Below are 72,089 nucleotides of genomic sequence, written 5' to 3' on the forward strand. Positions count from 1 at the left end.
TCCCTCTCTCTGTCTCACCTCTCTCTGTCTCTCTTCGTCAGGGACAGGAACCAACGACCCGAATCCTCCGCCATGGCCTTGCAGCTCCCGCCGCCTTCTTCACCGATCAGCACCGCCTCCGTCGCCCCTCCGTACGATCTGTCGTCAGCAGAACCCCCATGGTGACCAGCCGCAACTCCCAGCTCCTTCCTGTCATCGATCTCTTCATGCATGAGGCAAGCACGGGCTCGTCTTCGAGCTCCCGCACATCTAGCCTTTGCACGCGCCCGCCTTGCTGTGCGTGCACACACACATGTTTTTCCGCAGCCCCGCCGTCAGCCTATGTTCGGGACGGTCGCCGTCTTGCTCGCCGGCGCCGTCACCCAGTTCGCCGGTGATTCGCAAGGCCTGGCCTTTGCTTCGGTTCAACTTTTGCAACGACCTCATTTAACACAAATAAGCAGCAATAGGGTAGTGGTCAACATGCTCCTCCTCCAACCAGGAGGTCGTGGGTTCAATTCCCAGCCGGCCCCATTTTTTGCTATGTTTTCCTGTTTATTTTGCACCTCAACCGCCAGGCCAAATCTCCTCGTGGGCCGCTGCACTGTGTTGCAATCCGGCCCACGTATGTTTTTTCCCTTCTGTGGTTTTAGTATTTTTCCAGTGTATGCATAATTATAGGAATGCCACTCTTTTGTATTGTTAATAACTAAATATGCTCGCACCCAAATTAAACAAAATATATATGTAAAATGCTTAGAATTTAATGTAGTTTAATAATTTTCAACTTTCATCCACGTTTGAAATGTTTAAATAGCTGATTGTTTTAATTTGCTTAAATAACTTGTTAAAATGATTTATTTCATAACCAAATAACCGTAGCTCCAAACTTAACAAACTTTATACGTAAATGGGGTGAAAAAATGCCTAGTTTATCATGGCGACTTTACTTTGCATGATTATCAACTCTAAAATTGTGTTTAGGGCAGAACAGTACGAAACCTTAAAATATGCATATGGGGTTTTACCGGAATTGTTGTTCGTTGTTTCCGGCCTCATTTAAACTTGCCTAGATAGGTAGTTTTGTTGTGCTTCACCCCTTGCCATGTTAATCAACATTTAATATTGTTAGGTACATAAACGAGATCGAACTAAATAACTTGTCGTGGTGTTTCGTCAATATGCACCGTTGCATATTGAGCTCCACTTAATTTATAAGATTGCTTGTGCACTTTGCCATGCCATGCTTCATTAAACCGGACATGCATCATACTTGGTTGTGCATCATGCCATGCTTATGTCGTGGTTGTTTACTATGTTGTTTGCTTGTTTCCGGTGTTGCTTCTTCGGGTTAGTTCCGATAACGTTGCGTTTGTGAGGATCCGTTCGACTACGTCCGTTTGTCTTCTTCATGGACTCGTTCTTCTTCCTTGCGGGATCTCAGGCAAGATGATCATACCCTCGAAATCACTTCTATCTTTGCTTGCTAGTTGCTCGCTCTTTTGCTATGCCTATGCTGCGATACCTACCACTTGCTTATCATGCCTCCCACATTGTTGAACCAAGCCTCTAACCCACCTTGTCCTAGCAAACCGTTGTTTGGCTATGTTACCGCTTTGCTCAGCCCCTCTTATAGCGTTGTTAGTTGCAGGTGAAGATTGAAGTTTGTTCCTTGTTGGAACATGGAGATGTTGTTCCTTGTTGGAACATGTTTACTTGTCGGAATATCACAATATATCTTATTTAATTAATGCATCTATATATTTGGTAAAGGGTGGAAGGCTCGGCCTTATGCCTGGTGTTTTGTTCCACTCTTGTCGCCCTAGTTTCCGTCATATCGGTGTTATGTTCCCGGATTTTGCGTTCCTTACGCGGTTGGGTAATAATGGGAACCCCTTGACAGTTCACCTTGAATAAAACTCCTCCAGCAATGCCCAACCTTGGTTTTACCATTTGCCACCTAGCCTTTTCTTTCCCTTGGGTTCTGCAGACTCAAGGGTCATCATTATTTTAACCCCCCTGGGCCAGTGCTCCTCTGAGTGTTGGTCCAAACTGTCAGCCGCCGGTGGCCACCAGGGGCAACTCTGGGCTGGCCTAGCGGAAGTTTAGACAATCTGAGTGTGCCATGAGAACGAGCTATGTGCAGCTCCTATCGGGATTTGTCGGCACATTCGGGCGGTGTTGCTGGACTTGTTTTACCATTGTCGAAATGTCTTGTAACCGGGATTCCGAGTCTGATCGGGTCTTCCCGCTAGAAGGAATATCCTTCGTTGACCGTGAGAGCTTGTGATGGGCTAAGTTGGGACACCCCTGCAGGGTTTTGAACTTTCGAAAGCCGTGCCCGCGGTTATGGGCAGATGGGAATTTGTTAATGTCCGATTGTAGAAAACCTGAAGTTGACCTTAATTAAAATACATCAACCGCGTGCGTAACCGTGATGGTCTCTTTCCGGCGGAGTCCGGGAAGTGAACACGGTGTTGGAGTTATGCTTGACGTAGGTTGTTCTAGGATCACTTCTTGATCATACTTTTATCGACCGTGCTTTGCCTTCTCTTCTCGCTCTCATTTGCGTATGTTAGCCACCATATATGCTAGTCGCTTGCTGCAGCTCCACCTCTTACCTTTACCTTACCCATAAGCTTAAATAGTCTTGATCGCGAGGGTGCGAGATTGCTGAGTCCCCGTGGCTCACAGACACTTCCAAACCAGCTTGCAGGTGCCGATGAGTCCGTGCAGATGACGCAACCAAGCTCAGGAGGAACTCGATGAAGATCTTGTCCTTTGCGTTGTTTCGTTCTAGTTGATCAGTAGTGGAGCCCTGTTGGGGTCGATCTGGGACCTTTGTCGCATTTGGGGTTCTTCTTTTATTTTGGTTCCGTAGTCGGACCTTGATTGTATTTGGATGTTGTAATGCTTTATTCATGTATTGTGTGAAGTGGCGATTGTAAGCCAACTATGTATCTTTTCCCTTATTGTATTACATGGGTTGTTTGTGAAGGTTACCTCACTTGCGACATTGCTTTCAATGCGGTTATGCCTCTGAGTCGTGCTTCGACACGTGGGAGATATAGCCGCATCGAGGGCGTTCCAAGTTGCTAATCAGAGCCATCCCCAACCTTAGGAGCCCCCACTGCTTGATCGAATTAGCGGACGAGTTGAGTCTAGAAAATGTTTTGAGTCATTTAGGAATTATATATCAGAGAGTTTAGGAATTCTTTTTACTCCCCAGTCCCCTCGTCGCTCTGGTAAGGCATCCTGACGTAGAGTTTTGACTCTTCTCTTCTCAAATTTCACTAAAAAAAATTAGGATCACGCGGGTATCTTGGAATCGTTTCGATGGTTTTGTGACGAGAACATTGTTCTTGGTGCCTCCTGTCATTTAGGGGTTGTGGCAGTGTCCCTGGGAGTTGAGCTCCGAGGTGTTGTCGTCACAACTTTATCGTTGCAGTTCTGGAATACCTGAGTTTAGTACGCCGACATCGAAAATCTCTTTTATGTAGTTCGTTGGTGAGATAACCTCGACGCCACCCAGTACTGGGGCGGGAGTTCGGGAGTATTGCCATAACTCGTATATCGGATGCTTTTCGAAGGTTGAGGTAGACGATTTCCGAAGGTTTCTTGGTTATGTGTTGAAGGATGGATACAGCTGGATGTAGGATTTGCTAGTTTTGGGTGAGATATTATGCTTCCCCTGTATCCCCAACACCTGATTGCATAACCGGAAAGGTTTGGGAGTTTCATAAGTGGGAATTCAAGTAGCTCTTAGGATATCTTTTCGACAGATGTATGATATGAAATTGGGGTTCCACGTCTAGTGGTCTGCCTATTCACGGTCGGTTTTACAGTGGTCTCGTTGTGTCTTAAAGAGTCCTTGGCTATGCCGACTCGGGGACGCTTCGTATGTCATGTGCACTGCCTTGTACATGATGGTGCTGTACGATCGAGCCCGTGTAGGCCCCACCACGAAAACTTCGGATGAAATCTCTATCATATGTTTGTTCCGGCTTATTCTACAAGTCAATCCTTTGTTTTGTTTTGAGTTGTGGTATTCGAGTTGCTTCAATGTCAAGTGTTGATTCCATACCTTCCCTAAATGGTGTTCTCATACTCCGATGTGGATACCAATCCTTCTTGATCATCAAGATTGTCTTGTCAATCCTTTTCACCGGCGTGTTTTCTCTTCAAGTGGATCCGATTATTTCAACATCAGCAAGATCAATTATCATTTCTTCTCAACGGTGTTTGTTTCATCCATACCAAGTTGTCTTTGTTTTCCCACCCTCCCACCCTTTTCTGCAAGGAATCCGATGTAGTAATCAAGTATCCTTTTATTCATGTGAAGTCTCGCCATTCTTTTCCTTCATGTTCTTACCCGGTGGTTCTCATGAAGATGCTCTACTAGTTCATCATTATTTGCTCTTTTTCTTCTCCGGTGGAACCAATTCAAGTTTTTGGTGTTGATCATATCCCTTTTCCCTCGTTTCTAATGATTTCTCATGCCGGTGCACCTCACAATCTTTCACCGCTCGCTATTCTATTGTTCCGGAGTGCTCAAGATATCTCGAAGATTCGTGCTTACACTCTATTTTCGTTCAAGCTCTTTCGAGGATGTTATCTCATTCTAGTCATTTAATTAATCGGTGCATTATCTCTTCCTAAGTAATCATTCAACGATGTTTCTTTTGAGTAGGCCCTAACCCACAGGTCTTTTCCCAGGATCTTACCCGACTCTCCTTATTTTCCCGGAGCTATCCTCAAATTTCTTTTCGAAGTTTGACGTAAGAATGAATTGTCATCAGTCAAATGTCTTTCTCCAAGATCGGTTAAATTCTTTTCATCGTTGGCTCAACCTTTCCATTCTTCATTCCGGAGTGTCTAAATAATTCATGATGGTGTTTCTCGTCGTCATTCTCGGATTTTGAAGACCGAAGAAGAGTTTCTTTTAAATCTTGCCCCATTCTCTGCCATCCTCTCATAATTGTTTTGATTGTGAGAATTCTTTTCACCTATCCGGAGCAATTCAAGAGTCTTCTCAGTGTGTTATCCGGAGTCCACCAATTCAGATTTATTCATTCTCAGCTGTCAGTTATCATCCTCCTAATTTTACCGGCGCATCGTTCGAATATCCTCTAATCAGTTCATGATCTCTTCGTTCCCATGGATCTAAACCCTCTCATGTATCTTCGTTCATTTGCTAATTTTTCCCAGTGTTTCTTTATCTTTACTTTGTTCATTTTCAATCCTACCGGTGTTTCATTGAAGACCTTATCAAGTTATCGATATCTCTCCTAATCCTTTCAACGAGAATAAGTGGTATGCCAAATCCGTTTCTTGTCATCAATTTAAATTGGTGAAGGATATGCATAACGTAATTCTTATTTTTGTTTCATCGAGTGAACTCAATTCCCTGTTCCGGAGGCTCATCAAATTCTCGTTTTCATTTGTTCATTTTTCTTTTCCCGGAGTTCCATGTTCTCTCAATTACCTCATCACGGAGATCCATCTAAATCATTACAAATTTTCACCTTGTGTTTTCAACTCCTTTTTTCTTCTGTTTGATCATTCTTTTGTTTAACGGAGTTCCTCATCAAGGCTCTACATGATGGTTCTTCAAGGATGTAATTTCCTTCTCAAAGTTTTTCATCGAGATTCTTTCCTAAGAAGCTCAAGCTTTCTTCATATTGTAATCCGGAGTGCAATTCTTTCTTCCGTATCATTGGAGGTGGTATTATGTCATTCTTGATAATTTGAATTCATGTTTCATGATTCACATGTTTTCATGAATGAGATATTTTAAATCCATCAATCTCGTCATTGGAGTTATCTTGGGTTATATTTCACCTAAAGCCTTCTCTAAGGTTTGTTGCTATTATGGTGCTTATAAATGACCCAAGTTCTTCTTTTATCCTCCCGGTGATATAGCTTTCTCATCTCCTTGTTCTTATCAATCCAATTCTTTTCCCGTGAGCGGCAGGTTGTCACCTCATATATTTGAAATATATTCCATAAGACCATATCAAGTTTATTCTTTTCGTTGTTGGTTTTCCTACAACTCCGTTCTAGCATTTGTTGTAAGCGTGCTCCCTCAAGATCTTGTTTCCCTTCGTTCATTCCATTCCATTCTTTTTTTTTCTAGAGGCATTGTGATGTTGCTCTCTTCAACCCATCTTCTTATTTTGTCAGGATCGTGTTCTTTTCTTGGGTTATCCATTTAACCGGAGTGTCATGCCCTCTTTTCAAGTTCTTCCCATTCTGTCAAGTTTTGGCTCCCTTCTCAACCGGAGTGCCGTCTGAAATCGTTCTTACCCCTTGTTACATTCATTCCATAGTTTCGGAGGCAGTGTGTTGTGATTTCATCAAGTATGTTCTCATCTGGCCAAGTTCTTATTCAATTCCATTTCTTTTCAATCGGAGTGCTGCCCGAAGTTGTTCTCCCTTGTTCCTCTTTTTCTAACGGAGTGTTTTCAACTTCATTCATCTCCGTTGTATTCTTTTCTCGAAATGGATTAACCTTTTCAAGGTTCTTTGGTCTCACTCGTTTGTCAAAGAAGCAACTTAATTTTACCTCTTCTCTTTCCCTTATGTTTTCCCTCCAGTGCCATTCTAGATCTCGGGACGAGATCCTCTCATAGTGGTGGAGTGCTGTAACGCCCCGAGACCGTTGTGCCAGGTGTCTTCCAGTTATTCGCTGACATTGCCACGTCATTCGCTTGCGTGTTGCATCTTGTCATGTCATCATGTGTATTGCATCATCATGTTTTCAAAACTTGCATTTGTCCATATCTCCCCGTTCTCTCCGTTGTTCGTTCTGAGCCCAACCACACTCGCACGCGCCCGCGGTACCTCCGAAATATTATTTTATAAGTGGCCGGGAAAATGTTCTCGGAATGGGATGAAAGTTGGCGTGCGGTGTTGTTATGTTGTCAGTAGGTCGTCTGCCAAGTTTCATCGCATTCGGAGTCCGTTTGATGCCCCAACGGATAACTATAGCGGCAGTATAGCCGGTCTAACGTCGGACGTTTTCGGTCTCCGGAAACAGTCGTCGGGTCTCTCTCTCTTCTCTTCTCTCAGCCCAAAGCTTTCTGCACAGACCGCTATCAACCGCCAGGCCCCGAAACCCCTCCTTGCACGGTGCATCGGCCCTCCTCGCGCGCGCGTCCGAAAGCTGTCTCGGACCTGACCCGGGCAGTCGTCACTGTTGCGTCCGGATCATCCCCAAACATCCCTAAATCATCATCGGTTTCTTGTTTGGACTTCTTAACCTAATTATTTCGGGCCGTCCGATTATAATCGGAGGGACCAATTAGTCCCTAGCTAGATCCACCTGCTATATATATACGGGTCCAACCCTAGAATCTAGGAGGTTTGTCCCTCCACCGCCGCCACCGGGTCGCCTCCCACCTCGTGATCCCCTCGCCCGATCCTCCTCAATCTCCTCGCCCAGCCAGTGCATCCCCTCCGATCCATCCTTCCCGTGCCCACCTCCTCGTCCCCGTGCAGCAACCAGGAGCATAAGCTCCTCCTTCCACACCCCGCGGCCGAGGACCCCAACCCCGGCGTCCGCATAGCCAAGTCCCTCGAACAGCTGGAGCTTCCTGCAGCCTCGCGCGCACGAGTCCCCGAGCTCCTCTGCTCGCGCACAAGCTCCACAACCCCAAGCCTCCCCACGCCAGCGTGTCTCCTCCTCCCGCTGCTCCCTGTCTCCCTCCGCGGCGTGCAACTCCCAGGAGAGCCGAGCTCCTCCCGATACAGAGCTCCGCCGTCTTCCTCGCGACCCCGCCGCCTCACCTCACCGCTGATGATCACCAGCACCTCCAGGTCACGCCGCCGGGCCTCCCTCGCGCCCTCTCTTCCTTTCCCTCTCACCGTCTCACCTCTCTCTGTCTCTCTTCGTCAGGGACAGGAACCAACGACCCGAATCCTCCGCCATGGCCTTGCAGCTCCCGCCGCCTTCTTCGCCGATCAGCACCGCCTCCGTCGCCCCTCCGTACGATCTGTCGTCAGCAGAACCCCCATGGTGAGCAGCCACAACTCCCAGCTCCTTCCTGTCATCGATCTCTTCATGCATGAGGCGAGCACGGGCTCGTCTTCGAGCTCCCGCACATCTAGCCTTTGCACGCGCCCGCCTTGCTGTGCGTGCACACACACATGTTTTTCCGCAGCCCCGCCGTCAGCCTATGTTCGCGACGGTCGCCGTCTTGCTCGCCGGCGCCGTGACCCAGTTCGCCGGTGATTCGCAAGGCCTGGCCTTTGCTTCGGTTCAAATTTTGCAACGCCCTCGTTTAACACAAATAAGCAGCAGTAGGGTAGTGGTCAACATGCTGCTCCTCCATCCAGGAGGTCGTGGGTTCAGTTCCCAGCCGGCCCCATTTTTTGCTATGTTTTCCTGTTTATTTTGCACCTCAACCGCCAGGACAAATCTCCTCGTGGGCCGCTGCACTGTGTTGCAATCCGGCCCATGTATGTTTTTTTTCCCTTCTGTGGTTTTAGTATTTTTCCAGTGTATGCATAATTACATGAATGCCACTCTTTTATATTGTTAATAACTAAATATGCTTGCACCCAAATTAAACAAAATATATATGTAAAATGCTTAGAATTTAATGTAGTTTAATAATTTTCAACTTTCATCCATGTTTGAAATGTTTAAATAGCTGATTGTTTTAATTTGCTTAAATAACTTGTTAAAATGATTTATTTCATAACCAAATAACCGTAGCTCCAAACTTAACAAACTTTATATGTAAATGGGGTGGAAAAATGCCTAGTTTATCATGGCGACTTTACTTTGCATGATTATCAACTCTAAAATTGTGTTTAGGGCAGAACAGTACCAAACCTTAAAATATGCATATGGGGTTTTACCGGAATTGTTGTTCGTTGTTTCCGGCCTCATTTAAACTTGCCTAGATAGGTAGTTTTGTTGTGCTTCACCCCTTGCCATGTTAATCAACATTTAATATTGTTAGGTACATAAACGAGATCGAACTAAATAACTTGTCGTGGTGTTTCGTCAATATGCACCATTGCATATTGAGCTACTCTTAATTTATAGGATTGCTTGTGCACTTTGCCATGCCATGCTTCATTAAACAGGACATGCATCATACTTGGTTGTGCATCATGCCATGCTTATGTCGTGGTTGTTTACTATGTTGTTTGCTTCTTTCCGGTGTTGCTTCTTCGGGTTAGTTCCGATAACGTTGCGTTTGTGAGGATCCGTTCGACTACGTCCGTTTGTCTTCTTCATGGACTCGTTCTTCTTCCTTGCGGGATCTCAGGCAAGATGATCATACCCTCAAAATCACTTCTATCTTTGCTTGCTAGTTGCTCGCTCTTTTGCTATGCCTATGCTGCGATACCTATCACTTGCTTATCATGCCTCCCACATTGTTGAACCAAGCCTCTAACCCACCTTGTCCTAGCAAACCGTTGTTTGGCTATGTTACCACTTTGCTCAGCCCCTCTTATAGTGTTGTTAGTTGCAGGTGAAGATTGAAGTTTGTTCCTTGTTGGAACATGGAGATGTTGTTCCTTGTTGGAACATGTTTACTTGTTGGGATATTGCAATATATATTATTTAATTAATGCATCTATATATTTGGTAAAGGGTGGAAGGCTCGACCTTATGCCTGGTGTTTTGTTCCACTCTTGCCGCCCCAGTTTCCGTCATATCGGTGTTATGTTCCCGGATTTTGCGTTCCTTACGCGGTTGGGTAATAATGGGAACCCCTTGACAGTTCGCCTTGAATAAAACTCCTCCAGCAATGCCCAACCTTGGTTTTACCATTTGCCACCTAGCCTTTTCTTTCCCTTGGGTTCTGCAGACTCAAGGGTCATCATTATTTTAACCCCCCTGGGCCAGTGCTCCTCTGAGTGTTGGTCCAAACTGTCAGCCGCCGGTGGCCACCAGGGGCAACTCTGGGCTGGCCTACCGGAAGTTTAGACAATCTGAGTGTGCCCTGAGAACGAGATATGTGCAGCTCCTATCGGGATTTGTCGGCACATTCGGGCGGTGTTGCTGGACTTGTTTTACCATTGTCGAAATGTCTTGTAACCGGGATTCCGAGTCTGATCGGGTCTTCCCGCTAGAAGGAATATCCTTCGTTGACCGTGAGAGCTTGTGATGGGCTAAGTTGGGACACCCCTGCAGGGTTTTGAACTTTCGAAAGCCGTGCCCGCGGTTATGGGCAGATGGGAATTTGTTAATGTCCGATTGTAGAAAACCTGAAGTTGACCTTAATTAAAATACATCAACCGCGTGCGTAACCGTGATGGTCTCTTTCCGGCGGAGTCCGGGAAGTGAACACGGTGTTGGAGTTATGCTTGACGTAGGTTGTTCTAGGATCACTTCTTGATCATATTTTTATCGACCGTGCTTTGCCTTCTCTTCTCGCTCTCATTTGCGTATGTTAGCCACCATATATGCTAGTCGCTTGCTGCAGCTCCACCTCTTACCTTTACCTTACCCATAAGCTTAAATAGTCTTGATCGCGAGGGTGCGAGATTGCTGAGTCCCCGTGGCTCACAGACACTTCCAAACCAGCTTGCAGGTGCTGATGAGTCCGTGCAGATGACACAACCAAGCTCAGGAGGAACTCGATGAAGATCTTGTCCTTTGCGTTGTTTCGTTCTAGTTGATCAGTAGTGGAGCCCTGTTGGGGTCGATCTGGGACCTTTGTCGCATTTGGGGTTCTTCTTTTATTTTGGTTCCGTAGTCGGACCTTGATTGTATTTGGATGTTGTAATGCTTTATTCATGTATTGTGTGAAGTGGCGATTGTAAGCCAACTATGTATCTTTTCCTTTATTGTATTACATGGGTTGTTTGCGAAGGTTACCTCACTTACGACATTGCTTTCAATGCGGTTATGCCTCTGAGTCGTGCTTCGACACATGGGAGATATAGCCGCATCGAGGGCGTTACAGGCGCGCCCAGGGGGGTGGGGCGCGCCCCCTACCTCGTGCCCCCCTCGGGAACCGTCTCACGTGGATTTTTCTTCCCATATTTTCCATATATTCCAAAAATAATCTCCGTCCGTTTTTATCCCGTTTGGACTCCATTTGATATGGATATTCTGCGAAACAAAAAACATGCAACAAACAAGAACTGGCACTGGGCACTGGATCAATATGTTAGTCCCAAAAATAGTATAAAAAGTTGCCAAAAGTATATAAAAGTTGTAGAATATTGGCATGGAACAGTCAAAAATTATAGATATGAAGGAGACGTATCAGCATCCCCAAGCTTAATTCCTACTCGTCCTCGAGTAGGTAAATGATAAAAAAGATAATTTTTCATGTGGAATGCTACCTAGCATAATCTTGATCACATATCTAATCATGGCATGAATATTAAGACACGAGTGATTCAAAGCAATAGTTTATCATTTGACATAAAAACAATAATACTTCAATCCTACTAATAAAGCAACCATGTCTTTTCAAAATAACATGTCCAAAGAAAGTTATCCCTACAAAATCATATAGTCTGGCTATGCTCCATCTTCACCACACAAAATATTCACATCATGCACAACCCCGATGACAAGCCAAGCAATTGTTTCATACTTTTGACATTCTTAAACCTTTTCAATTTTCATGCAATACATGAGCGTGAGCCATGGAGATAGCACTATAGGTGGAATAGAATGGTGGTTGTGGAGAAGACAAAAAGGAGAAGATAGTCTCACATCAACCAGGCGTATCAACGGGCTATGGAGATGCCCAACAATAGATATCAATATGAGTGAGTAGGGATTGCCATGCAACGGATGCACTACGAGCTATAAGTGTATGAAATCTCAAATTGGAAACTAAGTGGGTGTGCATCCAACTTGCTTGCTCATGAATACCTCAGGCATTTGAGGAAGCCCATCATCGGAATATACATGCCAAGTTCTATAATGAAAATTCCCACTAGTATATGAAAGTGGTAACTCAAGAGACTCTCTATATGAAGAACATGGTGCTACTCTAAAGCACAAGTGTGGTAAAAGGATAGTAACATTGTCCCTTCTCTCTTTTTCTCTCATTTTTTGAGCCTTCTCTTTTTTGGCCTTTCTCTTTTTTTCTATTTTTTTATATTTTTTTTGTCCGGAGTCTCATCCCGACTTATGGGGGAGTCATAGTCTCCATCATCCTTTCCTCACTGGGACAATGCTCTAATAATGATGATCATCACACTTTTATTTACTTACAACTCAATATTACAACTCGATATCTAGAACAAAGATATGACTCTATATGAATGCCCCCGGCGGTGTACCGGGATGTGCAATGATCTAGCGTAGCAATGACATAAAAAAACGGACAAGCCATGAAAACATCATGCTAGCTATCTTACGATCATGCAAAGCAATATGACAATGAATGCTCAAGTCATGTATATGATGATGATGGAAGTTGCATGGCAATATATCTCGGAATGGCTATGGAAATGCCATGATAGGTAGGTATGGTGGCTGTTTTGAGGAAGGTATATGGTGGGTTTAAGGTACCGACGAAAGTTGCACGATACTAGAGAGGCTAGCAATGGTGGAAGGGTGAGAGTGCGTATAATCCATGGACTCAACATTAGTCATAAAGAACTCACATACTTATTGCAAAAATCTATTAGTCATTGAAACAAAGTACTACGCGCATGCTCCTAGGGGAATATATTGGTAGGAAAAGACCATCGCTCGTCCCCGACCGCCACTCATAAGGAAGACAATCAATAAATAAATCATGCCCCGACTTCATCACATAACGGTTCACCATACGTGCATGCTACGGGAATCACAAACTTCAACACAAGTATTTCTACTAATCCACAACTACCCACTAGCATGACTCTAATATCACCATATTCATATCGCAAAACTATTGCAAGGAATCAAACATATCATATTCAGTGATCTACAAGTTTTATGTAGGATTTTATGACTAACCATGTGAATGACCAGTTCCTGTCATCTCTCTAAATAGATATAAGTGAAGCAAGAGAGTTTAAATCTTTCTACAAAAGATATGCCCACGCTCTAACAAATATAAGTGAAGCAAAAGAGCATTCTACGAATGGCGGTTTTCTATGTAAACAGAAACAGGCAATCGAAACTTCAAATGATGTAAGTGAAGCACATGAAGCATTCTATAAAGCCATACTCAAAAGATATAAGTGAAGTGCATAGAGCATTATATAAATCAACCAAGGACTATCTCATACCAGCATGGTGCATAAAAGAAAAGCGAAAACTAAATGCAAAAGACGCTCCAAGATTGCACATATCGCATGAACGAAACGAATCCGAAAACATACCGATACTTGTTGAAGAAAGAGGGGATGCCTTCCGGGGCATCCCCAAGCTTAGACGCTTGAGTCTCCTTGAATATTTACTTGGGGTGCCTAGGGCATCCCCAAGCTTGAGCTCTTGCCTCTCTTCCTTCTTCTCATATCGAGACCTTCTCGATCATCGAACACTTCATCCACACAAAACTTCAACATAAAACTCGGTAAGATCCGTTAGTATAATAAAGCAAATCACTACTCTAAGTACTATTGCAAACCAATTCATATTTTGTTTTTGCATTTTAGCTACTGTAATATAACTTTTACATGGCTTAATCCACGGATATAAATCGATATTTTCATCAGAACAAGCAAACTATGTATCAAAAACAGAATCTGTCTAAAACAGAACAATCTGTAATAATCTGAACATTCACCATATCTCTGGTACTCCAAAAATTCTACAAAAATTAGGAAAAATAAAAAAATTGTATATAAATACAGTGCAAAAAGAGTCAGAACCATTTGAAGTTCCAGTAAAAAATGTAAAATCGCGCACTACAGCCAAAGTTTCTGTCCTGCACCGTACAAACCAACAAGCAAAGTAAACATCCTAAAGGCAAATCTTGGCACATTATTTTTATAATACAATGGAGTTGTACAAGGGGATAATTATTTTTGTTGAAAAGTTTTTGTAATTAAGATTCACAAAGTTCCCATGGGCATGAACAAAGTTCATGGATGTCCCCCACTTTCACAATGCTCGTCTATCTCACTTTCACTTTTCTTTTTGAAAAGTTTTGGGTTCCCCTCTTTATTTATTTTTGTTTTTAAACTATATAAAAGCACTCAACATAAATAAATGACTCTCTAAAACTTCCGGGTTGTCTCCCTGTCAGCGCTTCTTTAAAGCCATTAAGCTAGGCATATAGTGCTCAAGTAATGGATCCACCCGGATCCCAAGGTATATCAAAGCCAATTTTAATCAACAATGATTTGTAATTTAGTAGTGAGCACAAATTAACATATAGCAAGCAATGACGAAGTCTAACTCTCTTCCTATGCATTGGCATGTCATAAAAGAACAATTCATGCACACATAGTAAAGGCCAATGCATAGTATAAACAGTTTCTTGCAATTTTTTCGTATTGGAAACATAGAGAGATGGAGATATAGTTCCTCTCTCATAATAATTGCAAGTAGGAGCAGCAAGAAAATGCATATTATATTCATCAAAATCATCATGTGTAATAGTAAAACGCAACCCATCAATATAATCCTTAATAAGGGCAAACTTCTCCGATACAGTGTAGTCGGGAGAATTCAAAAGGATAATAGGACTATCATGCGTGGGTGCAATAGCAACAATTTCATGTTTAACATAAGGAACTATAGGAAGTCCATCTCCATGGGCATAATTTATATTGGCATCTTGTCCACAATCATAGCAAGCATCATCAAAAAGGGATATTTCAAGAGAATCAACGGGATCATAACAATCATCATAGCAATCATCCTTCGGTAAGCACGAAGGGAAAATAAACAATGTATGAGTTGAAGAGTTACTCTCATTAGAAGGTGGGCACAGGTAGCTAATCTGCTCTTCCTCCTTTTGTTCTTCGCTCTCCTTGTCATCTTTTTCATCCAATGAGCTCACAGTTTCATCAATTTCTTCTTTCATAGACTCCTGCAAAATATTAGTCTCTTCTTGAACTACTGCAAAATATTAGTCAAAATATAAGCAAATCATGAACATGTTGCAAACCCTACAGCGGGAATCCCTCACACTTGTGCGACATGAAGAGCACCATAGGACAGCACCAATAATAAAACATGCAACTCAAACCAATCACGATCATCAAATAACCCATAGGACAAAACAGATCTACTCAAACATCATAGGATAGCCATACATCATTGGGAAATAATATATAGCGTCGAGCACCATGTTTAAGTAGAGATTACAGCGGGTAAAAGAGGGGTTACACCGCTGCTTAGAGGGGGGAAGAGTTGATGATTATGGCGGTGAAGTTGTTGGTGAAGATTGCGGTGATGATGATGGCCCCCGGTGGCACTCCGGCGCCACCGGAAGCGAGGGGGAGAGAGCCCCCCTCCTTCTTCTTCTTCTTCCTTGACCTCCTCCCTAGATGGGAGAAGGGTTTCCCCTCTAGTCCTTGATCTTCATGGCATGGGAGGGGTGAGAGCCCCTCCGAGATTGGATCTGTCTCTCTGTCTCTCTGTTTATGCGTTCTCAGATTCTACCCTTTCACCGTTTCTTATATTCCCGGAGATCCGTAACTCCGATTGGGCTGAAATTTTAACATGATCTCTATCCAGATATTATCTTTCTTGCAGCGAAAGAAGGGCATCAACTGCCTTACGGGGTGGCCACGAGGGTCAGGGCGCGCCCAGGGGGGTGGGGCGCGCCCCCCTACCTCGTGCCCCCCTTAGGAACCGTCTTGTGTGGATTTTTCTTCCCATATTTTCCATATATTCCAAAAATAATCTCCGTCCGTTTTTATCCCGTTTGGACTCTGTTTGATATGGATATTCTGCGAAACAAAAAACATGCAACAAACAGGAACTGGCACTGGGCACTAGATCAATATGTTAGTCCCAAAAATAGTATAAAAAGTTGCCAAAAGTATATGAAAGTTGTAGAATATTGGCATGGAACAATAAAAAATTATAGATACGATGGAGACGTATCAGAGAGCCAGTAAGAGCTCCTGAGGCGCGATGCTCAGGAGCCCCCCTTTTAACACGCAAGCGAATCGCATGAGAGAAGAGAGAGAGAGAGCCCGCGGTACCGCCTGCTGTGGCCCTCAGGAAGTTTCTGCAAGTTAGCGCGAGGAAGGGCACCGGTCGCCGTGGTGATTGATGGTTTGCTTCCGGCGCGCGAGAGGGGACTCCCTACTGCGGAGAGCCCCCGGGGCGTGTACAGCCCCGCCCTGACATGTGGCTTGCACGGTAGGGCTAGACGAGGTGTGTCTCGGCACCCGTGAGCCAGCGCGGGTCTCACGAGGCCCTACCTCAAGGCGGGTTGCGCCTGGTCTTGGTTCTTGTTTGCTGTCTTGGTCCTGCGAGATGGTTAGACAACGCGAAGGGTCCTGAAGAAAGAAGGCCGGCGCGCGGCTCCCATGGTGGGTGACAATCAAGCAGGTGATAGTCATAGACAGATTAAGCATGGAAAGCAACCTAGCTCAGGTAAATGCAAGGAAGATGCATGCCACTAGGTCCAGCCCGAGCGGCTTGGGGATGATGCAGCCCAAGGGGCGCCCCCGACAGGGTAAGCTAAAGACATAAAAGGAAAGATACATGCCACAGGGACGGACCCATGCGGCCTGGGAATGATGCAGCCCTAGGGGCCAGCTGAATGAACTTTTGGAAAATGTCACCTCGTTCTGTTGATGCAGGAGAGTTGGGGTAGCTGAAGGCGTGCGGCGAAGGGGTTGCCCCTCATGAGCCACCGGGGCCCTGGGCCTCGGGAGGCTCTGGGGGTCCAGGGGGTTCCTTGAGGACCGTCTTCATCTCCGTCAGCACAGCGTGGTGCCTGGCCTCCTGAGCCGCCTGGATGCTCTGCAGGTTGCGTTGATAGGCGGCCGCCACGCTCGACAGGCCAAAGGGCATGCGAACGTAGCTGTGAGGTGGGCCCTCGTAGCGTCCCACGCGCGAAGCCAGAGAAGCTCCTGAGCGGCAGCCCGATTGAGCCCTCGGACGTCGATGCAGACGCGCAGCCCGGCATCCTCGCCTGGATGGGGAGCTGCGCCTGGTGAGCGGCGGCTGCCGCGCATGGCTCTCGCGTCTTCTAGTTCCTGAGTGGTCTTGGTGATGAACTCCTGAGCGGTGGGCACTCCTTGCCTTGTGTTCTCCTGAGGGAAATGTGCCGCAAAGCACGCCTCCAAGTGGTGCCCAAGCGCCTCCCTAGTGATGTTGGCAAAGTCTGAGGCCCTCTAGAAGAGAGCCCCCGAGCCCTGCTTGAGAGGGGAGCTGGGCGCGCTTTCCTATGCGATGGAGGGAGGCGTCCCAGGCGCGGGCGCCGATCCTGACGAGGCGCCGCTTGCGTGAGGCCCTGCATGGCGCAACTCCTTCTTGGGGGTGGCCTCAGGAGGGCGCTTGCCCCGACTTTTGATACGTCTCCAACGTATCTATATTTTTTGATTGCTCCATGCTATTATATTATCTGTTTTGGATGTTAATGGGCTTTATTTTATACTTCTATATCATTTTTGGGACTAACCTATTACCGGAGGCCCGGCCCAAATTGCTGTTTTTTGCCTATTTCAGTGTTTCGTAGAAAAGGAATATCAAATGAAGTCCAAACGGAATGAAACCTTCGAGAACGTGATTTTCTCAACAAACGTGATCCAGGAGACTTGGAGTGGGTGTCAAGAAACAATCGAGGAGGCCACAAGGCAGGGGGCGCGCCTACCCCCTAGGCGCGCCCACCACCCTCGTGGGCCCCTCGTTGCTCCACCGACCTACTTCTTCCTCCTATATATGTCCATGTACCCTGCAAACAACCAGGAGCACCACGAAAACCTAATTCCACCGCCGCAACCTTCTGTACCCAAGAGATCCCATCTTGGGGCCTTTTCCGGAGCTCCGCCGGAGGGGGCATTGATCACAGAGGGCCTCTACATCAACTCCATGGCCTCTCCGGTGATGTGTGAGTAGTTTACTTCAGACCTTCGGGTCCATATCTAGTAGCTAGATGGCTTCTTCTCTCTCTTTGGATCTTAATACAAAGTTCTCCTCGATTCTCTTGGAGATATATTCGATGTAATCTTCTTTTGCGGTGTGTTTGTCGAGATCTGATGAATTGTGGGTTTATGATCCAGTTTATTTATGAACAATATTTGATTCTTCTATGAATTCTTTTATGTATGATTGGTTTATCTTTGCAAGTCTCTTCGAATTATCAGTTTGGTTTGGCCTACTAGATCGATCTTTCTTGCAATGGGAGAAGTGCTTAGCTTTGGGTTCAATTTTGCAGTGCTCGATCCCAGTGACAGTAGGGGAAACGACATGTATTGTATTGTTCCCATCAAGGATAAAAATATGAGGTTTATATCATATTGCATGAGTTTATCCCTCTACATCATGTCATCTTGCTTAAGGCGTTACTCTGTTCTTATGAACTTAATACTCTAGATGCATGCTGGATAGCGGTCGGTGTGTGGAGTAATAGTAGTAGATGCAGGCAGGAGTCGGTCTACTTGTCGCGGACGTGATGCCTATATACATGATCATGCCTAGATATTCTCATAACTATGCTCAATTCTATCAATTGCTCAACAGTAATTTGTTCACCCACCGTAATACATATGCTATCTTGAGAGAAGCCACTAGTGAAACCTATGGCCCCCGGGTCTATTCTCCATTATACAAGTTTCCAATCTATTTTATTTTGCAATCTTTACTTTCAATCTATATCATAAAAATACCAAAAATATTTATCTTATTATCATTATCTCTATCAGATCTCACTCTTGCAAGTGGCCGTGAAGGGATTGACAACCCCTTTATCGCGTTGGTTGCGAGGTTCTTATTTGTTTGTGTAGGTACAAGGTGACTCGCGCGTGGTCTCCTGATTGATACCTTGGTTCTCAAAAATTGAGGGAAATACTTACGCTGCTTTACTGCATCACCCTTTCCTCTTGAAGGGAAAACCAACGCATTGCTCAAGAGGTAGCAACTATCAGGGTCGTCGATTGCTGCAGCTTGGAAGGCATGCTTGAGGCAGCAGACCGAGTCTCTTTCTTCGCACGGGACTGTGATGATTCCGTCTCTTCCTGACATCTTGAGGACATTGTAGCCGTGATGGGTCACCGCCATGAACTTGGCCAGGGCTGGATACCCGAGGATGGCGTTGTATGGCAGGTGGATGTAGGCGATGTCGAAGTCGATGAGTTCGGTGCGGTAGTTGTTGCGTTCTCCGAAGGTAACGGGTGGTAGAGCCATCGGTCACTCCTGAGAAAGACTTGGTAGGCTGAGGTTGGTCATATGGCACTTGGAGGTTGTCGAACGTGTCGACGGATAGGACATTGAGCCCTGCGCCGCCGTTGATGAGGGTCTTGGTAACTTGCACGTTGCTGATGACTGGTGAACAGAGCATTGGGAGGACGCCTGTAGTAGTCGCGCACTTGAGCTGATCTGCCGAACTGAACGTGATGGGGCACCTAGACCATCTGAGCGGGCGTGTGGCCTCGAGCTTGGGGAGAACTGCATTCACCTCACGGGCAAATTGTTTGAAGATACGCTGCGAGGCTGGGGCTTGAGCTTCGCCCAAGATGCAGGCGATGGCGCGTGGCTCCTGGAAGACCCCGGCCCCCTCGTCTTGATGGTGGTCGTCATTCCTTCTGGGTGGCGGCGGTAATGGAGGAAGGCCAGCGTTGCCTTGAGGGCGAGCCTCACGAGGCTAGTCCCTCCAGGTGCCCTCGCGAGGCTGATCCTGCCAGCGGTCCTCACGAGGCCGGTCGTGCCACTGCTGGCGCGGGCCACGGTCGTCCCAACGTCCGCCACCACGTCCTCCTCCTCGGCCGTAGCCTCAGTTGCTGCGCTCGGGGCGTCGATGAAGCGTCCTTCTCGAATGGCTCTGAGCTCTTGACAGTCGCTGGTGTTGTGGGTATGCAGGTTATGGAAGGCGCAGAATGGTCGGTTGCCCTTGGATGACTCGGGCTGGTCTCTGCCGCGCTTGGTGTCTGGCTTCACCGCGAGCATGGCTGCTCCCTTGCGCTTCACGTCCTTGGCCTTGGTCTTCTACTCCTCTGGGTCCGCAGCAGGGAGCTCGAGGAGGGAGAGGCTCCCCTCCTCAGCTCTTGCACACTTTGTCGCGATGTTGAACAGCTCCAAGGTCGTGCACAACTCCTCATGGATGGAGAGCTCCTCCTTCATCTTGATGTCGCGGACGCCGTCGGAGAACGCTGAAATGATGGCCCCATCGGTTACCTTGGGGATCTTGATTCACGCGATGTTGAAGCGCTGGATGTACTTCTGCATGGTCTCTCCTGGTTGTTGCTTGATGCGGCGCAGGTCACCCGCGACCGGGGGGCAGTCGCGAGTGCCCTGGATGTTGGCGATGAAGCAGTTGCGCATCTCGTCCCAGGAGGAAATCGAGCCTGGAGGCAGGTTCAGGAGCCAGGAGCGGGGGCCATCCTTGAGAGCCATGGGAAACCAGTTCACCATGACTTTCTCGTCGCCGTTGGCCGCCTCGATGCTCAGCTCGTAGAGCTGCAAGAACTCCACAGGGTCGGGGGTCCCGTCGTAGCGAGGAGGAAGATCTGGCTTGAACTTGCCCAGCCAGGCGACGCTACGCAACTCGAGGGTGAAGGCGCGGCAACCGGCCGTGGTCACCGGGGCCCGCCTTGGAGGTGGAGGTTGGTCTTGGCGCCAGCGCGCCGCTACGGCAAGCGGCGCGGGGCCTTGCCGCAGCAAAAGATACTGGCGCGGCGGTGCGAGGAGTGGCGGAGCGTTCACTTACGGTCGAGGGACTTCTTGACAACTTCTTTCTTCACGCGCGGGCGCTGGACGCGGTGGGTCGCACCGTGGAGCCGCGTGCCTTGGCGCTAGGACGCCGTCTTGGTGCAGAGGTGGTGGAGGTGCTTCATGGGTTGCGTCGCTCGTGGCTGGCGGAGGGCGAGGCGGAGAGTGGGACGGCGCAGGGGAGCCCCCTGTGGCGCGGACGAGCTCGGCGATGCAGTCCAGCCAGTCCTCGTAGAGGTCGTCGACTGGGCGGTAGCACAGGAGCTCGTGCGCCATGAGGAGCGCGGCCCGTGCGTCCACGGGAACGCGACGAGCGCGAGACGACGAACCAGCGGGGCTCAGGGACGGAGTGGCGGTGCGGCCGTCCTATCGCACCGAGGGGTGCAGCGAGGATGCTTGCTGCTCGTTCCCCGCCGGGCCGGTGGCGGTGTTGGCGGCAGGCGACGGAGAGCGACGGGGTGGCCCGCCGACAGGGGCCGTCTGAGCAACGCGGGTGGCGAGGGCGGCCCGGCGCTCGGTGCGGGCGCGACGCGCGTCCGTCATGGAGAAGATGAAGTGACGTGACGCGGAGCGACGGGAAGGAAGCTTCGGCGCACCCCTACCTGGTGCGCCAAATGTCGGATCACGGGTTCCGGCAAAACCCTTAATGTTCGAACACTTGGGTGCGCACGAAGATCACCCCCCTATCGATCCGCGTCCTAACTTAGCTAGGATCTCACGAACTAACTCGAAGAACTCGCAACACAAAGGACACAAGATTTATACTGGTTCGGGCCACCATTGTGGTGTAATACCCTACTCCAGTGTGGTGGTGGTGGATTGCCTCTTGGGCTGAGGATGAATAGTACAAGAGGAAGAACAACCTCCTGAGGTTGAGGTGTTCTTGTGCTTGGTGGGTGTGCCGCCAAGGATGTGGTGGCTCCAATCTCAGATCTCTCCTCCCTTTTCTAGCTACGGTGGTGGCTAGTTCTATTTATAGTGGCCTTGGTCCTCTCCCCAGATATTCAGCAGGAAGGGAGCCAACAATGGCCAATTTGAAAGGGGAGAGCTAGTACAATCTATCCTAACAAAAGCGGTCTTCGCCTGCCAAAGGCTCTGGTGGTGACGCTGTCTTGGGCTCCATGGTGACCTCCATCTTGCCGTCCTTCTGGTCTTGGTCTCGTTGCACCAATATGGAAACCTTTGCTTGATGCCTCGGTACTCCGCGCCTGCGCTTGCCCCCTTAGCACCAAAGAGGAAACAAGGACGCTGCATGCGCTAGCGCCTGCCTCGCGCCTGCCTGGTCTCAATCGTCATGGCTCACGTCACGAGAACCTCGCGAGGTTTGCCCGGCCTTGAACTCTCCGCCCCTCACGAGCCAGCCTGGTGAGGCCACTCCTGAGGAGGTCTTGTGTCATCCGCCTCACGAGGCTTGGGCCCTCGTGAGGATCTTGATTCCTTGTTGATGAAGATGGGCCATACAGGCCTGCCAGCAAAGCTACGCCGTGGGCCGCAGGCAGGCAAGTCTGGGGACCCCCGTTCCCAGAACACCGACAACATGGAGGCAATAATGTTGTATTATTATATTTCCATATTTATAATCAAGAGTTTATGGACGCGGTGTTTTGGTTCCTAGGTGCATATGCACCCATTGTCTAAATACACATTTTGAAAAGTTAACAAATTCGGAACAAAAATCCCGCGGGTATATCCGGACATTCTATGTGCATGCACAAAGTTTCAGTGAAAAACATGTTTTTTACGGCTTGTGTAAAAAAGATAAAGAAATGCAAAATGAATAGTTGTAATGAAGCATCAGAAATTGTCTTTTTTACAGAAGCCATAAAAAACCTCGTTTTTCACGGAAAACTTTGTGCGCGCACATAGAATGTCCGGATATACTGTCAGCGACCCGGGCCTCGCTGGGCCTCAAGCACTACCCAATCCACAAAGGAGACACACTACATATACAGGGGAGGCCTCCACGAGCAACTTGGCTTGGACCGGAGGGCGGCTTCGGCCGATAGGCTAGCTTACCTTCTTCCTCATCTGGCTGTAATTCCCCTTCCTCCTCTGACTTGTAATCGAATCCATGGCGAATTGAGTGAATTAGTAGAGAGAACCTCACAACTAGCATCCGAGCCATTCGATTCTGAACCAAAAATCCACCCAAATTTTTTCCCAATCAATTCCATGGACTCACGGTGGCGCGTCGAGCTCCTGGCGAGCCTCTCGCCGGAAGGCCGGGCAATGTGTTGGGGAACGCAGTATTTCAAAAAATCCTACGATCATGCAAGATCTATCTAGGGATGCATAGCAATGAGAGGGGAGAGTATGTATACGTACTCTCGTAGACCGAAAGTGGAAGCGTTAAGAAACGCGGTTGATGTAGTCGAACATCTTCGCAATCCAATCGATCAAATACTGAATGCATGGCACCTCCGCGATCTGCACACGTTCAGCTCGGTGACGTCCCTCGTACTCTTGATCCAGTTGAGGCCGAGGGAGAGTTTTGTCAGCATGACGGCGTGTTGACGGTGATGATGAAGTTACCGGCGCAGGGCTTCGCCTAAGCACTATGACGATATGACCGAGGTGTGTATCTATGGAGGGGGCACCACACACGGCTAAAACAATTGTCAACTTGTGTGTCTATGGGGTGCCCCCTCCCCCGTATATAAAGGAGGGGAGGAGGGGCCCGGCCGGCCTCATGGTGCGCCCCAAGGGGAGATTCCTACTCCTACTAGGAGTAGGTTTCCCCCCTTTCCTAGTTCTAATAGGAGGGGGAGGAAGGGGAAGAGGAGAAGAAGGAAAGGGGGGCCGTCCCCCCTCCCAATTCGGACTGGGCTTGGGGGGGGGGCGCCCCCACCTCTTGGCCGCCTCCTCTCTCTGTTGGGGAACGTAGTAATAATTCAAAAAAATTCCTATGTGTCACCAAGATCAATCTAGGAGTTACTAGCAACGAGAGAGGGAGTGCATCTTCATACCCTTGAAGATCGCAAAGCGGAAGCGTTACAAGAACGCGGTTGATCTAGTCGCACTCTGTAAGTGCATCTAGTGCCCCTTAGTGATTTTGGTGTATTGAAGACTTATAGGTTAAGGGACTAATGTGTTTATGAGTGTACACAGGTCTATAAGACTATGAGGAGTTTGATATTTACAGAGAAAGTCGACCCCTAAAAATGAAGTTCTTCGACTGAAGACTATGGATTTCTGAAGACTTTGAAAGTGAAGAAATTGGTGTGACCTTGAAGACTTGGTATTCACTCGAGGAACATGAAGCGTGAAGACTTTTGTTTTCGTAGTTTCATTTTCTCTTTCTTGAGTCATAGGAAACACCATACTGTTAAAGGGGGTCGAGGAAATACTAAAGAAAAATTTCCATGTGATTCTCAACTCAAAATCCTACACCTACCAATCCCTTCGAGTGAAGCCATTGGAAATCTCATACAGTTCAGTCATATTCTTCAGTGACAGAGACGAAGTTCTTCTGGTCTCTGAGGAATTTGTTCTGACTGAGGAGTTAGGAATTCGCCAGTGCGGATTGCCTACACAGTGAGGAACATGATAGCCCTGAGGATTTTGATACTCAAAATTCTGACCGTTGCTGTGCTATGCGCCAGCTGTCCCAAAATATCTACCCACCTAATGGTCATATCATTGAAGGGCATTTATGTCTTATCATGTCGGGCTGCTCCCTAGGCTATAAATAGCCGCCCCCTACAACCACTAGCTGGTTGGCTGCTCCGAGAGAAACTGACACTTGTCATTTGAGAGCATCCCATCCTCCGAGGACATTGAGTGAAAATCATCAAGTGAGGAAAACCCAAACCCAAACACCTACAAACCCCAAGTGATTGAGCATCACTGAAGAGATTGATCTTGCGTGGATCCGACGCTTGCTACCTTTGAAGACTGTGCATCTTCCAGACAGTTAGGCGTCATGGTCTAGAGCATCCAACAGGAATTGTGGATCGCCGAGTGACCGAGTTTGTGAAGGTTCGGAAGTCACCTGAAGACTTACCACGAGTGATTGGGTGAGGTCTGTGTTGGGGAACGTAGCAGAATTTTAAAATTTTCTACGCATCACCAAGATCAATCTATGGAGTCATCTAGCAACGAGTGAGAGGGGAGTGCATCTATATACCCTTGTAGATCGCTAGCGGAAGCGTTCAAGAGAATGGGGTTGATGGAGTCGTACTCGTCGTGATCCAAATCACCGATGACCAAGCGCCGAACGGACGGCACCTCCGCGTTCAACACACGTACGGCCCAGGGACGTCTCCTCCTTCTTGATCCAGCAATGGGAGAGGAGAGGTTTATGGATATCCAGCAGCACGACGGCGTGGTGGTGGAAGCAGCGGGATCTCGGCAGGGCTTCGCCAAGCACCAACGAGAGGGAGAGGTGTCACGGGGGGAGAGGGAGGCGCCAGGGACTTGGGTGCGGCTGCCCTCCCTCCCCTCCACTATATATAGGGGCCAAGGGGGGCGCCGGCCCCTCTAGATCCCATCTAGATGGGGGGCGACGGCCAAGGGGGTGGCTTGGCCCCCAAGCCAGGTGGAGGCGCCCTCCACCCCTAGGGTTCCTAACCCTAGGCGCAGGAGGAGGCCCAAGGGGGGGGGGGCGCACCAGCCCACCAGGGGCTGGTTCCCTTCCCACTTCAGCCCATGGGGCCCTCTGGGATAGGTGGCCCCACCCGGTGGACCCCCGGGACCCTTCCGGTGGTCCTAGTACAATACCGGTGACCCCCCGAAACTTTCCCGGTGGCCGAAACTGGTCTTCCTATATATAAATCTTTACCTCTGGACCATTCCGGGACTCCTCATGACGTCCGGGATCTCATCTGGGACTCCGAAAAACTTTCGGGTTACCGCATACTAATATCTCTACAACCCTAGTGTCGGTGTCAAAACCGACGGATCTCGGTTAGGGGGTCCCGAACTATGCGTCTAGGCCGGATGGTAATAGGAGGCAGGGGACATGATGTTTTACCCAGGTTCGGGCCCTCTTGATGGAGGTAAAACCCTATGTCCTGCTTGATTGATATTGATGATATGGGTAGTACAAGAGTAGATCTACCACGAGATCAGAGAGGCTAAACCCTAGAAGCTAGCCTATGGTATGATTGTTGTTCGTCCTACGGACTAAAACTCTCCGGTTTATATAGACACCGGAGAGGGCTAGGGTTACACAGAGTCGATTACAATGGTAGGAGATCTACATATCCGTATCGCCAAGCTTGCCTTCCACGCCAAGGAAAGTCCCTTCCGGACACGGGACGAAGTCTTTAATCTTGTATCTTCATAGTCCAGGAGTCCGACAGAAGGTATAGTCCGGCTATCCGGACACCCCCTAATCCAGGACTCCCTCAGTAGCCCCTGAACCAGGCTTTAATGATGACGAGTCCGGCGTGCAGATTCTCTTCGGCATTGTAAGGCGGGTTCCTCCTCCAAGTACTTCGTAGAAGATTTTGAACACAAAGGTAGTGTCCGGCTCTGCAAAATAAGTTTCCACATATTGCCATAGAGAGAATAACATTTACACAAATCTAATCTGCTGACGTATTCCATAGCGTGACATCACCCCATGGCCAAGTCTTTATTCGAATCATTTTACTGTCCCACCTCAGCGCGTTTAGCGAGGCGGTTTCCTTGGCACGTCTTGTTAAAGCAGAGATCATGTCCCCTTATTCCGGGATTCTCATCAATACGGGTGTGGGTAACCCAACCGCACCCGTTGGTATATTTCCCCGATCAAAGGCGAGTCCCAAACGGTCACGGGGAAGGCCCTCGGTATTCAACCTCTTATAAAGAGACCAAGGCCTTACTCCTTTCTTTCAATCTCAAATGAGTTCACCCTTCACCTCGAGTTCCAACACCCAAGGCTCCAGATTTCAGGCGCTTCGGACCTTCGACAATGTCCGGTTCCGACCTTCGAGGCCGATGGATGCCTTCCTCCGTCACGGAGGAGGACGTGCTGAAGTTGAGAGAGGCCAGGTTCTTGACCGGCGAAATCTCGCATAGGCTGCCTACTCAAGGGCAGGTCATTCCCACTCCCAAGCCCGGTGAGAGTGTGGTGTTCATGTCTCACTTCTTTCAGGGGCTAGGCTTCCCGACGGATCCCTTCGTGAGGGGGCTCATGTATTATTATGGGCTGGAATTTCACGACTTAGCCCCGGAGTCCATCCTCCATATTTCATCATTCATCGTCGTGTGTGAAGCCTTCCTCCGTATCACTCCTCACTTCGGACTATGGCTCAAGACCTTCAAAGTAGAGCCGAAGATGATCGAGGGACGGCATGCGGAGTGCGGAGGTGCTTTTATAAGCAAGAATGCTAGTACTCCATGGCCCGAGGGCTCTTTTCAAGAGGAGTCCAGCTTATGGCAGCGAGAGTGGTTTTATATTACTGCTCCCAGGGCCCCTAAGTGGGTGGCGCCACCTGCCTTTCGCTCGGGTCCCCACCACGACTGTCGTCATGGGTCAATACGGGGCTAGACTGGGGGCCGGCGAAGGACGTGCCCCAGTTGCAGGGCCACACCCCAGATCTCCTAGAAAGAGACATCAGTCTGGTCATGGTGACACAGGTTATGTTAATTCGCCGAGTTCTGCCCTGCAAACGTTGCCCCCTCCGCCTGTGGGAGTTCAACCCGGAGGGACCATGAGTTCTCCAACATTTTCTTGGCATGACGCCCGTGGAGATGTACAAATTGTTCTTCGGTCCACAAGTAGTGTGTCCGGATTCTACGGAGGACGCAGGTCTGAGCTGCAATCGTCCGGATACTCAAGTAAGTAGCCTTGTGCCCGGACTCGCTATCCATATATTTATCATAAAATTGTCCCTAAAAGAGTTGTCCTTTAAACATGAGTGGATAGCGAAAGCAAAGCTAATCAGGTGTCCGGCCCCCCTCCCCGAGACCACGCCGGGTCCCATGCTAGTCAGGATGTTGGAGGTTGTGCCTTCAAAGGGAAGCGAGGGAGGGGACAAGGGAGCTACAGCCTCCTCAAAGGAGGTTGTCCGGAAGGGAGGAATCGAAAATTCCTCTCCTCAGGGAAAGAAGAGGACCGCCTCTGAAGACCCGGAGACCATGGCCTTAAAGCGGGGGAAGAAATCTTCGCCAGAGGGTCCTGTGCTGGGGGATACTTCGGCCGAATTATGCCCTCAAGGGGATCAACCCTCCACCGAGCTGTAAGTAGAGAGGAGTTTTCTTTTTAAGAAACGAGAGAAATCCCCGCTTTATATCTGAGAAAAGTAATTGAAAATTTACCTTGTAGCTCGGACCTTAGCCCTTCTCAGCAGAGCTCGTCTTCGGGGGATCTTCTTCCGGAGATGATGGAGAGAGGAACGCCTCCCCCTGCCGTACCGCCTTGCGAGGCGGGCGACCCTGAGGTATCGTCATGGAGGGTTTCTCCGAATCCGGCGGGGCCGGAAGGTAGTCATATGGCCCCCCAAAGCCCTCCGCGTCCGGCCTTCGAAAAGGGCCATCGGACGAGTCCGGCGCCGTCTGGTGCGCGGTCGAAGGAGCTGAAGGATCTGCTAGGGCGAGCATCTATCTCAGAGGAGCACCGTGCATTGATGGGTACGGTGATTGAGAGGATTTCATTCGCGGAGAGCGGATTGCATGAGGCCGTCAGGAGTTTACTGACAGGTTTTGAGGTACGCGAAATAATGTACCCTTTTTGGACAGTTGCGCATAAATAAGATGCGCCCTGTGTAGATAGTAGCCCCTGAGACTCTGTGTGTTGTCAAAAGTGACGACGCACAGAGGATCATAATCCCAGGTCTAATATGCCGCCTTTATACGTAGGTGGCAAAGTGTCCGGTGGCCAGCCGGACTAATGGATTTGCCGAGCTAAATCGGCAACTTGACGTGGCAGATGCCGACATCGCGCTTGTCAACAAGCGGCTTGACGAGGCACAAGGTATGTAATTCCTCCGGCAGCGCCTGGTAAGAGGAGCTTTATGCCAGTATTTTACAATGTGTGCGCTTGATGCAGATGGTGCTGCTGCCATGGAGAATCTTCGGGCGGAACTTGCCCGAGCCAAGGAGCAAGCCAAGAAAAGTGATGCGGCTGCCGGAAAGGCAATTGAAGAGCTGAAAGCCGAACAGGCTGCTCACTGCCGTAGCAAGAAGGAAATGGCCGAGATGGCCGTGAAGCTGAAGAACGCTGCTGACCGTTGCAAGCTTCTTGAAAAAGAATATCGGGCGGAACAGACGGACCTGAAGAAGGCCGTTGCCGATGCCAAGGATGCTCGCTCTGCGATGAGAGCTGTGAAGGAGGAGCTGCGTCAGGCCGGAGAAATCGCGGCTGGAAAGCCCTTTATGCTGCGGAGGAAGTTCTGTGATGCTAAACATGCTCCGTTAGACCAGATGTGGAGTACGGCGGGCACCTATCTGGATTTAACAGCGAGTGCCGAAGATGCGGCCGAGCACTTCCGAGATCAAGAAGATCGCGAAGTGGAAAAGCTCTTCTGGTCGCAGTTCCACAATCCAGAGCGTCCACTGTCATTAGCCGATCGTTTGGCCGAATGGGCCAAGCTAAATAGGTTGTCCGGACTCGCCATGAAGTATGTCGTGAGTCATCTGTGGCCAGAGAGACCAGAGCCGAAAAGTTATTTCAACTTGGTGCAACAGTTCCTTGGTGCGGCACCGCATATCAATGCGATGAAGAGGTCAACGTGCATATAGGGTGCGCGGATGGCTCTTGCCCGTGTCAAGACATACTGGGCGGAAATGGAGGCCACCGCTGTTGCATCCCCAGACTCGGATGGAAGCCGAGTACCTGCCGAGCGCTATTTTCAGGAAGTTCTACAAGGCGCTCGTTTAATAGAGACGCAGTGCTCGAAGGATACTATATTCGAATAGCATGTATTATTGTAGAAGCTTTTTATACTTGTGCCTGCAAGTATTATGATACCTCCTGTGCGGCCGTTTAAGATATACGTATATATAATCTGAAAGATGGAAGTCGTCGGCTTTAGCCCCCACGCACATAATGCGGGGGTGTTCGCAGAAGGCGCATTTTCACACTTGATCCTACGTCTTGGTCCTACAAAGGAGGTGATAGCGCAGTGAACTAGGCAATCGGACTATGATGCTTTATCACTTTCACTTAGCCATAGGAGTTTGACATTGAGGCTACTTATATAGCCCCTGGTGGTGCCTGCGCTCACCCGAACTCGGGGCGCGTATGTGCCTGGCCGGGAAACGGCCCTTCATTAATGCGGAGGAATCCTAAAGATTCCGGTATGTCATCGAGTGGTTGACCAGTCTCACGCTATATCATGATAGTCAGTTTTCGGCTTTCTCTACTGAGGTGCTCGCCTGGCCGAACCGGGGCACAATCGCAGTAGTTCTCCTGGTGCCGCCTTAGCCGATAGAGCGGAACGTAAGGCAGCAAAACGCAGGAGCCGGGTAAACCCAACATTTGACCAAAGACATGATTCGGAGCTGATGCATATAAGGCCAAACTCATGACGCCGAACACTCCCTAAGGTATTCGGTCTTTATGAGGGCGGGCGGGATAACGCCCTTAGTAATAAGCCCCTAGTGTCCAGGTACGCGCAAAACTCGGACGTGGCCACATGCCAAAACGCCATCCTCCTCCTTGGTTATACCAAGAAACCAGGGGATGTGTATCAACAAGAGACAGTAAAAAAGGTATACGCAGGGTCTTAATCTGAAAAGAATCCTTGGAACGGGTCCCTGCTGCACGTCTGCGCCTGTGTCTCCGTTGTGCCGTATCCTAGACGGGCGTAGCATGGTGTTCATCCGTAAAAGAGAGGAACTTAGTTAAAGAAAGATCGTGCCGAACATGAGTTATACTAAATAAACAAAGTATAAATCGAAATGGGTAAAATTGAGCTTTATTGTCTCTTGTTTTATATGCGCGGAGCCCCTAGTACAGGGGTATACGACTATTAAGCCTTTATCAATTGTATGTTTATGCCGGACTCGTCTAGCCGTGTCCGTGGTCTTGACGACCTGTGTAGATGCTTTGGCTGGTGAAGCCGCTTTATTGTGGGGCTGTCAAGGCAGCCGCACTGTTTTCCGCGCGGGAGGAACACTCAATGTTCTCCCTTTAATGAGATGATGCCTCGTGGACCGGGTATCTTAAGCGTAAGAGATGCATAATGCGGTATTGCGTTAAAGCGGGCGAAAGCTTCGCGCCCTAGCAGTGCTTGATAGCTACTTGAGAATGGGGCGATGTGGAAAGTTAGCTGTTCGCAATGGAAGTTATCGAGGGGGGGGGGGCGAACATAACTTCTAGCCGGAGAGAACCCATGCAACGGGCATCCGGGCCTGGCGTTACCCCTTGAAAGGAGGTTTTGCTATGGCGAATTTTTGTTGGGTCTATCCCCATGTTGCAGATTGTGTCCTGGTATAACAGGTTTAGACCACTGCCGCCGTCCATCAGGACATTTGTAAAATGGAGTCCCCCGATTATTGGATCTAATACCAAGGCAGTCCAGCCTGCATTCCGGATACTTCTAGAGTAATCATGATGGTCGAAGGTGATTGGTTTTAACAACCACTGGCGAGACTCCTTTGGGATAGGCCGTATGGCGCGTATCTCTTGTGGCGCCGTTCTGTTCGTCACGTGAAGTAAGTTTGCTGTTTTGACTTCTTGTGGGAAATCCTTTTGTTTCCTGGTGCTCTGCTTGTGGGGTTCGTCGTCGTCCTCACTTGGTGTGTCGAGCCCCTTGTGTTCGGCGTTGAGCTTGCCGGCTTGCTTGAAAACCCAACAATCTCTGTGGGTATGGTTCGCAGGCTTCCCGGGAGTACTGTGTATTTGACATACCTTGTCCAAGATTTTGTTTAAGTTTGATAGCTCGCCCCTGTTATCCTTGAGGGGCGGCTTTCTCTGATTCTGCCACGGGCTTTTGAATCCGGTGTTGACCGCCGTGCTCTTCGGGCTGTTTCCCTTATTCCGGCGCTGGTTCTTGCTGCGTCGGGGTTTTCCATTTCCATCCCCAACTTCGGATGTACTTGGGTCGCTGGTGCTGCATCTTGCCAACCAGCTGTCCTCTCCTGCGCAAAAGCGGGTCATGAGGCTTGTCAATGCGGCCATTTTTCTTGGCTTTTCTTGGCCGAGGTGTCTGGCGAGCCATTCGTCTCGAACGTTGTACTTAAAAGCTGCTAGGGGTTCGGCGTCCGGACAATCGACTATCTGATTCTTTTTAGTAAGAAATATGTTCCAGAATTTCCGGGCTGACTCTCCGGGCTGTTGAGTTATGTGACTGAGATCGTCTGCATCCAGAGGGCGGACATAGGTCCCTTGAAAATTTGCCCGGAAAGCATCCTCAAGTTCTTCCCAACTTCCAATGGTGTTTTCGGGAAGGCTTTTGAGCCAATGCCTGGCTGGCCCTTTAAGCTTGAGGGGTAAGTATTTTATGGCGTGGAGGTCATCTCCTCTGGCCATGTGTATGTGGAGGATATAATCCTCGATCCAGACCCCAGGGTCTGTTGTTCTGTCGTATGCCTCTATGTTTACGGGCTTGAATCCCGCTGGAAATTCATGGTCCAGCACCTCGTCGGTGAAACATAGGGGGTGTGCGGCACCCCTGTATTTGGGTGTGCCGTGATGTTCGGATATTTGTTGTGTTGCATTGCTTACTAGAGCTTGCTTTCTTGGCCCGTATATAGATCTGGCTGGGCCGTCTTTTTGATGCGGATCCTTTGGTGGATCGCGTGCCGGCTTGTGTGCGGCGCCGCTTGCCGCTCCATGCTAGCCATGCGGTCGTCCATCCGACCGGATGGCTTTCCTTGACTGCGGGGGCTCTAAGGCCTCCTCGTCAAATTCAGGCAGTAGCTTTCGCTTTGGATAGCTTTTTGTGCGGCGACTGCTGGCATATTTGTCTGTGGTGTTGCGTACTTTGCTCCATCTGATTCTGAGTGCATCTTCCACAGTTTTGAGCTTCCGCTTCTGCTTTTTCAGGCTATGCACAGTGGCGACGAGCCTTTTGTGGAGGTTCTTCTGCTCCATGAGTTTATCCGGCGTAAGGTTGTCCGGACTGTTGTTTTCGCCGGGGACGGGGTGTTCAGTTTGTTTATCCAAGTTTCCCTGTTCGGACGCTTGCTCGAAGGCATGTTCGTCGTCCGCCGGCTCGTCCTGCTCTATGGCTGGGCCTGTATGACTACTGTCTCTGTCGAGGCGGGGCTTGGAGCGGCGCTTACGTCGCCTCTTTGATTGCTTTTCGAGTGAACGATCCCTCGTTGCATCCCTGTGTTCCTCGTCGTCGCTTCCTTTGGGTGTGTCCACCATGTATACATCATGAGATGAGGTGGCTGTCCAGTGCCTTATAGGCGTTGGTTCATGTTCATCTCCTACATCGTCTTCCATACCGTCGATGTCTTCGGAGTTGAAGTCGAGCACGTCGTTTAAATTATCGATAGTGGCTACGAAGTGGGCGGTGGGTGGGCTTTGAATTTCTTCATCATCCGCATCCCAACCTTGTTGACCATAGTCCGGCCAGGGCTCTCCTGATAAAGAGAGAGACTTTAGTGAATTCAGAATATCGCTGAAGGGCGAGTGCTGAAAGATGTCCGCAGCGGTGAACTCCATGATCGGCGCCCAATCGGGTTCGATTGGTCGGGGCACGGAGGGCTCGGAGTCTAGAGAGGAGTCCGGCTCCTTGGAGTCACGGGCTTTGCAGAGAATAGGGCAGGTGTTCGGCTCGATCGCCGTAGAGACTGCAGCCCCCGAGGCGGTGTCTAACCACCTATCCTCGATTGGTGTGATCGGCTCCGAGCTAGGGGTCGGAGCGGACACAGGTGTGGCCTCTAGGGCACTGTTCGGCGGCAGAGCTTAATCATGCCCATTGTGACAGTGCGGCGTGCTCGGCTGTTGCTCGAATCCGTCGAAGATCGAGTCTCCGCGGATGTCGGCCGTGTAGTTCAAACTTCCAAATCTGAACTGATGGCTAGGGGCGTAGCTTTTGATCTGCTCCAGATGGCCAAGCGAATTGGCCCACAGTGCAAAGCCGCCGAATACGAAGATCTGCCCGGGGAGAAAAGTCTCACCCTGGATCGCATCGCTGTTGATGATTGGAGAAGCCATCGGGCCTAAAAGTGACGACACAGAGGAACTCTCAATGAAATCACCAATGTCGGTGTCAAAACCGGTGGATCTCGGGTAGGGGGTCTCGAACTGTGCGTCTAGGCCGGATGGTAACAGGAGGCAGGGGACACGATGTTTTACCTAGGTTCGGGCCCTCTTGATGGAGGTAAAACCCTATGTCCTGCTTGATTGATATTGATGATATGGGTAGTACAAGAGTAGATCTACCACGAGATCAGAGAGGCTAAACCCTAGAAGCTAGCCTATGGTATGATTGTTGTTCGTCCTACGGACTAAAACTCTCCGGTTTATATAGACACCGGAGAGGGCTAGGGTTACATAGAGTCGGTTACAATGGTAGGAGATCTACATATCCGTATCGCCAAGCTTGCCTTCCACGCCAAGGAAAGTCCCTTCCGGACACGGGACAAAGTCTTTAATCTTGTATCTTCATAGTCCAGGAGTCCGTCCGAAGGTATAGTCCGGCTATCCGGACACCCCCTAATCCAGGACTCCCTCACCTAGCGTCACCGAACCTTAAGTGTGTAGACCCTACGGGTTCGGGGACCATGCAGACATGACCGAGACAACTCTCCGGCCAATAACCAACAGCGGGATCTGGATACCCATGTTGGCTCCCACATATTCCACAATGATCTCATCGGATGAACCACGATGTTGAGGATTCAATCAATCCCGTATTCAATTCCCTTTGTCAATCGGTACGTTACTTGCCCGATATTCGATCGTCGGCATTCCAATACCTCGTTCAATCTTGTTACCGGCAAGTCACTTTACTCGTTCTATAACACATCATCCCGTGACCAACCCTTAGTCACATTGAGCTCATTACGATGATGTTTTACCGAGTGGGCCCAGAGATACCTCTCCGTCATGCGGAGTGACAAATCCCAGTCTCGATTCGTGCCAACCCAACAGACACTTTCGGAGATACCCGTAGTGCACCTTTATAGTCACCCAGTTACGTTGTGACGTTTGGCACACCCAAAGTATTCCTACAGTATCCGGGAGTTGCACAATCTCATGGTCTAAGGATAAGATACTTGACATTAGAAAAGCTCTAGCAGACGAACTACACGATCTTGTGCTATGCTTAAGATTGGGTCTTGTCCATCACATCATTCTTCTAATGATGTGATCCCGTTATCAATGACATCTAATGTCCATAGTCAGGAAACCATGACTATATGTTGATCAACGAGCTAGTCAACTAGAGGCTCACTAGGGACATGTTGTGGTCTATATATTCACACATGTATTATGATTTCCGAATAACACAATTATAGCATGAATAATATACAATTATCATGAACAAGGAAATATAATAATAACCATTTTATTATTGCCTCTAGGGCATATTTCCAACAGTCTCCCACTTGCACTAGAGTCAATAATCTAGTTACATTGTGATGAATCGAACACTCATAGAGTTCTGGTGTTGATCATGTTTTGCTCGAGGAAGAGGCTTAGTCAATGGATCTGCGACATTCAGGTCCGTATGCACTTTACAAATATCTATGTCTCCATTTTGAACATTTTCACGAATGGAGTTGAAGCGACGCTTGATATGCCTGGTCTTCCTGTGAAACCTGGGCTCCTTGGCAAGGGCAATAGCTCAAGTGTTGTCACAGAAGAGAGTCATCGGGCCCGACACATTGGGAATAACTCCTAGGTCGGTAATGAACTCCTTCACCCAGATTGCTTCTTGTGCTGCCTCCGAGGCTGCCATGGACTCCGCTTCACATGTAGATCCCGCCATGATGCTTTGCTTGCAACTGCACCAGCTTACTGCCTTATACAATTCTTACTGTCACAGAAGAGAGTCAGCATTCTTAGGATCGACAAAACCTTCCGGCTGCATCATATACAATTCTTCCTTAAGGAAACCATTAAGGAATGCCGTTTTGACGTCCATTTTCCATATCTCATAATCATAGAATGCGGCAATTGCTAACATGATTCGGACGGACTTCAGCTTCGCTACGGGTGAGAAAGTCTCATTGTAGTCAACCCCTTGAACTTGTCGATAACCCTTAGCGACAAGCCGAGCCTTATAGATGGTCACATTACCATCCGCGTCTGTCTTCTTCTTAAAGATCCATTTATTTTCTATGGCTCTCCGATCATCGAGCAAGTTAGTCAAAGTCCATACTTCGTTTTCATACATGGATCCTATCTCGGATTTCATGACTTCCAGCCATTTGTCGGAATCTGGGCCCGCCATCGCTTCTTCATAATTCAAAGGTTCACCATTGTCTAACAACATGATTTCCAGGACAGGGTTGCCGTACCACTCTGGTGCGGAACGCGTCCTTGTGGACCTTTGAAGTTCAGTAGCAACTTGATCTGAAGTTTCATGATCATCATCATTAACTTCCTCCCTAGTCGGTGCAGACACCTCAGGAACAATTTCTTGAGCTGCGCCACTCTCTGGTTCAAGAGGCAATACTTCATCAAGTTATACTTTCCTCCCACTTACTTCTTTCGAGAGAAACTCTTTCTCTAGAAAGGATCAATTCTTGGCAACAAAGGTCTTGCCTTCGGATCTAAGATAGAAGGTATACCCAATAGTTTCTTTAGGGTATCCTATGAAGACGCGTTTTTCCGATTTGGGTTCGAGCTTTTCAGGTTGAAGTTTCTTGACATAAGCATTGCATCCCCAAACTTTCAGAAACGACAGCTTAGGTTTCTTGCCAAACCTCAATTCATACGGTGTCGTCTCAACAGATTTCGACGGAGCCCTATTTAAAGTGAATGCGGCAGTCTCTATAGCATAACCCCAAAATGATAGCGGTAGATCGGTAAGAGACATCATGGATCGTACCATATCCAATAGGGTGCGATTAGGACGTTCGGACACACCATTACGCTGTGGTGTTCCAGGCGGCGTGAGTTGTGAAACTATTCCACATTTTCTTAAGTGCATGCCAGATTCGTGACTCAAATATTCTCCCCCACGATCTGATCGTAAGAACATGATTTTCCTGTCACGTTGATTCTCAACCTCACTCTGAAATTCCTTGAACTTTTCAAAGGTCTCAGACTTGTGTTTCATTAAGTAGACATACCCATATCTACTTAAGTCATCAGTGAGGGTGAGGACATAACGATAGCCACCGCGAGCCTCAACGCGCATTGGATAGCACACATCAGTATGTATGATTTCCAATAAGTTGGTTGCTCGCTCCATTGTTCCGGAGAACGGAGTCTTGGTCATTTTACCCATGAGGCATGGTTCGCACGTGTCAAATGATTCATAATCAAGAGACTCCAAAAGTCCATCTGCATGGAGTTTCTTCATGCGTTTGACACCAATGTGACCAAGGCGGTAGTGCCACAAGTATGTGGGACTATCATTATCAACCTTACATCTTTTGGCATTCACACTATGAATGTGTGTAACATCACGTTCGAGATTAAATAAGAATAAACCATTGACCAGCGGGGCATGACCATAAAACATGTCTCTCATATAAATAGAACAACCATTATTCTCAGATTTAAATGAGTAGCCATCTCGCATTAAACGAGATCTAGATACAATGTTCATGCTCAAAGCTGGTACTAAATAACAATTATTGAGGTTTAAAACTAATCCCGTAGGTAAATGCAGAGGTAGCGTGCCGACGGCGATCACATCGACCTTGGAACCATTCCCGACGTGCATCGTCACCTCGTCCTTCGCCAGTCTCCGTTTATTCCGCAGTTCCTGTTTTGAGTTACAAATATGAGCAACTGCACCGGTATCAAATACCCAGGAGCTACTACGAGCGCTAGTAAGGTACACATCAATAACATGTATATCACATATACCTTTGGTATTGCCGGCCTTCTTTTCCACTAAGTACTTGGGGCATTTCCGCTTCCAGTGACCGTTTCCCTTGCAATAAAAGCACTCAGTCTCAGGCTTGGGTCCATTCTTTGACTTCTTCCCGGCAGCTTGCTTACCGGGCGTGGCAACTCCCTTGCCGTCCTTCTTGAAGTTCTTTTTAACCTTGCCTTTCTTGAACTTAGTCGTTTTATTCACCATCAACACTTGATGTTCCTTTTTGATTTCCACCTCCGCTGATTTCAGCATTGAATATACCTCGGGAATGGTCTTTTCCATCCTCTGCATATTGAAGTTCATCACAAAGCTCTTGTAGCTAGGTGGGAGCGACTGAAGGATTCTGTCAATGACCGCATCATCCGGGAGATTAACTCCTAGCTGAGACAAGCGGTTATGCAGCCCAGACATTTTGAGTATGTGCTCGCTGACAAAACTGTTCTCCTCCATCTTACAACTGTAGAACTTGTCGGAGACTTCATATCTCTTGACCCGGGCGTGAGCTTGGAAAACCATTTTCAGCTCTTGGAACATCTCATATGCTCCGTGTTGCTCAAAACGCTTTTGGAGCCCCGGTTCTAAGCTGTAAAGCATGCCGCACTGAACCAGGGAGTAATCATCACTACATGTCTGCCAAGCGTTCATAACGTCTTCTTCTGCAGGGAAAACAGGTGCTTCACCTAGCGGTGCATCAAGGACATATACTTTCCTGGCAGCTATGAGGATAATCCTCAGGTTACGGACCCAGTCCGTGTAGTTGCTGCCATCGTCTTTCAGCTTGGTTTTCTCTAGGAACGCATTGAAGTTGAGGGCAACATTAGCATGGGCCATTTGATCTACAAGACATATTGCAAATATTTTAGACTATGTTCATGATAATTAAGTTCATCTAATCAAATTATTAATGAACTCCTACTCAGATAGACATCCCTCTGGTCATCTAAGTGATAAATGATCCGAGTCAACTAGGCCGTGTCCGATCATCACGTGAGACGGACTAGTCATCATCGGTGAACATTTTCATGTTGATCGTATCTTCTATACGACTCATGTTCGCCCTTTCGGTCTTCCGTGTTCCGAGGCCATGTCTGTACATGCTAGGCTCGTCAAGTCAACCTAAGTGTATTGCGTGTGTAAATCTGGCTTACACCCGTTGTATGCGAACGTTAGAACCTATCACACCCGATCATCACGTGGTGCTTCGGAACAACGGACCTTAGCAACGGTGCACAGTTAGGGGGAACACTTTCTTGAAATTATTGCGAGGGATCATCTTATTTATGCTACCGTCGTTCTAAGAAAATAAGATGTAAAACATGATAAACATCACATGCAATCAAATAGTGACATGATATGGCCAATATCATTTTGCTCCTTTTGATCTCCATCTTCGGGGCGCCATGATCATCGTCGTCACCGGCATGACACCATGATCTCCATCATCATGATCTCCATCATCGTGTCTTCATGAAGTTGTCTCATCAACTATTACTTCTACTACTATGGCTAACGGTTAGCGATAAAGTAAAGTAATTACATGACGTTTATGTTGACACGCAGGTCATAAATAAATTAAGACAACTCCTATGGCTCCTGCCGGTTGTCATACTCATCAACATGCAAGTCGTGATTCCTATTACAAGAACATGATCAATCTCATACATCACATATATCATTCATCACATCCTTTTGGCCATATCACATCACACGTCATATGTTGCAAAAACAAGTTAGACGTCCTCTAATTGTTGTTGCAAGTTTTTACATGGCTGCTATAGGTTTCTAGCAAGAATGTTTCTTACCTACGCCAAAACCACAACGTGATATGCCAATTTCTATTTACCCCTCATAAGGACCCTTTTCATCGAATCTGATTCGACTAAAGTGGGAGAGACAGACACCCGCTAGCCACCTTATGCAACTAGTGCATGTCAGTCGGTGGAACCAGTCTCACGTAAGTGTACGTGTAAGGTCGGTCCGGGCCGCTTCATCCCACGATGCCGCCGAATCAAGATAAGACTAGTAACGGCAAGTAAATTGACAAAATCAACGCCCACAACAACTTGTGTTCTACTCGTGCATAGAAACTACGCATAGACCTAGCTCATGATGCCACTATTGGGGAACGTAGCAGAATTTTAAAATTTTCTACGCATCACCAAGATCAATCTATGGAGTCCTCTAGCAATGAGTGAGAGGGGAGTGCATCTACATACCCTTGTAGATCGCGAGCGGAAGCGTTCAAGAGAACGGGGTTGATGGAGGCGTACTCGTCGTGATCCGAATCACCAATGACCGAGCGCCGAACGAACGGAACCTCCGCGTTCAACACACGTACGGTTGGGAGAGACGTCTCCTCCTTCTTGATCCAGCAAGGGGAGAGGAGAGGTTGATGGAGATCCAGCAGCACGACGGCGTGGTGGTGGAAGCAGCGGGATCTCGGCAGGGCTTCGCCAAGCACCAACGAGAGGGAGAGGTGTCACGGGGGGAGAGGGAGGCGCTAGGGACTTGGGTGCGGCTGCCCTCCCTCCCCTCCACTATATATAGGGTCCAAGGGGGGGCGCTGGCCCCTCTAGATCCCATCTAGATGGGGGGGCGGCGGCCAAGGGGGTGGCTTGGCCCCCAAGCCAGGTGGAGGCGCCCCCACCCCTAGGGTTTCTAACCCTAGGCGCAGGAGGAGGCCCAAGGGGGGGCGCACCAGCCCACCAGGGGCTGGTTCCCTTCCCACTTCAGCCAGTGGGGCCCTCCGGGATAGGTGGACCCACCCGGTGGACCCCCGGGACCCTTCCGGTGGTCCCGGTACAATACCGGTGACCCCCAAAACTTTCCCGGTGGCCGAAACTGGTCTTCATATATATAAATCTTTACCTCCAGACCATTCCGGAACTCCTCGTGACGTCCGGGATCTCATTCTAGACTCCGAACAACTTTCGGGTTACCGCATACGAATATCTCTACAACCCTAGCGTCACCGACCTTAAGTGTGTAGACCCTACGGGTTCGGGAACCATGCAGACATGACCGAGAAAACTCTCCGGCCAATAACCAACAGCAGGATCTAGATACCCATGTTGGCCCCCACATATTCCATGATGATCTCATCGGATGAACCACGATGTTGAGGATTCAATCAATCTCGTATTCAATTCCCTTTGTCAATCGGTACATTACTTGCCCGAGATTCGATCGTCGGTATTCCAATACCTCGTTCAATCTCGTTACCAGCAAGTCACTTTACTCATTCCGTAACACATCATCCTATGACCAACCCTTAGTTTACGATGATGTTTTACCGAGTGGGCCCAGAGATACCTCTCCGTCATGCGGAGTGACAAATCCCAGTCTCGATTCGTGCCAACCCAACATACACTTTCGGAGATACCCATAGTGCACCTTTATAGTCACCCAGTTACGTTGTGACGTTTGGCACACCCAAAGTATTCCTACAGTATCCGGGAGTTGCACAATCTCATGGTCTAAGGAAAAGATACTTGACATTAGAAAAGCTCTAGCAGACGAACTACACGATCTTAAGATTGGGTCTTGTCCATCACATCATTCTTCTAATGATGTGATCCCGTTATCAATGACATCTAATGTCCATAGTCAGGAAACCATGACTATCTGTTGATCAATGAGCTAGTCAACTAGAGGCTCACTAGGGACAATAGACAATTATAGCATGAACAATAGACAATTATCATGAATAAGGAAATATAATAATAACCATTTTATTATTGCCTCTAGGGCATATTTCCAACAGTCTGTGTGACCTTAGCTCAAGGGGAATACGGTGAGGACTGAGTGTTCTGAACTGCGTGTTCAGGACTAGGTGTCCGAGACTGTGTGTCCTCAGGTTTAAATACCTAGCCGCCCTAACCAGACATACAACTGTCACATCAGTTGGAACTGGTCTACCAAATCATTGCCTTCACCAAGCTACCTGGTTCCATTTCCTCAACCCTTCCATTTCCTCAGTTATGTGTTGAGTGCTTGTTCATATCTATTTGAAGACTTTGACTGAAGACTTTCTCAATTTCCTCAGTTCAATTTCTTCAGTCTGTTTGTCTTCATCCTGTGTCATCCTGTGTTTACGCTTTCCGTACTCTGTGCTTGTCTTCATTTCATCATGATGACCATGCTTGTGTTCTGTTATGTTTACTTCTGAGTACTTATTCCGCTGCAAGTAGTTCTTCGCTAAGGAATTTCCTCACCCTGAAATTCCCTAGTGAAGAATTCCTAAAAATTGCCTATTCACCCCCCTCTAGTCGATATAACGCGCTTCCACACTCGCGGCAATTCAAATCGCGGAAGATCTAATCAAAGCGCCGAACGGACGGCGCCTCCGTGTTCAACACACGTACAGCCCTGGGACATCTCCTCCTTCTTGATCTAGCAAGGGGAGAGGAGAAGTTGAGGGAGAACTCCGATAGCACGATGGTGTGGTGGTGGTGGAGCTCGTGGTTCTCCGGCAGAGCTTCAGTAAGCACTACGGAGGAGGAGATGTTGGAGGAGGGAGGGGCTGCGCCAGGGAAGGGGTGCGGCTGCCCTCTCTCTCTCCCTCACTATATATAGGGGGAAGGGGGAGGAGGAGGCGCCCTAGGGTTTCCCCAGGGGAGGGGCGGCGGCCACAAGGAAACCCTAGATGGGTTTGGGCGCCCCACCCCTAGGAAACTTGCCCCCCAAGCCGGGAGGGGTGGCTGCCCTAGGGGAGGAGGCCCCACCTATCTAGGTTACGTGAGATGGGGTGGGAGGGGCGCACAGCCCCTTAGTGGGCTGGTGTTCCCCCTCCCCTTGGCCCACAAGGCCCCCAACGCTTGTCGGGTCCTCCGAAACTCCTTTCGGTCACGCTGGTCGTCACCCGGTACTCCCAGAAAAATTCCGGACTCCAATACCCTTCGTACAATATATTGATCTTCACCTCTGGACCATTCCGGAGTTCCTCATCACATCCGGGATCTCATATGGGACTCCGAACAACCTTCTGTAACCACATATTATTCCCATTACAACTCTAGCGTCACCGAACCTTAAGTGTGTAGACCCTACGAGTTCGGGAACCATGCAGACATGATCGAGACACCTCTCCGGTCAATAACCAATAGCGGGATCTGGATACCCATATTGGCTCCCACATGTTCCATGATGATCTCATCGGATGAACCACGATGTCGGGGATTCAATCATTCTGTATACAATTTCCTTTGTCTATCGGTATGTTACTTGCCCGAGATTCGATCGTCAGTATCCCCATACCTCGTTCAATCTCGTTACCAGCAAGTCTCTTTACTCGTTCCATAACGCATGATCCCGTGGCTAACTCCTTAGTCACATTGAGCTCATTGTGATGATCATTATCGAGTGGGCCCAAAGATACCTCTCCGTCATACGGAGTGACAAATCCCAGTCTCGATTCATGCTAACCCAATAGACACTTTCAGAGATACCTGTAGTGTACCTTTATAGCCACCCAGTTATGTTGTGACGTTTGATACACCCAAAGCACTCCTACGGTATCCGGGAGTTGCACAATCTCATGGTCTAAGGAAATGATACTTGACATTAGAAAAGCTCTAGCAAACGAACTACACGATCTTGTGCTATGCTTAGGATTGGGTCTTGTCCATCACATCATTCTCCTAATGATGTGATCCCGTTATCAACGACATCCAATGTCCATGGTCAGGAAACCATAACCATCTATTGATCAACGAGCTAGTCAACTAGAGGCTTACTAGGGACATGTTGTGGTCTATGTATTCACACATGTATTACGGTTTCCGGTTAATACAATTATAGCATGAACGATAGACAATTATCATGAACAAGGAAATATAATAATAACCATTTTATTATTGCCTCTAGGGCATATTTCCAACAGTCTCCCACTTGCACTAGAGTCAATAATCTAGTTCACATCGCCATATGATCAACACTCATAGTTCACATCACCATGTGACTAACACCCAAAGAGTTTACTAGAGTCAATAATCTAGTTCACATCGTCATGTGATTAACACCCAAGAGTTTACTAGAGTCAATAATCTAGTTCACATCATGATGTGATTTACACTCAATGAGTTCTAGGGTTTGATCAAGTTATGCTTACAAGAGAGGTTTCAGTCAACGGGTCTGCAACATTCAGATCCGTGTGTTGTTCGCAAATCTCTATTTCATTTGTAGATGTTGCTACTATGCTCCACTAGGAGCTATTCTCAGAGTCATCCGGATAGGTGTTAAAGCTTGCATCGACGTAACCCTTTACGTCGAACTCTTCCTCACCTCCATTATCGAGAAACATTTCCTTATTCCTAAGGATAATTTTTTTGACTGCTGTCCAATGATCCACTCCTGGATCACTCTTATACCCCCTTGCCAGACACGTGGCAAGGTACATCGCGGTACACAACATGGCATATCGTATAGAGCCTATGGCTAAGGCATAGGGGACGACTTTCGTCCTTTCTCTTTCTTCTGTCGTGGTCGAGCTTCAAGTCTTAACTTCACACCTTACAACTCAGGAAAGAACTCCTTCTTTGACTGATCCATCTTGAACTCCTTCAAGATCATGTCAAGGTATGTGCTCTATGAAAGTCTTATCAGGCGTCTTGATCTATCTCTATAGATCTTGATACCCAACATGTAAGCAGTTTTACACAGGTCTTCCTTTGAAAAACTCCATTCAAACAACCCTTTATGCTTTCCAGAAATTCTACATCATTTCCGATAAACAATATGTCATCCACATATACTTATCAAAATGTTGTAGTCCTCCCACTCACTTTCTTGCAAATACAAGTTTCTTGCAAACTTTGTATACACCCAAATGCTTTGATCACGTCATCAAAGCGCATGTTCCAACTCCGAGATGATTGCTCCAGTCCTTAGAAGAGTCGCTGGAGTTTGCATACATTTTAGCATCCTTAGGATCGACAAAACCTTCTGGTTGTATCACATACAGCCTTTCCTCATGGAAACCATCAAGGAAACTTTGTTTTGACATCCATCTGCCAGATTTTGTAAATGAAAATGCAGCAACTGCTAACATAATTCTAACAGACTTTAGCATCGCTATGATTGAGAAAGTCTCATCACAGACAACTCCTTGAACTTGTCAGAAACTTCTTTGAGACAAGTTGAGCTCCATAAATGGTGACAATACCATCAGTGTCCGTCTTCTTCTTAAAGATCCATTTATTCTCAATGGCTTGCCGATCATCGGGCAAGTCCGCCAAAGTCCATATTTTGTTCTCGTACATGGATCCTATCTTGGATTTCATGGCTTCTAGCCATTTGTTGGAATCCAGGCCCACCACTTCTTCTTCATAGCTCATAGGTTCATCGTTGTCCAATAACATGACCTTTAAGACAGGGTTACCACTCAGAAGTTGTACACACCCTTGTCGACCTACGAGGTTTGATAGCAATTTGATCTGAAGCTTCAAGATCATCATCATTAGCTTTCTCTTCAACTGTTGTAAGTGCCACAGAAACATATTTCTGTGATGCACTACTCTCTAGTTGAAGTGAAGGTTCAACAAACTCATCAAGTTCTATCTTCCTCCCACTCAATTCTTTCGAGAGAAACTCTTTCTCAAGAAAGGACCTGTTCCTAGCGACAAACACTTTGCCCTCAGATCTGAGATAGAAGGTATACCCAATCGTCTTGTTTGGGTATTCTATGAAGACACAATTTTCCGCTTTGGGTTCGAGATTTTCTGGCCGAAGCCTATCGACATAAGCATCGTAGCCCCAAACCTTAAGAAACAACAACTTAGGTTTCTTGCCAAACCATAGTTCATATGGTGTCATCTCCACGGACTTAGATGGTTTCCTATTTAAAGTGAACGTAATTGTCTCTAATGCATAACCCCAAAATGATAGCGGTAGACCAGTAAGAGACATCATAGATCGCACCATATCCAATAGGGTGTGATTACGACGTTCGGACACACCATCACACTATGGTGTTCCAGGTGGCGTCAACTGTGAAACGATTCCATCTTGTCTTTAGTGATTGCCAAACTCATAACTTAGATACTCTCCCCTTGATCAGATCGTAGGAACTTGATCTTCTTGTTATGATGATTCTCAACTTCACTCTAAAATTGCTTGAACTTTTCAAATGTTTTAGACTTATGCTTCATTAAGTAAATATAACCATATCTACTCAATTCATCGGTGAAGGTGAGAAAATAATGATATCCACCGCGTGCGTCAACACTCATCGGACCACACACATCAGCATGTGTGATTTCCAACAAGTCACTTGCCCGTTCCATTGTTCCAGAAAACGGGGTTTTAGTCATCTTGCCTATGAGGCATGGTTCGCATGTGTCAGGTGATTCAAAATCAAGTGACTCCAAAAGTCCATTAGTATGGAGGTTCTTCATGCGCTTTACACCAATATGACCTAAGCGGCAGTGCCACAAGAAAGTGGTGCTATCATTATCAACTCTACATCTTTTGGCATCAATGTTATGACCATGTGTATCACTACGACTGAGATTCAATAAACCATTCACATTGGGTGCATGACCATAGAAGGTATTATTCATGTAAACATAATAACCATTATTCTCCGACTTAAATGTATAACCGTATTGCAATAAACATGATCTAATCATGTTCATGCTCAACACAGACACCAATACAAACAACATTTATCTAGGTTCAACACTAATCCCGAAGGTAGAGGTAGCGTGCGATGGTGATCATATCATCCTTGGAAACACTTCCAACACACATCATCACCTCGCCCTTAGCTAGTCTCTGTTTATTCTGTAGCTTTTGTTTCAAGTTACCAATATTAGCAACTGAACCGGTATCTAATACCCATGTGCTACTAGGACTAATAGTAAGGTACACACATATATCAAATATACTTTTGTTGAAGTTGCCAGCCTTCTTATCTACCAAGTATTTGAGGTAGTTCCGCTACCAGTGACCGTTCCCCTAATAGAAGCACTTCGTCTCGGGTTTGGGTTCTTGGGTTTCTTCACTGGAGCGGCGACTGGCTTGCCATTCATGAAGTTTCCCTTCTTCCCCTTGCCCTTCTTTCAAACTAGTAGTCTTGTTAATCATCAACACTTGATGCTCCTTCTTGATTTCTACCTTTACGGCCTTAAGCACGATGAACAGCTTTGGGATCATCTTCCCTTGCATGTTATAGTTCATCAAGAAACTCTAGCAGCTTGGTGATAGTGACTGGAGAACTTTTGTCAATCACTCTCTTATCTGGAAGATTAACTCCGACTTGATTCAAGTGATTGAAGTACCAAGACATTCTGAGCACATGCTCACTGGCTGAGCTATTCTCCTCCATCTTGTAGGCAAAGACCTCGTCAGAGGTCTTAGACCTCTCAACACGGGCATGATCCTGAAATACCAATTTCAGCTCTTGGAACATCTCATATGTTCCATGGCGTTCAAAATGCTTTTGGAGCCCTGACTCTAAGCCGTAAAGCATGGCACACTAAATTATCAGGTAGTCATCAGAACGTGTCTGCCAGATGTTCACAACATCCACAGACGACGCTAGAGGGGTTGGCACACCGAGTGGTCCATCAAGGACAGAAGCCTTCTCTGTAGTAGTGAGGACAATCCTCAGACTACGGCCCTAGTCCGCACAATTGCTTACAATATATTTCAACTTAGTCTTTCTGTAGGAGCGTATTAAAACAAGGAGCTAAAGCGCGAGCTATTAATCCACAACATAATTTGCAAAGACAATGTAGACTATGTTCATGATAATTAAGTTCATCTAATCAAATTATTTAATGAACTCCCACTCAGACAGACATCCCTCTAGTCATCTAAGTGATACATGATCCGAATCGACTAGGCTGTGTCCGATCATCACGTGAGATGGACTAGTCATCAACGATGAACATCTCCATGTTGATTGTATCTACTATACGACTCATGTTCGACCTTTCGGTCTCTTGTGTTCCGAGGCCATGTCTATACATGCTAGGCTCGTCAAGTCAACCTAAGTGTTTCGCATGTGTAAATCTGGCTTACACCCATTGTATGCGAACGTTAGAATCTATCACACCCGATCATCACGTGGTGCTTAGAAACAAAGAACATTCACAACGGTGCACAGTTAGGGGGAACACATTTCTTGAAATTTTTAGTGAGGGATCATCTTATTTATGCTACCATCGTTCTAAGCAAATAAGATGTAAACATGAGAAACATCACATGAAAATCATAAAGAGACATGACATGGCTAGTATCATCTTGCGCATTTGATCTCCATCTTCGAGGCGCGGCATGATCACCTTCGTCACCGCATGACACCATGATCTCCATCATCATGTCTTCATGAAGTTGTCTCACCAACTATTACTTCTACTACTATGGCTAACAGTTAGCAATAAAGTAAAGTAATTACATGGCGTTTTTCATTGACACGTAGGTCATACAATAAATTAAGACAACTGCTATGGCTCCTGTCGGTTGTCATACTCATTGACATGCAAGTCCTGATTCCTATTACAAGGATATGATCAATCTCATATGTCACATATATATAATTCATCACATCCTTTTGGCCATATCACATCACATAGCATACCCTGCAAAAACAAGTTAGACATCCTCTAATTGTTGTTGCATGTTTTACGTGGCTGCTATGGGTTTTCTAGCAAGAACGTTTCTTACCTACGCAAAATCCACAACGATGATATGCCAATTGCTATTTACCCTCATAAGGACCCTCTTCATCGAATCCGATCCGACTAAAGTGGGAGAGACAGACACCCGCTAGCCACCTTATGCATCAAGTGCATGTCTGTCGGTGGAACCAGTCTCACGTAAGAGTACGTGTAAGGTCGGTCCAGGCCGCTTCATCCCACAATGCCGCCGAATCAAGATAAGACTAGTAATGGTAAGAAAATTGACCAAATCATCGCCCACATCTACTTTGTGTTCTACTCGTTCATAGAATCTACGCATAAACCTAACTCATGATGCCACTATTGGGGAACGTAGTAATAATTCAAAAAAAATTCCTACGTGTCACCAAGATCAATCTAGGAGTTACTAGCAACGAGAGAGGGAGTGCATCTTCATACCCTTGAAGATTGCAAAGCGGAAGTGTTACAAGAACGCGGTTGATGGAGTCGCACTCGCGGCGATTCAAATCATGGAAGATCCGATCAAAGCGCCAAACGGACAGCGCCTCCGCGTTCAACACAAGTACAACCCTGGGATGTCTCTGAAGGAAATATGACCTAGAGGCAATAATAAAGTTATTATTTATTTCCTTATATCATGATAAATGTTTATTATTCATGCTAGAATTGTATTAACCGGAAACTTAGTACATGTGTGAATACATAGACAAACAAAGTGTCACTAGTATGCCTCTACTTGACTAGCTCGTTGAATCAAAGATGGTTAAGTTTCCTAGCCATAGACATGAGTTTTCATTTGATTAATGGGATCACATCATTAGAGAATGATGATTGGCTTGACCCATTCCGTTAGCTTAGCACTTGATCGTTTAGTTTACTACTATTGCTTTCTTCATGACTTATACATGTTCCTATGACTATGAGATTATGAAACTCCCGATTACCGGAGGAACACTTTGTGTGCTACCAAACATCACAACGTAACTGGGTGATTATAAAGGTGCTCTACAGGTGTCTCCGATGGTACTTGTTGAGTTGGCATAGATCAAGATTAGGATTTGTCACTCCGATTGTCGGAGAGGTATCTTTGGGCCCACTCAGTAATGCATATCACTATAAGCCTTGCAAGCATTGTAAATAATGAGTTAGTTGCAGGATGATGTATTACCGAACGAGTAAAGAGACTTGCCGGTATTGAGATTGAACTAGGTATTGAGATACCGACGATCGAATCTCGGGCAAGTAACATACTGATGACAAAGGGAACACCGTATGTTGTTATGCGGTTTGACCGATAAAGATCTTCGTAGAATATGTGGGAGCCTATATGAGCATCCAGGTTCCGCTATTGGTTATTGACCGGAGATGTGTCTTGGTCATGTATACATAGTTCTCAAACCCGTAGGGTCCGCACGCTTAAAGTTCGGTGACGATCAGTATTATGAGTTTTTGTGTTTTGATGTACCGAAGGTAGTTCGGAGTCACGGATATGATCACGGACATGACGAGGAGTATTGAAATGGTTGAGACGTAATGATCGATATATTGGACGACTATATTCGGACACCAGAAGTGTTCCGGGTGGTTTCAGAGAAAACCGGAGTGCCGGAGGGTTTCCGGAACCCCCCGGGAGAAATAATGGGCCTTATGGGCCTTAGTGGAGAGAGAGAGGACTGGCCTAGGGCAGGCCGCTGATAACCCCCAAGTATAGGGGATCGCAACAGCTTTCGAGGGTAGAGTATTCAACCCAAATTTATTGATTCGACACAAGGGGAGCCAAAGAATATTCTCAAGTATTAGCAGCTGAGTTGTCAATTCAACCACACCTAGAAACTTAGTATTTGCAGCAAAGTGTTTAGTAGCAAAGTAATATGATAGTGATGGTAACGGTAACAAAAGAGTAATGAAAGCAAAGTAATATTTTTGGTATTATGTAGTGATTGTAACAATAGCAACGGGAAAGTAAATAAGCGTAAACCAGTATATGGAAAGCTCGTAGGCATCGGATCAGTGATGGATAATTATGCCGGATGCGGTTCATCATGTAACAGTCATAACATAGGGTGACACAGAACTAGCTCCAATTCATCAATGTAATGTAGGCATGTATTTCGAATATAGTCATACGTGCTTATGGAAAAGAACTTGCATGGCATCTTTTGTCCTACCGTCCCGTGGCAGCGAGGTCCTAATGGAAACTAAGGGATATTAAGGCCTCCTTTTAATAGAGAACCGGAACAAAGCATTAGCACATAGTGAATACATGAACTCCTCAAACTACGGTCATCACCGGTAAGTATCCCGATTATTGTCACTTCGGGGTTAACGGATCATAACACATAATAGGTGACTATAGACTTGCAAGATAGGATCAAGAACACTCATATATTGATGAAAACATAATAGGTTCAGATCTGAAATCATGGCACTCGGGCCCTAGTGACAAGCATTAAGCATAGCAAAGTCATAGCAACATCAATCTCAGAACATAGTGGATACTAGGGATCAAACCCTAACAAAACTAACTCGATTACATGATAAATCTCATCCAATCCATCACCGTCCAGCAAGCCTACGATGGAATTACTCACGCACAACGGAGAGCATCATGAAATTGGTGATCGAGGATGGTTGATGATGACGGCGGTGACGAATCCCCCTCTCCGGAGCCCCGAACGGACTCCAGATCAGCCCTCCCGAGAGGTTTTAGGGCTTGGCGGCGGCTCCGTATCGTAAAATGCGATGAAATCTTCTCTCCTATATTTTTCTCCCCGAAAGCAGTTATATAGAGTTGGAGTTGGAGTCAGGAGGTCTCCAGGGGGCCCACGAGGTAGGGGGCGCGCCCTAGGGGGGGGGCGCCCCCACCCTCGTGGCAAGGGTGTGGGCCCTCTGGTCTTCATCTTTGGCGAGGATTTTTTTAGTATTTATTGTAAGATATTCCGTGGAGTTTCAGGTCATTCTGAGAAATTTTGTTTTCTGCACATAAAACAACATCATGGAAATTCTGCTGAAAATAGCGTCAGTCCGGGTTAGTTCCATTCAAATCATACAAGTTAGAGTCCAAAACAAAGGCAAAAGTGTTTGGAAAAGTAGATACGACAGAGATGTATCAACTCCCCCAAGCTTAAACCCTTGCTTGTCCTCAAGCAATTCAGTTGACAAACTGAAAGAAATAAAGAAAAACTTTAACAAACTCTGTTTGCTCTTGTTGTTGTAAATATGTCAAGCTAGCATTCAAGTTTTCAGCAAAGATTATAACTAACCATATTTGCAATAATTCTCAGGTCTCATGATTACCCATATCAATAGCATAATCAACTAGCAAGCCATAATAATAAATCTCAGATGACAGCACTTTCTCAAAACAATCATAATATGATATAACAAGATGGTATCTCGCTAGCCCTTTCTGAGACTGCAAAACATAAATGCAGAGCACCTTTAAAGATCAAGGACTGGCTAGACATTGTAATTCATGGTAAAAGAGATCCAATCATAGTCACACCCAATATAAATTAGCAGTAATGAATGCAAATGACAGCTGCGCTCTCCAGCTAGTGCTTTTAATAAGAGGGTGATGACTGAACATAAAAGTAAATACATATGTCCTTCGCAGAGGGAAGCAGGGATTTGTAGAGGTGCCAGAGCTCGGTTTTGAAATAGAGGTGAATAATATTTTGAGCAGTATACTTTCATTGTCAACATAACAACCAAGACATGGCGATATCTTCCATGCTACACACATTATAGGCGGTTCCCAAACAGAATGGTAAAGTTTATACTCCCCCTCCACCAACAAACATCAATCCATGGCTTGCTCAAAACAACGAGTGCCTCCAACTAACAACAGGTCCCAGGGGGAGTTTTGTTTTGCAATTATTTTTGATTTAGTTTGCATAAAGCATGGGACTGAGCACCCCGGTGACCAGCCATTTTCTCGTGAGTCAGGAGTGGAGTCCACTCCTCTTGAGAATAACCCGCCTAGCATGGAAGATACAGATAGCCCTAGTTGATACATGAGCTATTCGAGCATACAAACAAGATGATTATTTGAAGGTTTAGAGTTTGGCACATACAAATTTACTTGGAATGGCAGGTAGATACCGCATATAGGAAGGTATAGTGGACTTATCTGGAATAACTTTGGGGTTTAAGGGATTGGATGCACAAGCAGTACTCCTGCTTAGTACAGGTGAAGGCTAGCAAAAGACTGGGAAGCGACCAACTAGAGAGCGACAACAACCATGTACATGCATTAAAATTAATAAACATTGGATGCAAGCATGAGTAGGATATAATCCACCATGAACATAAATATCGTGAAGGCTATGTTGATTTGTTTCAACTACATGCGTGAACATGTGCCAAGTCAAGTCACTTAAATCATTCAAAGGAGGATACCACCCCATCATACCACATCATAACCATCTCAATAGCATGTTGTCACGCAAGGTAAACCATTATAACTCATAGCTAATCAAGCATGGCACAAGAAACTATGATCTCTAATTGTCATTGCAAACATGTTTATTCATAACAAGCGGAATCAAGAACGACGAACTCATCATATTTACAAAAACAAAAGAGGTCGAGTTCATACCAGCTTTTCTCATCTCAGTCAGTCCATCATATATCATCATAATTGCCTTTCACTTGCACGACCGAACGATGTGAATAATAATAAGAGTGCACGTGCATTGGACTAAGCTGGAATCTGCGAGCATTCAATAAACACGAGAAGACAAAGCAATATGGGCTCTTGGTTAAATCAACAACAAAGCATATAAGACCCACTTCAACAATTTAATCATGGTCTTCTCCTATCGACCCCCAAAGAAAAGAAAAGAAATAAACCTATTTACACGGGAAAGCTCCCAACAAGCAAAAGAAGAACAGGAAATCTTTTTGGGTTTTCTTTTTAATTATTACTACAACAAGAAAAGTAAACTACTACTAAATTTTTTTCTTAAGGTTTATTAAACACACAAGAAGAAAGCATAAAAGGAAATAAACTAGCATGGATGATACAATGAAAAAGTATGAACACCAACATCTAGCAATGAGTGTGTGTGAACATAAATGTAATGTTGGTGAGAAATACGTACTCCCCCAAGCTTAGGCTTTTGGCCTAAGTTGGTCTATGGCCACGGCTGGCCTGGCTGATATCCATAATAATAGTTGTTGGGGTCGTACTATGATGAAGAAGACTCTGACTGCCATTGGCTGACAGCCATCTCCGGATCCCAAGAATAAACAGACTGTCGTGGAGGATCCTCTCGTGGTTCCGGTTCCGGGGCTGGTGCAGGGTTCCGGTAGGCGTGAATAGCCGCCAACGAAACAAGGTACGTGCCTACAGTCAAATCAAACAAAGAAGGAGCAGGCAAGGTAATAGTCTCAGGATGATGTTTATTAAAGAACAATTGATATTTAAGCTCTCCTTCCCTATTCTTAACAATAAAATCATGTGCTACCATACTTTTATAATCTAAATAAACACGAGGCAGCACCTTTTCTTCCTTCTCATAATGCCTAATAGGTATGTTAAAATATGCAGCGAGGCGTGAAGCATAAATGCCTCCAAAGATGGGACCCTTAGTACGGTTCATACTTAACCGTCTAGCAATAATGCCGCCCTTACTAAAAGAGTTATCACCGTATAAGCCGTGTGCAAAATAATAATATCAGGGATACTTAGGTTTCCACAGTTTCCGCGACCAATTAAGCAACGACTAGCAAATAATGCAAAGTAGTGTAAAACAGGAAAATGTATGCTAGTGATTCGTGCATCGGAAACCTTCCTTGTTTCCCCTACAGTGATAGTATCAATAAATCCCTCCACATCATCACGATGTGGTTCTTCTGTCTTGCCCTCAAAAGGGACTAAACAAATCCGACAAAAATCATAAAATGACATCTCCTTATGCTCATCATATAAATGAAACTCCACCGTAGGTGGTGAGTTCCTAGAATGAAAATGAAAGTTTTGCACAAAGGTATTTGTGAGTAAGAGATACTGATCGCATAGGTCGTGGAGGAAAGCGGTGAGGCCTGCATTATGAGCCAATTCATGAAAATCTTCATAAATCCCGTCTACTCTCAAGAAATCCTCGGAAGGCCATTCACACGCCTGAACCTCCGCGGTGCGCGGCAAATTATACTTAGGCTTCGGTGCATTTTCCTTCGAGCTTTGGCTCGATGAGCCCCTCAATAATCTCCTCATCATTTTTTGAAAAATTCTGAAATTTTTAGTAACTTCAGAAAAAGTAAACCAAACTCAATAATATTGATAGCAACCACTCCTACAAGTGCCTAGGGCCTATATCATGCATCAAAACTACTTTTGACCATATAAATTTGACATGCAATCTCAAGAACAGGGTCACCTAAGCAGCAAAAAATTGCAATGAATAAAGCACTAGAACAAAAACTAATTGGACCAATGGAGGAGTCACATACCAAGGAACAATCTCCCCAAGCAGTTTTGTGAGAGGTGCTTTGAGCAAGGAGATCGAAAATGGCAGCAAAGAGGGCTGGAACTCGTGCTTGAGTTGGTTTTTCGTGTTTGTGGGAGGAAGAAGAAGAGGATGGGTGTAGGAATAAGTGGAGGAGGGCCACCGTGGGCTCACGAGGCAGGGGGCACGCCCTCCACCCTCGTGGCAAGGTGGTTGGCCCCCATGGTGTGTTCTTTGTTCCATAAATCCTCAAATATTCTAGAAAAAATCATATTTAATTTTCAGGGCATTTGGAGAACTTTTATTTTCGAGGTATTTTTATATTGCACGGATAATTAGATAACAGACGGAAAATTATTTATTTTTACTTTATTTCAACTAAATAACAGGAAGTATAGAGAGGGTACAGAAGGTTTTGCTTCAAGTTTCATCCATCTCATGCTCATCAAAAGGAATCCACTAACAAGGTTGATCAAGTCTTGTTAACGAACTCATTCCGATTAACATGAAACCGGAGAAATTTCGAATAACACTAGGTTACCCCAACGGGGATATGCACATCCCCAATAATAAGTATATCATATTTTTTCTTGACAGTAGGAAGAGGAAATTCAAAACCTCCAAATATAATCGATGGAATTTTTCCGATAGAATTGATACTATGATGTTGAGGTTGTTTCCTCGGAAAATGTACCGTATGCTCATTACCATTAACATGAAAAGTGACATTGCCTTCGTTGCAATCAATAACAGCCCCTGCAGTATTAAGAAAAGGTCTTCCAAGAATAATAGACATACTATCATCCTCGGGAATATCAAGAATAACAAAGTCCGTTAAAATAGTAATGTTTGCAACTACGACAGGTACATCCTCACAAATACCGACAGGTATAGCAGTTGATTTATCAGCCATTTGCAAAGATATTTCAATAGGTGTCAACTTATTCAAATCAAGTCTACGATATAAAGAGAGAGGCATAACACTAACACCGGCTCCAAGATCACATAAAGCAGTTTTAACATAGTTTCTTTTAATGGAGCATGGTATAGTGGGTACTCCTGGATCTCCAAGTTTCTTAGGTATTCCACCCTTAAAAGTATAATTAGCAAGCATGGTGGAAATTTCAGCTTCTGGTATCTTTCTTTTATTTGCAATAATATCTTTCATGTACTTAGCATATGGATTCATTTTGAGCATATCAGTTAATCGCATACGCAAAAAGATAGGTCTAATCATTTCAGCAAAGCGCTCAAAATCCTCATCATCCTTTTTCTTGGATGGTTTGGGAGGAAAAGGCATGGGTTTCTGAACCCATGGCTCTCTTTCTTTTCCATGTTTCCTAGCAACCAAGTCTTTCTTATCATAACGTTGATTCTTTGATTGTGGGTTATCAAGATCAACAGCAGGTTCACTTTCTATATCATTATCATTACTAGGTTGAGCATTATTATGAACATCATCATTAACATTTTCATTCGATTCATGTTCATTGCCAGATTGTGTTTCAGCATCAGACATAGAGATATCATTTGGATTATCAGGTGGTTCAGCAATAGGTTCACTAGAAGTTTGCACAGCTCTATCATTTTTCTTTTTCTTCCTTTTAGAAAAACTAGGTGCATCAATATTATTTCTCTGAGAATCTTGTTCAATTCTCTTAGGGTGGCCTTCAGGATACAAAGGTTCCTGAGTCATTCTACCAGTTCTAGTAGCCACTTTAACAATATAATCATTTTTCTTACTATTCATCTCATTGAGCAATTCCTTTTGAGCTTTAAGTACTTGTTCTACTTGAGTGGTTACCATAGAAGCATGTTTGCTAACAAGTTTAAGTTCACCTCTAATATTAGCCATATAATCACCCAAGTATTTAATCATATCAGCATCTTGTTTTAATTGTCTACCAAAATAAGCATTGAAGTCTTCTTGCTTAAACATAAAATTATCAAACTCATCCAAGCACTGACTAGCAATTTTAGTAGGAGGGATTTCAGCTCTATCATATCTATAGAGAGAATTTATCTTTACTACCTGTGTCGGGTTATCGAGGTCTGGAGGTTCTTCAATAAATAAAGGATCAAGATCATATGTTTCTTCGGCAGACGGTAAATTAAGACCATGTATTTCTTCAATAGTAGGTAAATTCTGAACATCTTCAGCTTTAATACCCTTTTCTTTCATAGATTTCTTTGCCTCTTGCATATCTTCGGGACTGAGAAATAGAACACCTCTCTTCTTCGGAGTTGGTTTAGGAATAGGATCATTAATTGGAGCAGGAGCTGGCTCAGGAGGTGCCCAATTATTTTCATTTCTCAACATATTATTCAATAAGATTTCAGCTTCATCCGGTGTTCTTTCCCTGAAAAGAGAACCAGCACAACTATCCAGGTAATCTCTGGAAGCATCGGTTAGTCCATTATAAAAGATATCAAGTATTTCATTTTTCTCAAGAGGATGATCAGACAAAGCATTAAGTAACTTGAGAAGCCTCCCCCAAGCTTGTGGGAGACTCTCTTCTTTAATTTGCACAAAGTTGTATATTTCCTTTAAAGCAGCTTGTTTCTTATGAGCAGGGAAATATTTAGCAGAGAAGTAGTAAATCATATCCAGGGGACTACGCACACAACCAAGATCGAGAGAATTAAACCATATCTTAGCATCACCCTTTAATGAGAACGGAAATATTTTAAGGATATAAAACTAGCGAGATCTCTCATCATTAGTGAACAGGGAGGCTATATCATTTAATTTAGTAAGATGTGTGTAAGTGCATCTAGTGCCACCCCTAGTTGGTTTTGGAGTATTGACGACAAACCTAGTTGAGGGACTAATGTGTTCATGAGAATTGCAGGATAACACAGGTAGAAGTCCCTCATTGATTCGGTTTTACTACCAGAGATGACCCCCAAAATGTATGAAGACATTGAAGTCAAAAGTGGTATATGAAGATATTCACTTTGAAGACTATGACAAAAGAAGACACGTTATGAAGCCTATGGAGCTCGAAGACTTAGATCTTTCATAGTTCTTTTTCTTTTGTGTTGAGTCATAGGAACCACCGTACTGTTAAGTGGGGTCCAGGAGAACCAGTCAGAATGACTGAAGTGATGCCTAAACCAAAAACCTATGTCTTCGAGTGAAGACAATGAGAGCAAATCTTGTCCAGAGCCGGACAAGTCAGCTTTGCTTGTAGCCCAAGTAAAGTTGCCATGAGAGTTTGAAATCTGACCGTTGCGACACGTGTCAGTTCCTTAGTGACCCAGGGTCATTTCGGACAAATCAGGTCGGGTTGCCAAGTGGCTATAAATAGCCCACCCCCTACAACCATAAACGGTTGGCTGCTCAGATTTCAGTGCACGGCTTTTGTCGTTTGAGAGCAACCCACCTCAAAGCCTTTGAGAGAAAATTCCTAGCGAGGAGAAAAGCCCTAACCACCCAGAGCCAGAGAACATTGGGCATCACTTAAGTCTTCTTGTCTGTGTGATCTGAAGACTTATTACACTTGGGGACTGTGAATCCTCCAGACGGTTAGGCGTCGCGTTCAGAGCATCCAAGAGACATTGTGGATTGCCAGTGAACGAAGTCTGTGAAGGTTTGGGAGTCTACCTTGAAGACTTACCAGAGTGATTGGGCGAGGACTATGTGACCTTAGCTCAAGGAGAATACGGTGAGGACTTGGTGTCCTGAGCTGCGTGTTCAGGACTGGGTGTCCGGGACTGTGTGACCTAAGGTTTAAATACCTAGCCGCTCCAACCAGACAGACAGTTGTCACAGCAACTGGAACTGGTCCAACACATCATTGTCTTCAACGAGTCACCGGTTTCATCTTCTCTTCCTTTTTTTTCTTACTGTTACTCATTGTGAAGCCATTGCATGCTTGCTCTATCTTTTGTCTTCACAACGTGAATGTATGATCTGTTTGGCTTCATAACTTCTTCCTACCTGATCCTTATTACACTTCAGCTGTTTGTCATTGTGCTTTCACTCTATTGAATACTTGACCATGGCTGGCCTAGTGTAATCTAACTTCCGCTGCATAGTAATAGGCATAATCTTCGCTGTTTGTCTTCATAACTCCCACGTTTTGAAGACTTTCATAAAAATCGCCTATTCACCCCCCTCTAGTCGATATAACGCACTTTCAATTGGTATCAGAGCGAGGTGCTCCCTTGTTCTATGTGATTCGGTTTAACCACCTGGAGTTTTAGCTATGTCGACTGCAGGGATAATCGAAGTCTCCGCTGCGTGCCCCATCTTCGATGGAACTGGATATCCCTACTAGAAGAATAAGATGCGCATGCATCTTGAAGCCATTGACGTCGACCTATGGTATGTCGTCGAGAACGGTGTTCCCAAGGCTGGAGAAGGTGTCACTGCTGCTGATTTCAAGAAGTTCACTCAACTAGACTCTACTGCCAAAAATATCATCTGTGGTCATCTGACAAAAGGACAGTATGGCCGTGTGAGTGCCTTGAAGACATCCAAGCCGGTCTGGGACTGGCTCTCCAAGGTCAATGAAGGCATATCAACCCAGAGAGATGAAAGAATCAGTGTTCTTCGCAACCTCTTCAACCGCTTCAAGCGAAATGACAATGAGAATGTCCATCACACATTTGACCGGCTCACTGACATCACAAATGAGCTTCAAGCCCTCGGCGCCACTGAGATCACCAAACATGAAATCGTCAAGACGCTGCTGAGATCACTTGATAGTTCATTTGACATCCTAGCCCCGATGATTCAAGAACGTCCTGATTTCAAGACACTCGATCCGTCTGACATACTTGAGAGGCTCAACACACATGAGTTTCAGCTTTTTGAGAAAAGAGATATCTACGGTCCAAACTATGGGCGAACTCGTGCCTTGAAGGCAAAAGCTGTTTCCTCATCTGAAGAAGAATCTGACAGCAGTTCTGATGATCCTGAAGACATTGGAAGGGAACTAGCAATGCTAGTGAAGAAGTTCCAAAAATTCACCAAGAAGAAAGGCTTCAGAAAATCTTCACGATCAAGCTCAAGGAATGATGAAGCTTCTGCTCATGACTACAAGAAGAAAACATGTCACAAGTGCAAGAAAACTGGACACTTCATCTCTGAGTGTCCACAGTGGGACAATGAGAACAGAAGGAAGAAGAAGAGCAAGGAATATGATTCTGACGACAGGAAGAAGAAGAAATACTCAAAGTCTTCTTCCAAGTCTTCCTCAAAGTCTTCATCACACAAGAAGAGCTCATCTGGCAAGGCACGTGCGTTTGTTGGCAAGGAAATGGATTCAGAGGAGGAGTCCGCTTCTGAGGAGGCAGAGGTGGAGTCTGAGGAGGAGTCTGATTCTGGCATTGCAAGTCTGGCTACAGCATACGTCGCCAAGTCCATCTTCAACACTGAAGACAATGACTGCATCACCGACACCGACGCAAATGACAAGAACGACTCCACTCCTACCTACTGCTTCATGGCACGCGGTGCCAAGGTAAACACACGCACTACTCGCTATCAAACATCTAGTGACGATGACTCTGACTGTGATTCAAAACCCAGCTACAAAACACTTGCTAAAATTGCAACTGAACAACAGAAAGCTATGGAACATATTGAAAAACTGTTAGACAGAAGCGATGATCTGTTGGGTGCTGAAATGACTCGATCTGAATCCTTAATTGAAGACATAAAAAATCTTCACGTTAAGTATCAGGAAGTTGAGGATCGTCTTGATACTCTCTCAACAACTCATGAAAAGCTTTCCTATGATTATCTTCAAAGGAAGCAAGAACTTGAGAAATTGAGAGCGGCTCATGAAGATCTTCAAAAGGAAAACGAGTCACTTCGCGCCGAACAGATCAGTTCTGCTCAGGAAGGATTTGAACCACCATGTCTTAAATGCATTGAGCGTGGTAATGCTACTTCTGTTGCTGAATGTTCCACTGCTACTGCTGTTGCAATATCTTCAACTGTTGATGTGGTAACTAACCCCTCTGCTGAGGATACCACTGCTATTGTTGATGAGAATGCTAGGTTGAAGACATTGCTTGAAATAGGGATGTACAAAAGTCTTAAAGGACATCAGACATTATGTGATGTCCTCAAGAAGCAGATTCTGAACCGAAACCCTAGGAAAGAGGGTGTTGGGTTCGTAAGGAAAATAAATGCAGATGGCTCTTACTGGAAACCTGAGCAGTACTCCAAAACCACATGGGTTGCTGCAAAGGAACTTTCAACAGATCCATCCAATTTATCTGGCTTCACTTGTGCTAACCCCATTATCATTGATGAATCCTTTGATGCAAACTATAAACTGTTTAAGAATCAGAATGGTGAAGTGTTTGCCAGGTACATTGGTACTAACTGCTGGAATGGACCGCCTATGAAGAAGATCTGGGTTTCGAAAAAGTGTCTGGAAAATCTTCCTGTGAATGTCTTCATGACACCTCACTTGAAGAAGACAAACCTCATATCAAAGGCTTCATACGGTCCAAAGGCTTCATACAAACAGAGGACTCACCTGAGTCACACTAACGCAAATGTTTTGCAGGGAAACCATACTCAGGCATATGAATATGAGAGCGGTTCATCGAACCGTCATGTTCATATGACCAAAAATTATTCTGCTTATTCCTATGAGTATTATTGTCCACCTGCAAGACTGTTTGCTAAGGCTTCGAAGCCAAAATTCTCAGATGCTGCACTTAGACTTATTGCTTCTAAGCCACCCTTGAAGATTTGGGTGGTTAAGAAAGCTTAACTCTCTTTTGCAGGGAAAGGTCTCCAACAGAAAAACAAAATCTTCTAACGCTATTGCTGGGGACCTTAAAAATCTTGTAGGGCGCAAGCTAAAATGCCCGAATGGCATCATTATGTACTTCGTTCCTGAATCGCATGCTACTCTCCCTATTATTCCTAATCTGGATTTAAGTTTTCATAACCCACTGGTTCGTCAAATGTTTTTGCTTCACAATTCTCTTCGTGAAGCCTATCCCCCTAACTGCACTATAGGGTACAACACCAGTGACTTCAAAGTCTTCAGAATGGATTATTGACAGTGGGTGTACAAATCACATGACTGGCAAAAGAAGCCTTCTTATGGACTCAACCTTACGTCCATCCAACAAGAGCCACATCACATTTGCTGACACTGGTAAAAGTAAGGTATTGGGTCTAGGTAGAGTTGCAATCTCAAAGGATCAACACATGGATAAAGTCATGCTTGTTGAATCCCTTGGCTTCAACTTAATGTCTGTCTCAATGCTTTGCGATTTGAACATGATCGTAATGTTTGGAAAATATCGTTGCCTAGTACTAATGGAATCTGACAAGTCTCTAGTGTTTGAAGGGTATCGGAAAGATGATTTGTATGTGGTAGATTTCTCAGCAGGGCCACAACTTGCAGTATGTCTTCTTGCAAAAGCTTCAGAATGCTGGCTTTGGCATCGAAGGCTTGGGCATGCTGGCATGAGGAACCTCCACACCCTTGTGAAGAAGAAGCATGTCATAGGCATCGAGGGCGTCAAGTTCAAGAAATATCACTTATGCGGTGCCTGTGAAGCAGGGAAGATGACAAGGGCAAAACATCCTTCGAAGACAATCATGACTACTACACAACCCTTCGAACTGCTCCACATGGATCTTTTCGGTCCCACTCACTACTCGACTTTTACTACTACTGCTTGCCTCTATGGCTTTGTCATTGTTGATGATTACTCTAGATATACTTAGGTGCACAAAATCCTTTACAAGACTGAAGTGCAGGATGTCTTCAGACGCTTCGCCAATCGAGCTATGAACAATTTTGGCGCCAAGATAAAGCACATCAGAAGTGACAATGGCACTGAATTCAAGAACACTGGCCTTGATACATATCTTGATACCTTGGGCATCACACATGAATTCTCAGTTCCGTACACGCCACAGCAGAATGGCGTCGTCGAACGCAAGAACAGAACACTCATTGAGATGGCCAGAACAATGCTAGATGAGTACAAGACTCCAAGAAAATTCTGGACTGAAGCCATTGACACTGCATGCCATACAATCAATCGTGTTTATCTTCACAAGCTTCTGAACAAGACATCTTATGAACTCCTAACTGGCAAGAAGCCAAATGTCAGTTAATTCAGAGTATTTGGCGCAAGATGCTGGATCAAGGACCCACACCACACCTCAAAGTTTGCACCAAAAGCACATGAGGGCTTTATGCTTGGATATGGAAAGGATTCGCACTCCTACAGAGTCTTCAATCTCTTTCATTACAAAGTAGTTGAAACAGTGGATGTGCGGTTCGATGAGACAAATGGTTCACAAAGAGAGCAACTGCCAAATGTGCTAGATGAAGTTCCAGCTAGTGAATCAATCAAGCTAATGGGAACTGGAGAGATTATACCTTCTGAAGCTCATCCTGAAGAAGAACTTATCATCTCAGCACCTGATCAACATGAAGACAATGCTCAGCCTGAAGACATTCCTCCCAACAACAACACAGATCAGCAAGAGCAAAGTCTTCGCCCTGTACATCCTCGTGTTGCCAATGAAGTGCAGATTGACAGAATAATTGACAGCATCAATGCACCTGGTCCACTCACTCGTTCAAGGGCAACTCAGCTAACAAATTTCTGTGGGCACTTCGCATTCGTATCAATATCAGAACCCAAGAAAGTTGAAGAAGCCTTCATGGAACCTGAATGGATTCAAGCTATGCAAGAAGAGCTTCAACAGTTTGAGCTGAATAATGTATGGGAACTGGTTAAGCGTCCTGATCCACGGAAGCACAACATAATAGGCACCAAATGGATATACCACAACAAGCAAGATGAGCATGGTCAAGTTGTCAGAAACAAAGCTCGTCTCGTTGCTCAAGGATATACTCAAGTGGAGGGCATTGACTTCGATGAAACATTTGCTCCTGTGGCAAGGCTTGAAGCCATACGCATACTGCTGGCCTATGCAAATCATCATAACATACTTCTATATCAAATGGATGTGAAAAGTGCCTTTCTCAATGGCAAGATTGAAGAAGAAGTGTATGTTGCACAACCACCTGGCTTTGAAAATCCAAAACATCCTGACATAGTATACAAGCTCAACAAGGCACTGTATGGCCTCAAACAAGCCCCTAGGGCCTGGTATGACACACTCAAATACTTCCTGAAGAGCAAAGGCTTCATACCTAGCTCCCTGGATCCCACTCTTTTCATGAAGACATATGACGGTGAACTGTTTGTGTGCCAAATATATGTGGATGACATTATCTTTGGCTGCACCAATCAGAAGTACAGTGAAGAGTTTGGATATATGATGCAAGAGCAATATCAGATGTCCATGATGGGGGAGCTGAAGTTCTTCCTTGGTCTTCAAATACGACAACAATGCAATGGCATCTTCATATCTCAAGAGAAGTATCTCAAAGATTGCCTAAAGAAGTTCGGTATGCAAGACTGCAAAGGCTTCACAACACCAATGCCAGCCAAACATCATCTAGGTCCTGACGACAATGGTAAAGAGTTCGATCAAAAGGTATACCGCTCCATGATTGGTTCTTTGCTTTATTTATGTGCATCTAGGCCAGATATTATGCTTAGTGTTTGCATGTGTGCTCGATTACAAGTGGCACCAAAGGAGTCGCATCACTTAGCTGTGAAGCGAATTCTTCGATATTTGGCTCACACCCCAACTCTAGGATTATGGTATCCCAAGGGCTCAGAGTTTGATTTCGTTGGATTTTCGGATGCTGATTATGCTGGTGACAAAGTTGATCGCAAGTCTACATCAGGCACATGTCACTTTCTGGGACGATCACTTGTATGTTGGTCTTCAAAGAAGCAGAACTGTGTATCTCTCTCCACTGCTGAATCTGAATACATTGCTGCTGGATCTTGCTGCGCTCAGCTTCTGTGGATGAAGCAAACACTCAAGGACTATGGCATTCATCCGAAGCAAGTGCCACTTTACTGTGACAACGAAAGCGCCATCAAGATTGCCAACAACCCAGTTCAGCACTCGAAGACAAAGCACATTGAAATTCGTCATCACTTTCTCAGAGATCATGTTGTGAAGGAAGACATTGATATCATACACGTCAACACTGAAGAGCAATTGGCAGATATCTTCACCAAGCCCTTGGATGAGAAGAGATTTTGCAAGTTACGGCGTGAGCTAAATATCTTGGAATCCTCAAATGTCCTGTGATCAGGCACACATCCTAACACTTATGCATATTGATGACTTAGATGTGCAACACACAAAGTAAAGTATATCTTCAATCAATGAAGACATACATTCTAAGTGTGAATACATTAATGTGGAATTTGACTTCGGAGCGCCACGATAATTGTGCGCCGTGTCTGGGTCTAATACTTCCTATACGGTGGGTAACGCCACCACCAAACATTCCATTTTGAAGTGTTTCACTCATGACGTTACCTTGTAATATCTTCACATTTGGTTTGGCTTCTAACTCAACATGTCTTCATGATTATCTTCACTACGTTGATTATATAGATGTACACATACTAGTGTTCTGTCCTCTACAGCATTCACTTATAGCTATGTCTTCTTGGTTGAATCTTTTGAACTAAGTGAATGTGATCGGACCCTAATCTTTCTATGCTTTCTATCTCAAATTCTATCTCTCCAAGTCATATGCATTCTATTGAAACTGTCGAATGTCTTCACTGCGTCCTTGTCAGCAAAAGATATATAGACAACCATAAAGTCCATTTTCAATGCTCAATCCTCCACATAAAATCCGGAGAAGCAGGAACGACCGCCCGACAATCCAGGCGTGCGTGGGACGTGGAACAAACCCAAAACTTCCGCAAACTGGCCACGCGTTCCTCAGATGCGAATCACCAGGGGCACCTGTGTAATAGCACAGTGCCGCCCCTGAGCCTATAAATTCACACTTACCGCGGTCATCATCTCCTTCTTCCACCCTCGCACGAACCCTAGCGCCACCACTAGCACTCGACGACGTCGGCGACGAAGCGCTTCGCTGCCGCAACTTCTCCGACGCCATCCTCACGCCGACTGCGGACATCGTCCTCTCCGCCGTCGCCGTAGGTGTCTTCCGTCGCCAAGTTAGGGCACGGAGGACTGAACTGCTCGGCATCATCTCTTACTTCCGTCTAGCAGTTCCAAGTGTGTTAAATAAAACTTCTTTTTACAGCCTCTTTTGATCTCATGGTTCTGTCACTTTCTACCATAAGAAGTTTCTCTTCACATAAGATAGATCTCTCAATCTGCATCTCATAACATGCCTAGTATATTCACTTGTGCTTCATAAAGTAGTTAGATTCCTCACTTGTACTGATCTGTGGGTTCGTACAAATCTGGAACCAACTTGTTATCTATGAGTGAATGTCTTCGCACGATGAGGTCAATGTCTTCTAAACTGATTAATCTTCAAAACCTTCTGAGAATGCATATGACCTCTTCCCCTTCCCTTGCACCTTAATGCTGTCACGGGTACATGTCCGTGGGAGAATCCTTCGGTTCTCATAGTCTGCATTCATTTGCAGAATTCCTACAGCATCACATAAACTCTCCTGAAGCCAGTTCCTGTTGGTCCAGCAAAAGAAAGCCTTTGAAGCCTTTGAAAGTTTTGAAGCCTTTCAAGTTAAAGCTTATGGCTTCAGAAGCAGCAGCAAGAAAGGGGGGCAGACAGAGACGTCAAGGAACTTCCAAAGATCTGCCTGAAGACCTGGCAGAAATGTATAAAACAGATCCTGAAGAGAGTTATGGGCAGCGCAAGACTCGAATCCAATGGATTCGACGCTATTGGGCTGAAGAATGGTTCAAATACCGCTTCGTCACCCAGGAGTATGCTGAGAAAAGCGCCATCAGAAGACCATGGGGAGACATCTCATACAAGAACCTTGTTCCCAGGACCAGAGATGAAGCCATAGCTCAAGGCTTCTACCCATGCATGGTCCGAGGACCACAACCTGATGATGCGCATCGGTCGTCACTCCTCTGGTGTCGTGACGACAATCTGTTCAAGCGCAACTTCCAGTTTGCCCAACAATCAGCGAAGCTGAACAAGAAGAAATTTGGGTTAGACTTCAACCCTGGCCCCTTCGCACCAAGGGAAAATGGCACACGCTACGCAGAACCCAATGTCATCGGTCCGTTTGCCAACCTTGAGGGCCTCATCACCCACATCTTAGTCCAAGGGACTGCCGTGAATGACCCTCCAGCTGACTCTGAGTCTGATGAAGCTCCTGCTGTACCGAAGCCAAAGCAGTCGAAGAAGCCAAAAGCTTCAAAACCGGCCCCTTCCTCAAAAGTCTCAAGGGCGAAGCCATTGGCAACTGCACCTCCTGAAGACAGTGTGCAGTCTGAAGACGTATCCCGCGTCTCCAAGCCCCAGAAGGACAAGGTGCCTCAGCCACACACCGGCAAAGAGCTCACAGCTGCTGCCATTCTGCACAGCGAAGCCATTGATCTATCAAGTGATGAAGATCTTGGAGATGACGCTCTAGAGCAGCTCATCAAAAGCAAAGAAGAAGATGAAATCTTCAACAATTTGCCTCTTTTTGATGTCGCCATCATCCACAATTTCATCGATGAATGGTTTGCCTCACCTGACATAAGCTTCGAAGATCTGCAGCTGCCCGTTGGCCTCAGCGTCGCATTCCAAGGCGCTATTGCTTCAGAACTTGCTATTGCCCAGCGCATAGTTGAACTGAAGCAGAAAATTGATCATGAAAAGGCTCAGTTCAAGAAGCATATGGCCAAGCTCAGCGTGCAAGAAGTGAAGAGCTTCAAGGCCATGTTGCATGAGCTCAAAGAAAATTTTCTGAAGAAGCGTGCCGAAGCTCAGGGCTCACGTGAGCGGATGAAGTCTCTGGCGGAAAGATGTGTACAAGCCTACAATGAGGCTGAAAAGCGCAAGGCACTTGGGCGTCCAGGCATTGACCCCAAGATGGCCTCGAAGAAGAAGAAGAAGCCTGCTATGGCTGAACCAGAGGCATCTAGGCAAGAAGCGGTTCCAATTGTCTTCCCAACTGCAATGACTGGCTCGAAGCCAAAGAGTCGGTCAACTGCTTCAGAGCTAAAGAAGACAAGAACTGCTGAGGCTGAAGCAAGGAAAAGGAAAAGCTCTGAAGCCTCTCCTACTGCCCCCAGCAAGAAGAAGAGAAAGATCAAGAAATCTCGGGCTGCTCCCACAGAGCCCTTGATAGTTGAACCTATTGCTATGGTGCACCCAAACACAGAACGTCAACTGACGGTTCATGAGCCTGCTTCCACAAAGGCTCCTGAAGCTGAAGACATACCAGCAGCCGACCCCATTGCTGCTGAAGACATTGGTCATCAGGACAATGTACAAGATGATGCAGCCCTTCCTCAGTATGAACAAAGCGAGCTCATCAGCATTGGTCGTCCTCTGACGCCAATTGCACAAGACGCGTCATGGGAGGATCGCCCTCAAGAGGAAGAGGACTTTGAGGCCCAGCCCACTCCAACCCCACAAGCGTCGTCTGCATTCCGCAGGCTTCGCAAAGGTCCAAGGCCTCAAGTCTATGCTGAAGACATTCCGGCTGCATCAGCCGAAAAAAAATGAAGAAGTACCACAAGATCCCACTCCACCGCTACACCAAGAAGCAGTTCTCCAGGAGAACGTGCTTGTGACTGACCCTCCAACTAGTCGAGTGGAGGCTGAAAATGTTGAGGCTGCCACAACAAACACTGAAGCCAATGTGGAGCCCTCCCCACCAAAAGCTTTAGCAGACAGCGAAGCTACTGATCCAGACACTTCTGTTCCTGAGTCTGCTGCAGGTCCTCAATTTGATTACCATGTTGAGCACAGGCCTCATGTCCAGAAGCCAGTCCCAAGGCTGCCAAGGTTCCCAGGTCCTGCATCAGCACCTGGCTCCTTTGACATCAATAGCTTCAAGGCAGACAATACATTTTTCAATAGCTCCAAGAACCCCTATTCAAGGGAAAGGATTGTATCAGATAGGTTCTGGAGCTATCCTCAGCGAAGCTACTATTCATGCATCCTATACAACCAAGGTCGCATCTTCCCGCACAAGCGCCTTGATGTTGAAGCCATTGCTGGTCTGCCCTGTCTAGAGGAAGCTTTGGATTGCTTTAAGCAAGTGGGTCTGCTACAGTTTGTCAATGATGAAGAGCACTGGAATGAAGAGCTTCTGCTTCAGTTCTATGCCACCCTCCATATTAAAGGATACAACAGAGATCCGAAGACATGGGCCCTGGAGTGGATGACCGGCAATGTCCATCATGAAGCCAATGCATTTGATATCATTGAGATCACCGGCCTGCCCACTCCTGGCGAATTCTTCGAGGAAGGCTGTCAACTACATGATGAAGCTATTGAGAGCATATTCCAGAGGCCTGAACCCAATATGAGTCAGATGCTCTCAATGATGAAGCCATTGCCCCATGATGCACCCTATCCAACTGAGTTCTTCATTGAAGACCTTGAGTACCTGCCCAGGACCATATATCACATCATCCGGCGGACTCTCTGGCCCATTAAGGGGCACTCTCCAAATGCAAAGATTGAGGGTGCAATGAAGACTATGATATTCTGCATCCTTCATGGCAAGTGCTTCAACGCACAGGATTTCTTCATACGCCAACTTGCAGCGTCAGGCTCAGACTTATTTGGTTTGAAGTTCTATGCTGCTTGGGTGATGAGGCTGATCAAACTGCACTCTGCAATCTCGTACCAGCCCTCAGCCCGAAACCATCGGATCTTCCTGCCAGATGTGGATACCTCTGCTGAAGCTATATATCCTGAGCCTGCCAAGCAACCTATAAGTCTTCAGAATGTAGAACACCAGAGCTTCACTCAGAATGATGAAGGTGTTGAAGCCATCTCCAGGGTGTATCCTTTGGCTGGCACTACACGTGTGCCACACCCTGCTTCAACTGAAGCCACTGATAGTGCAACTGCTTCAAGACCCAAGAAGCGCACTCGTGTTCTCACTGACCGAGAGCTTCTTGTGGCCCTTCATCAAAAACAAGATAGGCATCACGACTGGCTAAAGCGTCAGATGAAAAGCGCCTTTTGGTGGATGTTAATCGTCTTCAAAATCTTGCCACCAAAAATGCTTTCATCACTCATGAAACCTGTCGTCGTACCTGGAAAGGGCTCTCAATGATCTGTACTGAAGCTGAACTTGAAGAGGATGGCTTCACAGAACGATTCAAGTTTGACACCACACCTCCTAGAAGGGCTGTGATGCGCAACACACCATCACTTGAAGACTCTGAGTTTTCTTCATCTGCTGCCACAGTCACTGCCAGAATCATTGATGAAGAAGATGATGCTACATCACAGCCACCTGCTTCAGCACCTCCAAGCTCTTCTGCATCGCGATGGTCGTCTACTACTTGTTTGCCACCCTATTTTGCGAAGATAAATTCCGCATGTGCGACGATAAATTCCGCACTATCTCATTCTGCAGACGTCCATTTTCCATTATGCATGTCATTATCTTCATATACTTTCACATGCATAGTGGATTGTCATCATAAGCTGAAGTGGATCTCCTAAGGTACAACCTGCCATGTGCATTTGCATTCCAAAAGCAAATTAACTTATATGCACATCTTCAGGGGGAGCCCTTGCAACTTATGAAGACAATTCCTCATCCTTTACAATTTCACAGACTATATTCCCCGTTGAAAACTTCAACTAGTTTGTCATCAATCACCAAAAAGGGGGAGATTGTAAGTGCATCTAGTGCCACCCCTAGTTGGTTTTGGAGTATTGACGACAAACCTAGTTGAGGGACTAATGTGTTCGTGAGAATTGCAGGATAACACAGGTAGAAGTCCCTCATTGATTCGGTTTTACTACCAGAGATGACCCCCAAAATGTATGAAGACATTGAAGTCAAAAGTGGTATATGAAGATATTCACTTTGAAGACTATGACAAAAGAAGACACGTTATGAAGCCTATGGAGCTCGAAGACTTAGATCTTTCATAGTTCTTTTTCTTTTGTGTTGAGTCATAGGAACCACCGTACTATTAAGTGGGGTCCAGGAGAACCAGTCAGAATGACTGAAGTGATGCCTAAACCAAAAACCTATGTCTTCGAGTGAAGACAATGCGAGCAAATCTTGTCCAGAGCCGGACAAGTCAGCTTTGCTTGTAGCCCAAGTAAAGTTGCCATGAGAGTTTGAAATCTGACCGTTGCGACACGTGTCAGTTCCCTGGTGACCCAGGGTCATTTCGGACAAATTAGGTCGGGTTGCCAAGTGGCTATAAATAGCCCACCCCCTACAACAATAAACGGTTGGCTGCTCAGATTTCAGTGCACGGCTTTTGTCGTTTGAGAGCAACCCACCTCGAAGCCTTTGAGAGAAAATTCCTAGCGAGGAGAAAAGCCCTAACCACCCAGAGCCAGAGAACATTGGGCATCACTTAAGTCTTCTTGTCTGTGTGATCTGAAGACTTATTACACTTGGGGACTGAGAATCCTCCAGACGGTTAGGCGTCGCGTTCAGAGCATCCAAGAGACATTGTGGATTGCCAGTGAACGAAGTCTGTGAAGGTTTGGCAGTCTACCTTGAAGACTTACCAAAGTGATTGGGCGAGGACTATGTGACCTTAGCTCAAGGAGAATACGGTGAGGACTTGGTGTCCTGAGCTGCGTGTTCAGGACTGGGTGTCCGGGACTGTGTGACCTAAGGTTTAAATACCTAGCCGCTCCAACCAGACGGACAGTTGTCACAGCAACTGGAACTGGTCCAACACATCATTGTCTTCAACGAGTCACCGGTTTCATCTTCTCTTCCTTTTTTTTCTTACTGTTACTCATTGTGAAGCCATTGCATGCTTGCTCTATCTTTTGTCTTCACAACGTGAATGTATGATCTGTTTGGCTTCATAACTTCTTCCTACCTGATCCTTATTACACTTCAGCTATTTGTCATTGTGCTTTCACTCTATTGAATACTTGACCATGGCTGGCCTAGTGTAATCTAACTTCTGCTGCATAGTAATAGGCATAATCTTCGCTGTTTGTCTTCATAACTCCCACGTTTTGAAGACTTTCATAAAAATCGCCTATTCACCCCCCTCTAGTCGATATAACGCACTTTCAATTGGTATCAGAGCGAGGTGCTCCCTTGTTCTGTGTGATTCGGTTTAACCACCTGGAGTTTTAGCTATGTCGACTGCAGGGATAATCAAAGTCTCCGCTGCGTGCCCCGTCTTCGATGGAACTGAATATCCCTACTGGAAGAATAAGATGCGCATGCATCTTGAAGCCATTGACGTCGACCTATGGTATGTCGTCGAGAACAGCGTTCCCAAGGCTGGAGAAGGTGTCACTGCTGCTGATGTCAAGAAGTTCACTCAACTGGACTCTACTGCCAAAAATATCATCTGTGGTCATCTGACAAA

Source organism: Triticum urartu, chromosome 4A (genome assembly GCF_056163025.1).
Source record: "Triticum urartu cultivar PI428250 chromosome 4A, HENAU_Tu73, whole genome shotgun sequence".
Taxonomy (NCBI): domain Eukaryota; kingdom Viridiplantae; phylum Streptophyta; class Magnoliopsida; order Poales; family Poaceae; genus Triticum; species Triticum urartu.